Below are 70,722 nucleotides of genomic sequence, written 5' to 3' on the forward strand. Positions count from 1 at the left end.
CTGATCTAGTACAGATGACAAATGAAGCTATGTAGAAGATTAGGGATCGAATGCTAATAGCATAGAGTAGACATAAGAGTTACGCCGATGTTAGGCGTAAAGATCTTGAGTTCGAGGCGGGGGATAAAGTATTCCTGAAAGTAGTACCTATGAAATTTGTTCTGAGGTTTGGAAGGAAGGGAAAGCTAAGTTCGCATTTTGTTGAGCCATTCGAGGTCTTGGAGCGAATTGTCCCTGTGGCCTATTGGTTAGCTTTACCACTGTCTCTCTCTGCGGTCCATAATGTTTTTCATGTCTCCATGTTGAGAAAGTATGTGACAAATCCATCCCATGTGGTAGACTTCGAGCCTTTACAGCTGAATGAAAACCTGAGTTATGAGGATAAACCTATTCAAATTCTAGCTAGAGGAGTGAAAACTCTGCGTAATCATGAGATGACACTAGTAAAGGTTTTATGGCAGAATCATCAGTTTGAAGAAGCAACTTAGGAACGAGAGGACGAGATAAGGACACGGTACCCAGAGCTCTTCTAGGGTTAGAAATTTTGAGTACGAAAATTCTTAAGGGAAGAAGAATGTGACATTCCGAAATTCTAAGGTAAATTCAATTTTTTAATTGGGAATATTGTTGTTGGAAAGTAAAAATAGAATTTGATTTTTGGGTTTAAAAATATATGATAAGTGATTTAGAGATTTGGACTAAGTTAATTTTTTTTTTTTTTTTTTTTTTATGGGATGTTTTGAGGGAATTGGGGGGTTTTAGGGGGAAAAAAAAAAGAAAGTATATATAAATTTATATATATTTGTTTAGGGAAAAAAAAAGGGAATTAGGGTTTTTTTGCGAGAGGAAGAGTCTATTTGGGCCCAAGAATAGAGTGGGGTGGAGTGAGCTATAATAGCCCACTCCATGTTTGGGGCTCCAACTACTTTTAGTTGGAGCTCCAATTATATCATCAGATTATAAACCTAGGGAAATTGTTCCCAATCTCACGATTCACGCCATTTCACTATTTGCATATCCTCTGTTCTCCCTCATCATTTCTTGTCCGATCGAACGCTATGCTCAAATCTGGTTTCGTTCTTCCTTCTCTTTACTTCTCTGGCTTCAGATTTGGTTTCATTGCCGTCTTTAGATCCGGTTTCGCATTTCTTGCATGTCTTTCTCTAGACCCTTCACAGATCTATAGACCGTGTCTCTTCCCCTTGCCGCTCCAAACAATCTCTCTCTCACCGCTCCAAAACTTTGATTCTCTTTTTTGCTTTATTCGATCTTCTCACTCTGTCAAAATAGACCTTGGAGCTTGGTAGGGGAGAGGTCGAAAGTAATCTTCTTTTTCCCTTTCCCAGTCAATGATGAGGTTCATTTTTTCTTTCAATTTTAGCTCAAAATTTTGTAAATCATGCTCTATTATTTCTGTTAGAGTATATTAAAGTGCAGCAGAGAAAAACAAAATCAATAAGCACTCTAATTATACTTAATTTAACATGCTTCAAAGTAATAGTTACAGAAAAGGGTTTACTAAATACAATACCTTTGAAGAATCCTCTTCAATACCAGTTGAGTTCCACGTGAAAGAGCTTCAATCTTTAAGTAGACCACCATTAAGATCTTCTGTACTATTCTCTTACAAGGATTGTATGGTTGAAACATTAAATTGAGTTGAATGGATATAAGATTTGAAAAGGGTTTTGAGGTTTCTGCAGAGTTCTCTTTGAAGTTCTTGTAAGCATGAATCCAATATTCAACTCAGCACTTCAATTTATAGAGCTTTCACCATGCAAATTCATGGCTTGCATGAAGGGCAGCTCCTACTTCATGGAGAAAATGGAGTAGAGTGAATAAGGTGGTATAAATCATAGTGGAGATTTCTAACTTTTGGTAATCTCCACTTTGATTTTGATTTTCAAAATGTTTTTTTCATAAAAATGATTTCCAAAATCATTTTTAAATTAAACTTTTTTAATTACATTTATTAGTTTTATAAAATTAATTCAATTAATTAATTGTTAAATAAAACTAACTAATTTAACCTTTTGATTAAATTTGTTTATTTAATATCTAATATTAAATTAATAAAAAAACAATTCCATTATAATGAAATTAATATTTAAATCATATTTTAAACATTAATCGTTCCTCCAATTTTGTTTAATTTCGATAAAATTAAACATTTTAATTGCATCGAATACAATAAATAGAAACCCTAATTGAATTTGAATAGTTCAAATTCTAAACCCTAATTTCAAATCTTATCAAGATTACTCAATTTATTAATCGAAATTACGAACTAGTAAAGGGACCTTATGGACCTACAGATCATGAGCTCCAACTACTTGTAATTAATTGGTTAAACTCTTTAAAACGAATTAATCACTATTCGTTAACTACCAAGACATTCCACTATAGCTCGATAGTTGCACTCTCCTCACTGTAGATATATTTTTATCCATTTTAACCATGATCGATAAGTCAATCCTTCACAGGTCTTTTGTATTTACAGTTGGGTCAAAGATTACCGTTTTACCCTTATAAATACATCTTGCTCCTTAAGCTCCCACTGATCCCCCATTGAATAATTGATTTATAGTCCAACTTATAAATCATAACCCTCTCTTCCATGAGAGAGTGGAGCCCCGTTGTTCAAGACAAGGCATCAGTGCTTAAGAGAACAACCCATCTGCAAACCCTAAATCGGGTATAAGTGAATTCCATATTGCAAAGTTTTGTCCCCAGCTATCTATCCGGTCTTATCCCCAAAATGGAAGGCTTATTGAGCAGTGCTATTGGACTACTCTCAACTATGCAAATCAAATGATAATCCCAAATAAACAGGAGTTCATAGTTAGCTCAGGATTAAGATCGAGTTACCCTATGTCAATGAATTTCAGATAGTCAGTTTTAACAGTAAATAGTTGTTATAAAGAAAAGCAACTATTTCGAAGTCCAGTCTTATGCAAACTCATTACACAGGATTCCCCCACTCACATGTCTCTACATAAATGATTTTTGGATCATATCATTTGTATCAGTATATATAATGGGTCATATCCAATAGTGTCACAAGGATGAGGTACACAATTTCATCTGTATACTTATAGACCATTTTGGCTACATACTAAAATTTGATCCATTTTTATGTCAGCACATAAAGTTAAAGTATTCATGTTATAGCCATGGATTCGTTTATTGGATTTTCATAAAATGATGCAATATCAATAGTAATTTATTGAATAAAAAACTCAACAACATTTTTATTGATTAATTAAATATGTTAACAAGATTTACGAACTGCGAGTTTAGGCCATTCCCAACAATCTCCCACTTCGACTAACACTCTAGTGAGATAAACATATAAATATATAATGTTTACAATGTTGAGAAATAAAGAGAGAAAAATACAATAAACTAGGGCATCCAAAATACCCTTTGACATTCTCCCATTTGCCCCAAATTATGTTGCTCATAGTCTTAGTCCAACCACGTGGCCCTCGAATACTTTAACCTAGAGGACCTTTGTAAACGGATCAGTAAGGTTGTCTTCTGAGGCTATCTACGTAACTATCATATCTCCTTGGTGTACAATCTCTCTGATGAGATGGTACTTTCTTTCGATATGTTTTCCACGTTTGTGACTTCTAGGTTCCTTGGAATTAGCAACTACACCACTATTGTCACAATATAGAGTAATGGGCAGGTGCATATTTGGAACGATTTCCAAATCTATCAGGAACTTACAGAGCCACACTGCTTCTTTAGCTGCTTCGCATGCAGCTACATATTCCGCTTCTATCATGGAGTCAACTATACAACTTTGTTTAATGCTTATCCACACTATAGCTCCTCCGTTAAGAGTGAAAACTGATCCTGAGCTAGATTTCCTGGAATTTAAGTCAGTCTGAAAATCAGAATCAGTGTATCCTGTAAGGATCAAATCCTTAGGTCCATACACAAGAGTATAGTTCCTCGTTCTCCTGAGATATTTAAGGATGTTTTTTACAGTCGTCCAATGACTATGGCCTTGGTTAGATTGGAACCTTCTGACGATTCTAACTGCAAAGCATATGTCAGGATTTGTACACAACATAACAAACACCAGAATCCCAACTGCTGATACATATGGAATTATTTTCATTTCCTCAACTTCTTGAGGTGTCTTAAGAGACTGCTCCTTTGACAGATGAATTCTATGTCTAAAAGGTAACATACCTTTTTGAAATTTTGCATGTTATATCTTGACAACATTTTGTCAATAAGATGCCTGAGATGGCGTAAAGGTTCTGTTCTTTCGATTTCAAAAAAATCTGAATCCCAAGAACATATTAAGCATCTCCCAAATCTTTCATTTGAAATTGTGATGCTAACCATTTCTTTACGTCAGCAAGATAACTTGTCTCATTCCCAATGAGCAAGATATCATCAACATAAAGGACCAAGAATGCTACAGTTTTGTTGACTATCTTCTTGTATACATAAGGTTCGTCAACATTCTATTCAAAGCCATAAGATTTGATCATAGTGTCAAATCTTATATTCCGGGATCTAGAAGTTTGTTTCAACCCATAAATGAATCTCTTAAGCTTACAAACCTTTTGTTCTTGACCCTGTTTAATGAACCGTTCTGGTTGAAACATAAAAATATTTTCATCAAGATAACCATTCAAAAAAGTTGTCTTGACATCCATTTGCCATATCTCATAGTCATAATATGCGGCAATGGATAATAGTAATCTTATTCATTTTATCTTGGCAATAGGAGAGAAGGTTTCTTCATAGTCAATCCCCTCTCTTTAGGTAAAACCTTTTGCCACGAGTCTGGCTTTATAGGTTTATACCTGGCCAGTTTGGTCTCTTTTCCTCTTGAAGATCTATTTACAACCTATAGATTTAACCTTATGTGGTTGATCTACAAGATCCCAGACAGAATTGAAGTACATAGACTCCATTTCTACGTCCATAGCTTTTATCCATTATTCTCTATCAACATCTTCCATTACTTGTTTAAAGGTCAATGGATCCTCTAGACCATTATTAAGTATGATGTCTTGGGTTTCTATTAAACCCACCTCTCACTACATCGAGGCATTCTCAACTCTTGAGAAAACTTTAATATGATCTTCTTCCAAGAATGTAGCATTTGTCGAAACAAATACTTTATCTTCTTAGGGATCATGGAATAATCCTCCTTTTGTTTCTTTTGGGTATCTAACAAAGAGGCATAACTTCGAACGTCGTTCCAATTTCTTAGGGTTTTGTACCAACATGTGTGTTGGATATCCCCAGACCCCAAAGTAACGTAAACTACCTTTACGTTCTTTCCATAACTCATATGGTGTTTCAAAAACCCTTTTTTTAGGGAACCATGTTCAGAATATATACCGCAGTTTGTATTGCATACCCCCAAAAGGATTGAGGTAACTGAGCAAAACTCATCATGGATCGAACCATGTCTAATAAGGTTCGGTTACTTCTTTCTGCAACACCGTTCTGTTGTGGTGTTCTAGGTGCTGTGAGTTAGGATTGAATTTCATGATCTACCAAATAGTTCTGGAATTGTAAATCCATATGCTCACCACCTCGATCTGATCAAAGTGTTTTAATTCTTTTACCTAATAAGTTTCTGTTTTGGTCTTTAAATCCCTTAACTTTTCAAGAGTTTCAAACTTGTGACTTATTAAGTAAACATAGCCATATCTAGAATAGTTATCAATAAAACTAACAAAACATTCATATCCACCTCGTGCTCTTACATTCATCGGACCACAAAGGTCTAAATATATAAGTTTGAAGGGTTCTTTGGCACAAAGACATTTTCCAGTAAAAGATCTTTTAATCATTTTTCCCTCAAGACATGATTCATAAGGAGGTAAAGAACTGTCTTCTAACTAATTTAGATGACTGCTTTTGACTAATCTCTCAACCCTGTTGAGATTTATGTGACCAAATCAGAGATACCAAAGATAGGCGTTAGGAGAAATCTTTCATTTTTTTTTTTTTTAGTTTCAGTCGTTTTAAACATCTCTATATTTAAAATGTTTTCTTCAGTTGATTTTAACACATACAAGTTATTCTCAAGTCTAACAGAACAAATATGAATACCTCTTGAAAAAACGAACACTTCATTAACTTTAAAAGATACTTTCTACATATTTTCAAGTAGACAAGAAATGGAGATTAAGTTTCTTTTCATCTTTGGTACATAATATATATTTCTTAACAAGACAAAAGAATCTCCAAAAAATAACTTGACATCTCCCACTGCTTCAGCTGAAATGACTTCCCCCGTTCCCACCTTGAAAGTCATTTCATACTCTGAAAGTTGATTCCAAGAACTAGTTTCCTATATAAAAGTGCAAACATGGTTAGTGGCTCCTGAATCTAATATTCAAGTCGTGTGAGAATTTTCCACTAAACATGTTTCAAAAATAAGTAAATCTAATTTACCTTGGCTTGCCTTTTCCGCTTTCTTCTTAGCCGAATACTTCGAGCAGTTCCGTTTTCAGTGCTCGTTTTCTCCACAATGGAAACATTTTTTTTTTTTGGAGCTTTGTTTTTCTTTGTCGTGGGTTTTTTATTCCCTTTTCCCTTTTCTATTTTTGTCTTTAGATAAAGAAAGGATAGGCTTCTTTTTGCCAACGGGTTTCCTTTCTGACGAAGAACCCTTTAGAAATTTCTTTTGACGTGAAAAAACATTTGCTTCACTTTCTTTTATTTTCATCATTGACTGATAAGTCTGCATTTCGTTCAATAAAGTAGTCAAATTGTAACTTATCTTATTCATTACGACGTTAGTATGAAAAGTTAGGTAGCCCTTCGGAAGAGACTCTAATATCATACTGACTTGACTAGTTTCGTCTATAATAGCCACGTAAGCTTTAGTGACATTAAAATGAACCATCATGTCTAGAACATGTTCTCAGACATTGGTTCCATCTTTCATTCTCGAGTTATAAACATATTTTATTGTCTCATGTCGGATAGAAGATGACGGTTGCCTGAATATATCCTATAATGACGCCATAATTTCACGGGTCGTGGGCATGGGTTCATGTTTCTGTTGAGCATATCAAATATGCTCGCTAAGATATAGGCCCTAGCTTTTTCATTCGCCCTCACCCACCTATCATATGCATCCCAAATGCTTCGGCTTGTCGTCGAACTAGGAATAGGAGGACATTCCTTCGTTAACACAAACTTCAAATCATCAACTACTAATATCGTGTTTAAATTTGACTCCCAGTTGGAATAACCCTCTCCGTTAAATTTTTCAGAAGCTAAAAGTTGTATAATTGAGTTTGACATGCTGAAAAATGAACAAATTCTATTATTAAAGTGCATCTAAATCCAATTTCTAGAAAAAACTAATAAAGTACCCATAGAACTTTATTTATTTGCAACGCTACTAAAGTGATTTAGAATAAGTGCTATCTAAGGCAATCAAATATCCCTTCACTAAAGCAAGAAATTCTTGACTAAATACTGTCTCCAGAATAACTCATATTCCTACAGTCATTTAGCTACAATTTTTCGGTCACGAATTTACTAATACTTAGTAATTATAAGTGTGACCTGCCATTTTCAGATCTTATAGAATGGTATGAACATGCCCCCGATTTGGAAGACAATTTGCAAGACGGAACTATAAGACCCTATTCATTTCTGAAGCCTAGGTTGTTTCGAATCGTATGTTACAACCCTCCGAAAGGATCGCCGTTGTTAATGACTAGCTAGCGCCGCCTAAAAATGACAGCAGACGCAACATAGGAATCTCATTGTTCAAAATAATGGAGGAGACTGTAGGATACATTGACACATTTCCTTTACCCACTTACTATGAACTACTTCCTTCATTCACCTTGTTATTGACCCATGCAAACACTTTCCGAATGGAGTAGTCGAGGTGAAATCGACACGAAATCGAGCATGGATCTCACAGTGTGAACTCTTGAGAATGTGAGGGCTAAAAACGATATATCATATATATTGTTAATCTCCCACTGAAGTTTTCTAAATATTTTTGGGTATTCTTTAACTTAGGTTTGTTACGGCTAATTTTAAATAACCTAAGTTTATGTATTTATTATCCAAGCATAACGTTTATATTTGGATTTAACCAACAATGTCTAGGTTAAAATTAATTTTATACCTCACACCGCTCACACATGCTCATAAAACTGGTTATCAATTCTCGTTTCAGTCATAATCCCTAGGTAGGAGGTGTTACGTAAACCGTTAACTTAAGTACCTCCAACCTTAGACAGGATTGTGAACTGATTGAGTTTGTAACCAAATTTTATAAGATAACGACCTATTTTAAGTATTAAAATAAGTTGTTAACCTAAGTGAGCATGTTTTTTTTATCTTTATTATGGATTTTAATGTCCAAATCAATTTTATAACAAATTACAAAAATAAACATGTTAAACAACCATAATATACATCAAAGGCATTCAACTTTTAACATAACCTTTATATTAAAACTATTGAAACCCTATACATGCATACTATACATTATAACAATTTTATAACATACTTCAATGCATGTAACATGCTTCCTACGGTGGGATTTTTAATTCTACGTGGCATACTTTATGCATATACAAAAATTTATCTAATTATAACATACATCAAATGCATAAATAATTAAACATAAAATTGATATGGTTTTTGGTTTTAGCATTTCAAAGTAAATAAAAGACTAGCTCTTACATAAATCAGAAAAATTGGCTTCAAAAAACTTCTGAATCACTCGGACCGCCTTGAATCAGGCAAAACTCATTGAGTATCAGCAAGCAACCAGCATCGAGTATGCTAGTGTGCATCGAGTATGATATCGAGCATCATCGAACATCAAATATTTCATAAAAAAACATCGAGTAGACGCTATCGACCATCAAGTAGGGCATCATGCATCGAGTATCGAGTATTTCATGAAATATCATCGAGTAAGTGCAACGATTACCATCAAGTATGGCATCGAGCATCGAGTATTTCATGAAATATCATCGAGTAAATGCAACGATTACCATCAAGTATGGCATCGAGCATCGAGTATTTCATAAAATATCATCGAGTAAATGCATTGAGTACCATCAAGCATGGCATCGTGTATCGAGTATTTCATGAAATTGTTACGGTTGATGCCCTAAATCTCGTAGGGTCTAGTTTATAAACACCTGTATGAACAAACACTTGTGATGTAATAATATGAGATATTTTCTTCACTGTTATCTATGAAATATGGGATATTTTAGTTGCATTAACCACAAACCAATAAACTAAGATCCATGGTTATCGTTATAACTTAAGCATGTATGTGGAGACATACAAGTGGATCATGCCTTAAGTGAGAACCTAAATGTTCTGTAGTATATGGATAAAGGAGGGAAACTTTATCCTAGTGACACTATGGATACGACCCGCTTTGTAGATGTTACAAGTGTTGTAAAATACTACAGATGGACTAATCCTAATCATTCATGTGGAGACATGTGAGCGGGGGTTTCCTATACAAAGGAGTTTATATAAGACCAGACCACGAAATGTTTAGTCTCGTTATATAACGTCGTTCATGATAGAGACTTTTATCTCACTAGGATGACTATAGGTAACATGACCTTAATCCTGAGTGAGTTGGGAACTCCTGCATATGAGGGCTGTCCTTTGATTTGCATAGGTGTGAGTGGCTAGATTGCCGACTCAAACCTACCACTTTGGGGATTCGTTTGATTAGGGAGTTGGGAACTCAGCTACACAAGATGGAATTCACTCATTTCTCGAAGTAGAGGTAAGTGTATAGATTGCTCCCTTAAAGGCTGATTCCGAGGCTTGATCGATGTGGTGCCACATGCTTTCTCATGGTCGGGAAGTGTTCCCTCATAGTAGGACTATGATGTATTGTTCATTAGAGGAATTAGTGGTACTTAAGGAGTTAGATGTAACTACAGGGGCATAACGGTTATTTGTCGAGCTGTACTTACGAGTGATATGTGAAGGGATTTCGCACTATTGATTAGTTAAGATGGACACATAATATATCCGTAGTAAGGAGAGTTCAGTTGTCAGTCTTTAGTGGAGTGGCTGACAGTTAACGGATGGTAGATCCCGTGACTAAAGAGTTTAGTCAGTTATTCACGTACCGTTGGAGCTACGAGCTACAGGTCCATAAGGTCCCCTTGGTAGCTCAATGGATTCAAGTTGAGAATCAGTTCTTGGTGTTGATTTGAAATGTTCAAATTGATAAGAGGTAATTCGATTATATATGATATGATCGGTGTGATGTATAAGATACATCTAGTGGAGGATTAATGTAAGGGCGAGAATACTCTAACCAAGTCTACACAGAGCCCACACTCTGGATTCTCACACCGAGAATACCAAGGTAACATTTTGTGGTGGTGTCATACTCAACTCGACACTAGTCGAGGTTCTGTGGAGGTTGTCCATGGAGTTCGGGGTGATCACTGTGTTTGTGGTCGAGTTAATCATGCAGTGTAGCGGTCATAGTGTACGAACGTTCGTGTGTTGCTGTGATCGAGCGTTTGTGATCGAGGGATCTTGAAGATGATTTTTCAATGGTATGTGAATTCTTCCCTTGATCTTTAGAAAAGCATGCTGTAATTTCAATTTATGCATAATCGTACGTTTCCGTTTGTGTACTGTAATTGTTAATGTTCGAATACGATTGAAATTTGGAACGATCCTTCCGCTGCTCATGGAAATCTTCATGTTCTGATTTCCTTCACTTCCATCCAAGATTAAGTTACCAGACAGACTGTCAACAAACATATTAACCATAGAGTCATTTGTACTACAATTATCTACAGTTATAGATGACAACTTTCGATCAATATTCTAATCTAACAGACATTCCATTATTTCTTCATGAAGCATCTCAGAACTGTGTGGAGAAGGGACATATATAAACCTGATTATTTTGTTACAAAAAACCCAACTATCATCAATAAAATGTGCAGTGACAACTATATAACCTTTTGTTTGATGGTTGGAAGTCCACATGTCCGTTGTAAGGGTAATTTTTCCATTAATCTCATTCAACAATGTCATAGTTTTCAACTTCTCAATCTCGTAACTTTTCAAGACCTCCTTCTTTATTGTGTTTCTTGATATTATCTTACATAATGGTTGGATAACATTACAAAATTCCCTAAAACCGTCATGCTCAACTATTGAGAGAGGATATTCATGTTTGATTATCATCCTAGCTAATGCTTTTTTTTTTTTTTGCAGCTTCCTGATCAAAGTTATATAACCCCAATGTATTGTTCTTCTCTCTGTTAGGATTCAATAGGGATTGACGTATGTCTTTTTGTCCTTTATAGAGGCATATCTTAATATGGTCATGCAAATGTTTGGTTCCAATTTTATTATCACCCCCTAATTTTCATTTGCAATAATTACAAATAGCCTTATCTATTCCATTTATTTTTTGCTTCTTAAAATGGTTTCAAACAACGGATGTCAATCTCCTTTTTTAAAGACCCCTTCTCAATGTCTCCTCATCAAGAATAACACAATCATGAACATTCAAATTCTCGTCATTTGAAAAGCATGAAGTTAAATTTGGCATTGAATTTGGTATTGGATTTGGGCTTGGACTTGGAATTGGACTTGAAATAAGACTTTGGGAATCTTTATTTATAGAAGACATTGCTTTTTGGAACCTACCAAGTTATACAAAAGAAAGCAAAAATAAATTATAAAATCTATCTATATTTGAAGACATAATTCTAGGTTTTTAAATTATGAAATTTATCTAATTTTATCCTTAAGCAATGTAAAAAACAATAACTAACTCAAACAAAGAATTTCATCATTTAAACAATGTAACAAACAATAACCAACGAAATAAACAAATAATTTCATCATTTAAACAATGTAACAAACAATAACCAAGAAACAAACAAATAATTTCAATAATGTAACAAACAATAACTAACTAAACAAATAAATAATTTCATCATTTAAACAATGTAACAAACAAAACTCAACAAACAAATAATTTTATCACAATGTAACAAACAAATAATTAACGATGTAACAAACTTAACAACAATAACCAACTTAATACAATTTTAACAACAAATAATTTCAACATTTTAAGAATTTTAACAACAAAAAAAAGTGTTAGTAAAGTGTTAGTAACAAGAATTTTAACAATATTTTAAGATCTAATTAAAAAAAAAAGTGTTAGTAAAGTAACTTACACTGAACGGAAAATCCGGCTTCAACGGATGTGTACACGAACAAATGGATTGTCAGTGTTGGCGAGGCGTTGGGCGTTGGAGTGTACACGAACGAACAGCTTCAACGGACGAGGCACGGACCGACAGCGTTGGCGTTGGCATTGGAGAGGCATTGGCCAACTGGCGGCATTGGCGAGGGTAAGGCACGAATTGGCAGCGTTGGCAAGGCGTTGGCGAGGCACGGATGGTCATGAGGGTGAGGCATGGATGGTCGCGTTGGCAAGGCGTTGGGCGTTGGCCGACTGGCAGGGTTGGCGAAGGTGAGGCACAGACTGACAGCATTGGCGAGGAAGGAAGTTAGCAATGTGGGTGAGAAAGAAAGGAGGAAGAAGAACGAAATTGAAATTTCAGGTTAGGATTTTTTCTTTTTAGGTTTAAAAATTAAAGATTGGGATTGGGATTGGACTTAGAGTTTAGATTATGGGCTTTTGGGTAGAATTATTAATTGGGAGGTGTATTTTTAGCTTTTGGGTTTGGGTAGAAATGAAAATTGTATCCAAATATATGTGTATATATATATATATATATATAGTATATATATATTATATTATATATAATATAAATAATAAATTGGGGTTGGGTTTGGGGTTTAATCGGGGTCGAGGTCGGCGGGGATACCGTCTCTATCCCCGCCCCGCCCCGGATGGGGACCCAAAAATTTTCCCTAGTTTGACCCCATCTTTGGTAAACCGAAGATTCCCTAATCCCATGGATTTTTTTTGCCAACCCTACGTCAGCCGTCATCGGTCGTCCTTCTTTCTTTGCCATGTGGAGTTCTAGCTGCCGGCCACTGCCTTCAAACACTGTCGCCTTCAGCCACTGCCTGTCTCCATTTGAGTGAGCTTTTGTGATTTCTTTGGAAGGATTTTTTTTTTTCGTATCTTGAATCACCACAAACTTTTGGTTGCAATTGGTTATTACCCACAAATTTTGGATCATAGGTTGGAAGATTTGGGCACTGTGGACTATTGTGTAGTAAGAACTGAGGTCAATTTGGTTTTACGTATGGATTGGATTTCGTGTTTGAAGCTCAAGTGTAGTTCCTATTAAGCGAACACTTTTGGTAGGTAGGTTGAAGATGATTGGTTTTGTGTCTGGGAGGATTGGGTTATAATTATGGATTTTTATTAAATTTGGTTTGTTTTTAGGGTGATTTAAGAGTTTCACTCAAGATAAAGAGAAACTTGATTTGCTAATTACCTAGGCCGAATATCAAGGTAAGAAATTTACTATCGGTTTGCCCTCGAACCCAAGTTGGTGTTCAACGTGTGATTACACTGAAATCATGATTTTGTATGATGGATTGAATTGTTATGAGTTACTATGTTGGATTGTTAAGGGTGCTATGGAGCCTATGTTCAAGCAAGTTGGTGTTCAGCACGTAATCAGAAACGCTTTGGTAATTGACAATGGAAGGTATTCATATGATAATCATATGACAACCGGAAGCTACATAGTAATTGACAAAAATTGTTAGGTAATTAGAAACTATTTAGTAATTGACACAAAAAAATGTAAGATAACCAGATGGAAGTCGAATGACAATCGAATTGCAATAAGAAAGTATTTAGTACAAGAAATAGTAATAGTAAAGTATTGGAAAATTGATGGCACTATGCCTTTGCCTTAGATAAACCATTTAAGCTGAAGTTTAAGAAATTTAAAGAAGTGGGTGTACACGTGTAGTGGGTAGGTGTAGCAAAATCGCATAAGAAGAAGAAATTGCGTAAGGAAGAAAAAAGACTTTGCCATTTTTGTAAATTTAATAAACGTGGTCCACAGACTTAATTTTAAAAAATAATTTTAGCATTTTTGTAACTCCCCTATCCAAATGGTTGTACTACAATAAATTAGACTTCATGATTTATGAACAATAGCAAATATAGGGTAAAGAGAGAGAAAAACCGTCATTAAAGACAAAATCACGCAACTCAAAATCTGCAACATTAGGTTTACTTGACACAAACCAGTCAGCTTTTGGGTCATTTTAGGTAATATTTAATGGGTAACATTGCTTTAAATTCCTTTCAGACTTGAATTATTTTAGAATTTTTTTTTTAACACTCGGGAGCTCTTGTTGTAGATTTTTAATAGGTTCGGACGAATTTGAACACTTTTCGATGAAGTTTCAACTTCGTCTTGGTGATTGGTAAATAATAATAAAGTTTTGTTTAGGCCTTTGTGTAGAAGTGATTTATATTGTTCCCTAATCCCTGTGGAGCTTTTATTTGTAGGTTTGAGCTAGTTTTTTACCCTTTCGAACACTTTTAAGTAAGATATAGGCAATAAACCTCTATTTGGATATTCTCGAGTGGTCATTGTGACAAGAATAGGAATGTGATTTGCAACATGATTATGATCAAAGCATTTTTTGATGAGATTTAGTTATATAACAATGAAATACTATCATCAATCAAACTTCAATAATTATAGACAAATGTCAATGTATGCAATTCAATGACGTCCAAAAAGTGTCACGATTAAAATATTATTGACACTGCAAATATGATATTATTAATATTTTGTGACAAATTTTTAATGTCAACCTAAAGGTTTAATTGACAGAAAAAGTCAACTTTTTCATCATTGATTGACAATGATAAATTGTCATAAAAATGTTACATGGTAGGCAATGAATGTCAATAAATGATTATTGTTGATTGAATTGAAGAGTCATGAAACAATCGATTATGACTAAGTTTTCATTGTCATCTATATGCTTTTCTCGATGGTGGATTTAAAGACTAAAAAAATAGTCAAGAAATATTTTTATGACAATTTTTTAGAGTCATGGAAACCTATCTTCGTTATCCAAAAAAAATGAACTAAATCTAGAAGATTGTGTAAAATTGATGCATTTACAAAAATTTAAAATTTAAAATGAAAAGTATTATATAGATTTAATTGTTAAGGTCCAAAATTTAGAGGTAAAAATTAATATTAAATGATTATTTTTGTTTGATTACATTTATGAGTTGATTCTTAAAATACAACGTTGACTTTCAAAATCTATTTTTGTCCATTGAGTGAGAATCCGAACATTGTTCATGTTTTCTGAGTCCCAATCTCAAGAGGCCATAAAGTTTCATACTTAAATTATCTTTGAAAAATAATCGTCTAGATTGAATCCCATCCTCACCATGAATCTCCGACCCAGCCCCCGTCCATTTGAATCCATTCCGGTCCATGCCGTCGCCGTCGCCGCCGTTGATTTGCAAGGCAGTGATGATGGATTTCAAGGCCCGAGATGGGGAGCTCCGATTGGCTATCATGATCTCACCAATCTCGGCCGGGCTCATGGTGGCTCCACTCTGAAAAACCTCCTCCACCTGAGAGAACAGCTTGTGATCCTTCACCCCCAAATGACTGATCGCTAAACTCTTGAAGGCCGAGAAGTCACACGGCGGAAAATGAAGGTGAACATCCACCCGTCCTGGCCGCAGCGCCGCTTCATCAATCCCACTCTTATCGCTCATTGTGAACACCACCACACGCTCTTCACCGCAGTACGATGCGATGCCGTCCATGAAGTTCAGTACACCCGACACGCTCGTCGCCGTCGATCGTTTCATCAGATGCCGATCAAGATCCTCCACCAGAATCAACGACCTCGGGGTCGTTTGAAGCAGCAGGATCGTCATGTCGGAATCGCTCGAGATTTTCGACATGTCGATGTTGTAGATGTCGTACTGCAGGAACTTCGCCATGGCCGCCACGAAGCTCGACTTTCCCGTCCCTGGCTGACCGTATAGTAGGAAGCTTCGCTTCCAAACGCGGCCTAATTTGTGATAGTATTGCTTTGATTTCAGGAACTGTTCGAGATCGGATTTTACCTTGTTCTTCAAATCGACGTCCATCACCACCGTACCGAATGTCGCCGGGTGTGTAAACGGCACCGCCGTCCACCGTCTTGTACCATCATCCACGTTTATGTGCATCTTGATTTCTCTCTTCTGTTGTTCAATCTCGTCGGTGATCGAGAGGATGTGTTGGAAGTACTGGCGGAATATTCTGCGCTTATCATCCTTTCTCAACTTCAGAACGATCGAAAAATGGCCGTTCTGGCGATGATGATCTCTATGCATCTCGATTTTCCAGCGGATTTTTGCCCCAAGGAAGGTATCGTGGACGGTTTGGTCGCAGTCGAGGCGGAGGAAAATATCGCGCGGCTTTGCACCGCAGAATATGTTGGCAAAATTGGAATCCTCGAGCGAAGGTAAGGAATGAAGGTACGTATGTACACGGAGGTAGAGTTGATTCTGCTGTAGATTGTCGTCGAATTGGGGAATTCTGTAGTATTGGTAGACATGGAAGTAGTCTGTAATTGCTTGAAAACCCTTGACCACCATGTACACCAGAGATGTTTTGGTTATAAAACGAAGAACCAAAACAAAAACAATGATGAAGAACAAGGAAGAAGCTACTGCGGTGCTGAAAAACCCCATGATGAAAATCAAGAAAAGGAACAAAGTATGGACTATCTGGGAGGATGAGATGAAGTCCAACCTTCAACCTCCAACCCAGGGGTTGATGAAGAAGGAGAAAGAGGAGGAAATAAATGGGGATTGGGCATTTGAAGATAGGAATGAAGTTTATTTTAATGGAAGTCAAATGAATTGGAGAGTTGGGTAAAGGAAAACGGTGGTATGGGGTTGGCTCTGACCAGTAAGGGATATGAATGAATAAAGAAGAAGGAGGAGAGTTGAATTGAAAACTTCAGAGGGGAAGATTTGGTCTAAACTAAAATAATCAACAGTGATTTGTTTACTACTTTAATTACAACTTGATTGAATTGTATTTGCAGAGCAGGAAATGAGATTGACAGATGGGTTTGAATCGTTCAGCCATCAAGAGGAGGAGGGGGTGTTTCAACTTTCAATACCACATGGTTTGCCCAAATCACTTGTCATTGTAAGCCAATCCTCCTACTCTTGTATGAAACTTATCCAAATAGCCAGCAGCAGACGACCCTTTTCTTTTCTTTTGACTGCTAAACCTATGGATGTAGTGTACCACAAACATGCTTGGATGGTTGGAGACAAAAGGAACAAACTTTTTAGAGTTCTTGCTTCCCAATTCGCTACATTAGAAAAATGGTAGCAAATACTTCGATTGAATAGTCCTTTTTTTTTCCCTTCTTTTCTTTTCCTTTTTGAGTTCAACATATGCAGTTGTTGAATTCAATCCTGTGACATCTTTGATATGCAAGTGAATATTGTTCAAGAATGGTATTACAGACATCTAGAGCTTTTTTTTTTTTTTTTTTTTTTGAGGAAGATATGAAAGAATGGGAAAGGATTTACTTTCACACAAAAAAGTATATATTTGTATTGTGTAAAAAGTTTGACTGGACTAAACAATGTTCACTCACAAGTCTCCACACTTTTCTATAATAAACAAATTGATCAACTAAAGTCACGCTTAATTACTCATAATCTACCAGATTTAAAAAGAAAAGACATCAACTATTTTTCCACAACTTGGTTAAAACTTCAAAGCTAAATTTGATACAAAACAAATCGTTGCATGAATCCGGATAAACCAAAGGTGTCTAAATTCATCTCAATAAACCTAATTCTTATATATATATATATATATATATATAATTCAAGAGTGGTTGAGAATTTTATTCAAATCTTGATTGCTATTTGGATTATGCAATAATTCATGCATTCTCGGTTCCTCAAATGTGACAAAGGGGACAAGAAAAAAGCCATAACCTATAACGACAGAGGCACAGACCATAGAATCACAAAATTTTCATCTCATATTATTAATCTTAAATCATTTACAGCTTTTAACCCACTCTATCAAAGCGCTACCCAGCTTATGTTCAAATCGCGGCAGCAACTTCTTCAACTAGTGAGAAAGGCTTTAGTATTTCCACGAGACCACTTTGTGACAAAATACAAAATACAAAATACAAAAAGTTAAGCCAACAAAATACTAAATATGGTACAACAAAGAAAGATTGTTCGAGGATGACCCGGATCCATACAAAAGATTATCAACAGGGTTAATCCACCGTTTCTGTTTATAAATATGATCCCTATTTCATGTTTGAGACAGTAAAGTTGGAATATGCAACTACCAGAAACCATTCAGAACTTCAAAATTTCAGATTTGAGACAAACCCTTCAAACCAGGGATGCATCCCTGGTAAATCCGTGCTATTTAATACTAAAATGGATCACGAGAAACCTTGATAATGTCAGGGATTTCACGAGTCTCGGGTTTCGGATTGGATATTCAAGATTTGGGAGACCACTAGCTTGGAGAGTTCGCTTATTGCGGCTTGAACCTCATAATCGCCAGCTTCCCTGTGCCCTGTCCACCCTGATGAGTTAGAGCTCAGACCAGTGTATTCACTTGCAGCAACCTTTGTCTTTGTAGATGTAGCAAGAACCTTTTCCAAATCTGCCTGCGATAGGGGTCTTGGCTCCTAAACACCGACATGCCATGCAAAGGTCAGGAACATTCAAGTCCCCATCATAAATAGCAAACAAACTCATACTCAATGTCAATGGCAATATAGAGACTTAAAACTTCGTCTCACCAAGACATTATATAAACCCTCATGCCCTCTGATACCAGGTAAATGAAAAGTAATAATAATAACAGAAATAGCAACGAAGAGCTTCCATCAAAAAGCACCATTTTCAAAATTAAATTGTCTAGTACCCTAGCATGTTGCCGACCCTCAAAGGAATACTCACATGAGTCACTTTCTTTTTCACCGTCCCATTCTCTCTACTGGACAATTGTAGCCAGTAAATGAAATGAACAAGACATAACACAATATACCAATCTCATAAGCCCTTGAAAGATGGAAACATAAATGATCAGTATCCAAACTTCATTGTCCATAGGGAGCACAGTAGCATAGATATGAATCCCATAAAAAGGGATATAAATCTATCTTTGAAACAGCCTAAGTGGCGAAGAATGTATGTAAATAATTGGTTATCAACTTAAATATCTACTCCACTAGAAGAAACGAGTAACTAAGACCTCGTTTGATAAACATTTCGTTTTTGGTATTTGGTTTTTGATTTTTGGTTTTTGAAAATTGTGCTTGTTTACTTCCAACTTCTTTTACCATGGTTTTTATCATTTCTAACTAAACATGTAAATTCTTAGCCAAATTCTAAACTCCAAGAACATGTTTCTAACAATTACTTATTTTAATTTTCAAAACTCAGCTTGGTTTTTAAAACATTCCTAAAAAGTAGATGACAAAAATCAAAAGGTGAAAGTAGAGTGGAAGTAGTGCATACAAGCTTTATTTCAAAAACTAAAAATAAAAAACAAAATGGTTATCCAACAAGACCTGAAAAATGGAAAGGAAGAGAAAAAATGATAAATGTACTCACAGAAGATTGTTTCCCCTTCTTTTCTTCATCAAGGAGATCCCTGATTGGGAAATAAGCAGCTTTCTTGCACAGTTCAAGAATATCTGAACCTGTGTAACCCTCACACAAGCTTGCCACGCGGTCATAGTCTATATTGTTTTCAACACGCTCACCCTTCAAAATCACCTTTAATATCTCTGCTCTCTCCCTCCGGTCAGGTATTCCAATCTCAAAGGCTTGTGGAAGACGTCGAAGTATAGCTTCATCCAGTTCAGATGGGCGATTAGTAGCAGCAAGGACCATTACACGAGCATTCTCTATAAGAATAGACATGACAAATCAGAACTGAAAAGCAGCTATAATGAACAAAATTGCACAATCACAATGCCATATACAACAAAATCCTCCTGCTGACAGAAAATAAGTACAATATAGGTTAAACTCTGACTCACGATCTGTGGTAAATCCATCCCATAAGGCCATGAACTCAGTCTTCATGTTTGTCATTGCTTCATGATCTGTTGTTCGCCGCTGACCCAAAAAACTATCAACCTCATCGATGAATATAATAGCAGGCTGGAGCTTATAAGCCAAGCTAAACACAGCAGCCACTGAAAAGTCATGTTAAGCAACAACCAATCAGGCATAAATAGTTAATGAAGCATCAACAAACCCAAGGAACAAATATATCATTAATACCACTCAGATCAACAAATAGAACAGTAACATATATATCATTCATATCCAAGAAAAGCATAAAAAATCCCTAAACTAACCTAGCTTTTGTGCATCTCCAAACCATTTGCTCATCAGATTAGAAATCCTGACATTAATGAAAACAGCTCCAGACTCCTTTGCAATAGCTTTTGCCAGCATTGTTTTCCCAGTACCAGGAGGTCCATACAACAAAACTCCTTTCTGAGGACCAAGAAGCTTCCCATGCGAAAATAACTCGGGCCTCTTTAGTGGAAGAATCACCAATTCAATTAAAGCTTGCTTGATACTCTCCAGGCCTCCAATGGAGTTAAATTCCACATCAATGTGATCAGGGTTTATAACATCGCAGGCAATCACATCCTGGTTAAAATGTAAGCAAGTCACGAGTCAGACAAGAACATAATGGTTCCTCAAGAACCTAAGGGGCAAACCCAATTGAATTCAACTCACATATAACTCAAACTGAAAACCCACACAACAAAATTCATATCACTTCACAGGAAGACAAAAGAATGATAGGTCGTGAGAGAAAGCGAGGGTGGGGTTACCTCGTAAGGATTGGTGTGGATGAGAGGGCGGCCCAAGCGTTTGGCAATTTCCTTCTTGTGCTCGAGAGCCTTCTTGGAGGCCTCGCGGTTGGGGTCGAGGTGGCGTAGGCCAGCAAAGAGAACCAAGCAGCTCAAGGCGGCGCTGGCTGCGTAGAGAAGCAATTCCTGTACGAACCTCGTCTCGGACGAACCGCTACCCATAACTGGTGATGGAAGAAGGAGAGAGTTAGCAGCAGAATATGGGATTGAGATTCTAAATGTCCCCAAAGGGAAGAAAAGATTGATTGAGGTGTGCTTTGCTTGGTGAAGAAGAAGAAGCTCTCTTTTCCCCCTTACCCAACCGGAAGAAGAGACGTTGGGTTTGCCACAATCTCGACTTTAGAACGAGTCGGTGATCGAGTTGGGACTTTGGATAATTATAGTATAAATTTTCCATTAATTTGTGATAAGTTTCAATTTTAAAAAGTTTGTTAATTCTCAACATGATGTTCATATTACCAACATCGTGATTTGAGGTTCGATTCCTTCACCCACACTTTATTTACAATATCTATTAAAATAAATAAATTAGTTAATTTTATTAGCTTGGTGTAAGAGAGTGTCCTTAACCATCAAATGAATAGCACGAATAGACTTAACAAATTTGAGGAAGCGAATTACGCTTGATGAAATAAATCAAACCATCCAATATAAAAATATCTTCCGTTGAAGACGAAAGCAGTTGGAACCATCTATGAGAATTTAATAATTAAAGGGATATCCAACTTTTATTGCATACCCTCAACCAACTCAAGGGAAGAAATCAGGTTGAAGTATTGTGAAGTCAATAACATTACTCGTCCCTCAAAATCCACATTGAGTTTGATTATGAATCGAAGAGAACAGATATGAGAATTAAGATAAAACATTGTTTTTCTCCTACGATCAAAAATAGTTGGAAAGAGTAAGTAATCCATGAAAGAACAAACAAAATTTGATGCCTCTAACTCATATCAATGGACAAAATTTAATGTTAGGGCATTAATTGAGAAAAATAAAAGACAGAGAAATCCAAGACAATCAAACTTAAAATCTGTGTTTTATTTATTTTATTTTTTTTTACATATTTCCCACATTTAAAATTGTCCTTTGTTAGCCAACCTTTCTCTTTATTGTTCTCATAGCTTCCGCACAAACTCACACTTTCAGTTGGCTTTACTCTTCTATGTTTGTTCGACTTTTATGCTGTTTGATTTTGAAGGGAATCGAATTCTCGTGAAAGTATGAGATCGTCTTGTATTTCGAAATTCAATTTTATAGAAACAAGAATACAACAGTCCACACAAGAAGAATAAAAGATAAACATCAAAATCAAAGATAAACATCAAAATCAGTATACTATAGAAGAGAGAGAAAAGCGATAAAAGAACCTCACATTTGTTGAATCTCGTTCTTCTCGTAAATTCCTCTTGTTTGTCTCACGAACACCTCCTCGATGATCAAGGACTTCACCGTTGTTATTCTCTAGGATTCCAAGGGTTAGAAGTGTGGTTTTTAACATTTGGAAGAGGATGAGGTAGAGAAAATTTGTTAAGAGAGTAGAGAGTCTTTTGCACAATAAAAAATTCTTGCCCTAAATGGACTATAAGGATATATTTATATGGGGAAGGGTTCCTTCAAATATACTTTTTTTTACCCTTAATGTCAGTTAATTAAATAACCCTCATTTGATTAATTGGCATACTAGTTAAATAATCATATATTAAATCAATATATAGTTAATTAATTAACATATAAGCATCACATACTTAATTATATGTATCCATCTCTCTAACATTATAATTAATTCATTCTTCATGAATTTAATACTTAAGTATCATTCAAATATTTCTCTTACATAATTTGGATTATAGATCACATCTATAAGTATATATTAATCTCTTTAATATAAAACTTCCTCGATTGATTCCAACAATTCAAATCAACGAGAGATTTTATGGACCTACAGATTAGAATCTCCAATGATATGAGATTAATTAATTAAACTCTTTAATTAAATTAATTAATATTCATTAACTATCGATCACTCCACTAAATACTGATAGTTGCACTCTTCACACTACAAATATATTTCTTTGTCCACAAATATAACCAATCAACAGCGACTCAACCCTTCACAAATCGCTCGTAACTACAGCTTGGTCAAATTACGTTTTACCCTAGTAGTTATATCTAACTCCTTAAGTATCACGCATTTCTCTAATGATGAGCAAACAATTTATAGTCCAACTATAAGCTGACACCTCTTAGGCCAGTAACTGGTTGAGGCCTCACTGTTCAAGACCTAGAATCGAAAGCAATTTATCTATTTTCCCTAACGTCAGAAAGAAGTGAATATCATCTTATGATCCACCTGCATGTCAACCACATACATGTTTTAAGTTTCATAAAATAACATTGAATTTTAGTTTATTAGATTGAATTAATGCAATTTAAATGTTAATAAGATATCTCTTATTTTATTAAACATATAATTTATTGTTACAAACTACAAATATATGAGATTTAGGACATCAAATCCAACCGTTTTTTCATAAATAAATATAATATTAATTTTTACCGTTGCATAACTTTTATATGTGAAACTCCATAGATTGGTAGACAGAGAATATCTGTTAACAACCTAAAGTGTGTGGCTTGAATCTTCTCCCATGCTGCTGTTAAAAAAAAGGTCATCTCTTTAGCTCCAAAAAGATGCAATCAAATAAATATGCATAATGGAATTATAAGTTAGGGAAAAACGAGACAGAAGCAAAGGGTTTGAGAAAAAAAAAAATGGGTACAACACAGTTTTGGAGAATACTATGCAACTTCAAGACTATTATTTTTATATGTTTGGTAGAACTTAGAAGAGAAAAAAAAAACAAAAAAACAAAAAGAAAACATCTTCCATGGTAATGAGAAACCCATGGTTTTTGTTAGGAGCTACTTGTTTTGAAATTTCTGAGAAATTTCTTCACAGGTAAATTCCCCATCAAATTACAAGTAAAATGCACCTCTAATTCCCATTCTCTATCACAATTTGTGAATCATGTTCTTCACAATATGTATTGACATCTCTGCCCTTTTGACCTTTTTGCCGGCCTTTATATATACCTTAATAAAAATCATTTCTTGCCATATCAAGAATCAAGATCAAGAACCCATCTGTAATCGCTCGGGCTTTGCCGCAAACAAGGATCCGAACAATACGTTCCCTCTTCACTCCTTTTCCATCTGTAAGTGACCTTCTTTCTTACCGACCCGTTTCCATTTCTATTGTTTTTTCTGCTCTGTCCGTCTTTTTTCATCAATTCCTTTTTCAATGCCTCTACACTTGGTTTTGGGTCCCTGTTCTTTGTGGGGTTTCTCAATTTCGCTTGTTGCAGTCATAAATGGCTTCGGATCCAAAGGTTCATCTATTCGAAGAAGTGGCAAAGCACAACAAAACCAAAGATTGCTGGCTTGTAATCTCTGGGAAGGTTGGATCTCTCTTAGTTCATTGTTACTTATCAGTTTATTTAAAACACAAGATCAGTTCCGGTTTAATTGTTAACTATTTCTTCTCTGGTTTGCAAGAAAAACATATGGCTAAATGTTTTTGGAGAAGGGAAACGAAAACTCTTGCTAAAGAATAACATATGGATGTGGTTAAGGGTTTTTACTCTTGCTAACTCTGGATTCTCATCGAATATCCACTACAAGAGTTTGATATAGATGCCTTAGCTTTGGGGTTTCCATTGTTTTGCATGCACGTTCTCACATTTCTTTTTTACAGCTTCTCAAATTCAAACATCTTCTTCCTTTTTCTTCATTGTTTTGATTCATGCACGAGAGTCTTATGTGTACTTTTAGTACAGAATATAATTTATTCTCGTTTCCTTCAGTTCTGTCTGTGTTATCCGGATTTGTTTGTATGACTGAATCGTATGTCACTATATGTAGTGTTTTAATGTCACTGTGCCATAGTCATCTCATAATGGTGGATAGCTGATGTGATGTTTATATATATGCGTATGAAGGCTATGTAAAGGACTGACATTGACTAAAGAGTCTTAGAATCTTTGTGTTCTTCTTCTCCCCATAAAAAATTATAACTTCCATTGGGTCGCTTGTTTTAATATGCTTTAAGTATACCCACTCCAAGCATTGGTATTAAATCACCAATTAACCCAACAACTTAAGCTCGTGGATTGTAATAAATTTAACTATATAACACTTTAACACTCCTCCTCACTTGTGAGCTTGAAAATTTGTGGAAGACCTAACAAGTGGGAATCGATGTTAATTGAGAAGTAAATGATATCACAAAAGTTTGAACATATAGCCTCCTACTCTAATGTCATGTTAAATAACCTATTGACTCAAAAGCTTAATGTCATGGATTATTTTAAATTTTATTATATCGTCGCTTTAACCGACATAGTGGTGACAACTTGGGGTCAACCAGAGTGGTAATGGTTTTAAATCCCTTTTTTGGCTACCTTGTAAAGATATTGAATTTGTCATATTCTTGTGAATGTTGAGAGCTTTGAGGACCAAGCTAAAAGTTCAAAATGCTGATAACTAGAGATGAAGTAATTTAAAAATTCTTGACCGGCTCTTGCTACGATATTTTGAGCCTCAAGCACCAGGAGTTGACTCAATAGTAAAGAAAGCCACTTAAATTTTCCAGAACCAAATGCCTTAGAGACCATGTGTTCAAAACGAGGTGCTACTAAGCTGGCTTGTTGGGCATCGTGAGTAATTTATATTTTGTGGAAGTAGTAAAATATCTTTTCTCATGTTTGATTGCTTGTGGCCTTGGCTTTAGGTTTATGATGTAACTCCTTTCATGGAGGATCACCCCGGAGGTGATGAAGTATTATTGTCAGCAACTGGTAATCCTCAGAGTTCCCTTATAACAAACACCTGATTTTGTTTCTTTCGGGTCCCTTGCAAGTGATGATTAGAATGGATATGATAACAGTTACTTATTGGAATGTTTTGCAGGGAAAGATGCCACAAATGATTTCGAAGATGTTGGGCACAGTGATGCGGCAAGAGAAATGATGGACAAATATTACATCGGAGAAATTGATCCTTCAACTGTTCCCTCGAAGAAGATTTACATTCCATCACAACAAACCCAGCACAACCCAGATAAGACACCTGAGTTTGTGATTAAAATCTTGCAGTTTTTGGTTCCCATATTGATTTTGGGTTTGGCATTTGCCGTTCGACACTACACCAAGAATGAATGAATGAATAAAACCCTCTGGAGGGTAAAAACTGCTTTTTCGTATCGATTTATATTTGGTAGAAAGGACGTTCCTTTTTCTGTTTTAGCTTATCTTGTCCAGTGTTTTCATGTGGGGGGTTGGTCGTACGCTAGAGTTCTCTGGATCGAATGAAGTATTCTACTTAAAAATAAGTAAAGCTGAGGTCTATTTTTTTTCCTCCTTTTTTCCTTTGTTCATCCCTTAATGATAAATCAACATGGTGAACTTCATGGTTTTCCACTGTTTACTGTTCTGATTGAGAATTTTTCATAGCCAACTTTAGAGTGAACTTTCTCGTTTACGTGGCACTGGCATCATATCATCTTCAAACTAACGGGCAAATAGGCAATTTGAGGCTATTAACTCTTGGTTATCATAGATTGAATATTGATATAATACTAACGAAAGGTTATCATAGATTGAATACTGATATAATACGAACTTCCATTCCTTTGTGAGTAATATTCATTGCCAAATTATGTATGGTTGTTCTCAACCTTTATTGAATTGATATGGACAAACTATCACCATGAATTCTGCTTTGAAGACTCAACTACTTGCTCGAGATCAATGGATCTTAGGGATCATTTGGCTCATGCCCAATCTAAAATGAAGAAACAAGAAGTGAAATTGCATTGAAAGAATTTAGAATTAGCTGAAGGTGACCTTGTTCATCTCAAGCTCTATTCTAATCGCTTGCATTCTTTGTCTACTATCTACATTTGAATGTTTGAGTATAGTGTTAGAAAGAAGTTTGTAACTTTCTTAGTCCGTTATGTACTTTTTTCTATGTATTAAACTATTGACTTAAACCTAAAGTATAAGATGTCACACAAACAGGGGTTAGTAGCCATCCAAATGATACATTTATGAATGGTTTTGAATTAGTGAGACAAATAGGTCAGAAGTTCATATAACTTATACCACAAAGCAAAGCAACATGACTTGTTTGCGACATGTTTGTATGCCAACACATGAATGGCGAGTTGATAAGTTTGTTTTTGATACGATACGAAAACTGGCGTTCACAAGAATCATTTGATTCGGCTCTATTCTAATCATCTCATCCCACACAAACTTCAATGATTCATCATCTTCACATTTGAATGAATCAGACACAAAAGCCAACCAGTTTTCTTCATCATTCGAATGAATCCCTGCTGCAATCATGTCATAACTTTTGAGGTTTTATAATATGCTGCACTAACCCAAACACCAATTCAAACTTAGGAGCTTTTCGTTGTAAGCTGCACTCATCCAACAGCATACCGAAATGGCCTAAATTCCCATCTTTTTCAGGACCCCAACAACCAACAGCCAAGAGCACACCCACAAGTTAGTGAAAACTGGAATGGAAATGAACCCGTCACTTACTGAAAGGACGTCTCTATCTTATCGTGTAAGGTTACCACCAAATCGTGTGCACCATCGAGAAGTTTCCACACATCAAGGTGCCCAGCCATGCTATTACATTCCCTCAGAATTTCATCCATGCTATTATACTTCTCTATGATCAGTTTTCTTCTCTGCAGTACTGAAGCAGCGATTGCATAGAGCAGTAAATCATCTGTTGGTGGAGCTCGTTGCCTTATCCGGCTCCATGCAGACTTCCCTATTCCAGCCCTTATGGCTGCCTGGTCAGCCCATATCACTTCCCACAGACATAACGTCTGTTCAAATGTCAATTCCCTTCTGAATAGCACCACAACCATCCGGTACACAAAAAAGCAATCCTCGGCCTCAAGTTTCTCCAAGTGCTTGTAAAGGTGCGAGTCCTTGCTCCTAATAATCTTAGAGACTATGTTTAATTGCCTTCTAATCCCAACCTCATCAAGCCTAAAGTTGTGGCGAGCTTTGCGCATGAAACCAACAAAACACCAGAATGCCTCGTGATCCTCTGAAATCACGGTAATGATAGGAGAGAGTAGATCGCTCATGCCTTGACAATAACCAATTTCGGGGTCATAGAGAGCATATGCTTCAAGAATTGCCACTAGCCTTGCAGCATGGAAAATCATACAAGGTTCTAGATGGTCGTAATCAACTAAACCAACAGCCTCAGCACACCGCCTAGCTCTGCCATCCGAAACCGTTGCTTGAGATGACAAGTATGGTACCCATTCTGAGTTAGAACGAAGTGCATCAAGTCGAATAATCCGCTGCCATGTTGCAAAATCTTCACTATTGTGGAGCTTTGATGAGACATCGGTGCTAGAGGGAGAAGAATTTTCCTTGAGTGTCATATCAAGATAAGGCTCTTCCATTCCATCCATGGAGGGAAATGTTTGACTAAGATCCAAGTCATCTGAGGAGTCCGAATCTGAGAAGTCCGAATTCAGTACCAAAGAACTATCAGCTGTTATCCGTCTTGAACTCCCTTCCCCTTCCAACAAAGAGCAGAAGGCTTCATCTAAAAGTTCAACATTGGAACACCTTTCTTCGCTTGAAAGGGACTCTCTAGCACTAACCACATCTTCCGAACTAGGAGAATCTATGTCTCGGACAAGAAAGCCGTCTTCCCCAACATCAATCATGTCCCTAAATTCATTCCACTTAGAGCTTTCATTCCTACGTTTTATTAACCGCCTGCACTGTTTGCGGAGTTTTTCATATTCCTTTCTGCACCAAAAACATTAAAATTGTAAAATAAACTCCCTGATAGATGGATGTCAATAAAGAGAGAGATATATCTCTTCTAACAATCTAAAGTACCGCATAAAGAATCCAGCTGTAAATACTCAATAAAGTTTTAAAAAATATGGCAGTTACCTTTTTTGAGTCTTGATAATATCCCTTTCCTTTTTAGAACTCTTGAGGTCATAGCTGTTAGAAATTATAGGGTCAGTCAAATCAAATCTATGCCCCACCGAAAAGTAGAAACTGTATTTGAGTATTTGAATTACCAAAGAAATTCAGATCTTCTAAAGCAATATACACAAGAAAAGATCCCGATAAGATTGAACAACAGAATCAATTTAAGGCCTAAATAAGGCATTGTTCTAACTATTTCACAAAAATATTAATATGACTAATGGCAACATATAAAACACAATTTATCCCTGAGAAAGCTCACAGCTGGTTGAGCAAATCACTTAAAATGGAATCCCACTAACATTTCGATGAAGTTTAGGACCAGAGGGCCTAGCTTCCCCTTCTTCATTAACAGTGTCTTTGTCCATGTACGCACTACCTAGTAATATCCAACACTCACACAGCTGAATGAGGGAATTCGAATGAAACAATGCATTGAAGTTCATGCTAAAAGACAATGAACCAGTGAAGGGCTCTATCTACTTCCTGTCATATATTCCATTCCATATTACATCCAAGTGCAAGTGTACATCAACGAATTAATCAAAAATTTTGGAGCAAACTGCAAAGATCCAACTCTCTTTTTCTTCGTGTGTACATGTGTTTTCATGAGGCAAGGAAAACGTACTCCCCATAGTCCGGTATAAGTCACGTCAACAAAGTCACCCCAACCATTATTAATAAACTACTCATCTAACAAAGACGCAATACGAGGTATGTACGAGCATGTCATCCTACCAAAAAGTTAGGAAATGAGCAGGACACAATGACACAATTTTATATTTTAATAACAACTTCAAACAATATATTTGTCAAGGCAAGGCTCAAACCCTTAGGTTTAAGGCTTACTTGAATCATGAGGGGCTTTAGAATAGGCTAGCACTCCCAATGAGAAAAGGCTATGCTTAATGCTATTACAGAAGAGGCTGGCACTTCCAGTGAGAATACACAGAAGTTCGAATTCTTTATGCCTCGTAGAATGTTGGAAGAATAGTTTTAAGTTCTCCTACTCCTAAAAAATTCTTCAAAAATATAAAAGTTCGCCAAAATGCCTAATGCTGTTATAGAAGAGGTTGTCGTACTGGTAACTTGGAGCATTATTACTTATAGCACCAAGGTTCTAATTTTAAAGAAAAATCTTTTCAAAAATGAGAAAAAACACCAAGTGAAACTATTTCATTGGTGGTATGAAATATTACAAGAGAGCTGAGGAAAAGGGATGCTTTATTCCGTCATCCTTGCCCCTTTGTTTGTTTTGTTTGGCTGGTACCTTTTGAATGAAAGTCTATTTTGTTTCTCATTATATATATGCGCCCACACGCGCACACACATATATATATTACAAGAGAGTCTCCTAAACAGGATGCATATCAAAGAAAACTTAGTAACAATTTATTAGTAAACAAATTAACAATTTTAATAGTATTTTGAAGATAGTGCCAATAAAATTGATAATTTTAGAAAAAGATTTTTAAAACATTGACCATGACCCATCGATCCTGTTTGAATTGAGTTAGATACTCGACCTTGCTTGATAAGGTCATCTGATTAAAATTCAACCCATGAAAATAGCTTGAGTTGTATAAGACACTAGACACTAGTACTTCCTATGGTCCCTTGCTTATAGAAGCCTAAATACTCAGGATAAGCTTCAAAGGAAGTTCCCTAATTGGTCTCTCTCCCCTTCCATGTGTTATCTTGGTCATAAGAAGGTTGAGACCGTGGATTATCTATTTTTGCACTGTGATTTCGCTTCCAAAGGGTGGAGTAGGATCTTTGTTACTTTTGGGTTGGATGGTTGTCTCCCCAAGAAGATTGATGACCGGATGATGGATGGCTTGAATGGTGGTAGCTTTAGTGGAAAAGGAAAAATCCTTTGGAGATGTGCTACTTGCACGCTTTTGTGGCATCTTTGAATGAAAGGAATAGTAGGATGTTTAAAGATAAGTTCATTTCCTTTTTATTCTTTTTGGGCTCTTCTACAGCATACAGCCTCTTGGTGGTGTACAAATTACACAAAGTTTGTTTTTTTGTAATTATAGCCTTCTCATGATTATTAACAATTGGAAGACTCTTCTCGTTTAATTTTGTTTTTGGGGTGGGGGGGCGGCGGGAGAACCCCTCGCCCTTAGGCTATTTCTCTCTTTCTTCTTTTAATACAAGTCTCTGTTTCTTATAAAGAAAGAAGAAGAAGAGGAAGAAGAAGAAGTCACTAGAGAATGTAATATTCATTCTATTGCTCAGAAACAAACTGATAAACTTCGAAGCAATTCACCTAATAAATAAATAAACACTATTGATAATACTGGTTGGTCCATTATTATCCTTTAAAGCTTAGTTACTACGGTCGAATGCAATCAAAACCTTGATTTCAAAGATTTGGTTTAAGCGTGATCAGAGGGTTTTTCATGACAAGTCTGTAGACTGATCCGATAGGTTGGGCTCAACTCACCTCCTATCCTCTTCATGGTGTTCTCAATCCAAAGTTTATGTTGATTATTCAATCTAAGACATTTGTTTAAATTAGAATGCTTTTATTTCCTCAATTTAATTTATATACCTTTGCATTTTATTTGTGTTACTTGGTATCTTGTATTTTCGAACATTAGACTCTTTTCATTATATCAATGAAAAATTACGTTTTCTTTTCAAATAATTTTTTTAAGATAATATTGACAAAACCAATAAATCTAGAACATGCAATCTCATGCACAAGGGAATAGAACAATTCTACTTCAAACATGTCGGTGGACAGAAGCCGAAAGGTAAGTAGCACTTACACTCCAAGAAGGAAAGGCCAGACCTCTGCCCGAATACTTGGATCAACACCCTAAAAATCGCAAATTGCATGAATTGTCAATTGAGATAACAAAACTTTCACTAGATCTTAGAAAAAGCAATATACAGTAGAAGATAACTTTGACTTACTCCACTGCGAACTTTTTTTAGAAACTTAATTCCACCATCGCGGAGTTTTCCATCTGGATTAAACACAGTTTTCCACTGTCGAGGTGAAAGTGCATGTTTTCTTTTTCTACGCGACCATGGTGATTTGAGACGACTCCTGAAATTGAAAGTAATACCATTAAGAAGAAAATTCTAGGAGTCCTTTGTTTGAGACAAAATTCAACTTCCCCAGACAAGTAACAGAATGAATGGCTTCATAACAAGAATCAACATTTCAATGACTGCAGGTTTAATTTTCTTGAAGTTTTAAATTATCAATGACGGAAAGTTTTAGCTATTAAATGTTGAAATCATCAGCAGTGATCGGGAAATAGAAAAATACATGGAGCAACGACTAATGAAACAAATTAGAACAAAATGAAACAAGCAAAGTTAACTTACGTAGTCCCTCCCTCAACTCAATTATTTATTTCTGTGGTAAGAGTAAATGAATTCCATCCATCCAATGCAGGAGAATGGAAGTCATCTGATAATATTTGCAACATAAATTTTGAGGCAAGATAACTATACCCCTTCTGAGTTATGGAGTTGTGAAATTCCACTTTCCTAAACTTCGCAACGAAATGTTTTAACAAGAATGCAAGATGATAATTACAAATCTCCCGATTAGATGCATGACATCAGGAACACAATAACTTACTGACTCCTCAAGCAAGCAGAGTTTCCTAACCACGTTTACACGGTAAAGGCGATCCTGTGCCTAACATGCTTATATCCCTTTATTCAGACATCCCATTCCGAAGGTTTCGAACGAAAAAGTAAAACACTTTGAATTCTTGTCAAAGCTGAATCAAAAGAGGGATGGACAAGAAGAAGAAAATACCCTTCATTTTCCAAAAGGAAACCGTAATCAACTTGATTCATACAAAGGCGGTACAAACCTAATGAAAATAATCAGCCAGATTTGTGGCTGATCAAGACCCTAAAAAAAAAGGTTTTGTAACAAGAAGTTAAAAATAGCCTAAATCCACCACAAACGCAATGTAAAAAAAAAATTGTCCACACAACCATCAAATTCCCCCGGCAATTAGCTAAAATAAAATTGAAAATAGAACCAAAGCAGGGAAGGAAATAAATAGCACAGGGATCTTCAAGATATCTTGATCAGACTGAAATTGACCATAAAAAGCAGGAGACAGACAGTTAAAGATCGAGATCTGAATCGTGAACTAGGACTAAAAGCCCAATCAAAGGGTAGCTAAAATAGTTACTCACCGATCAGAGGAAGAACATGAAGATGGCGAGGAGGAGCTGACAACCACTAAAACGGAACGCAAGTGAACCCAGGACGAGGAAGGAGAAGAAGAATTGGAGTTGGAGTTGGAATTGGGATTGGAATTGGATGAGGACGAAGTTTGAGTTCTCCGGAGAGCTTTCATTGAGTATGGTATACACAAGTGAGTGGAATGAGGGTAATATTTGGTAAATCCTTTAAGCCTAACTAACTAGGGTTTTAAATATATGGATTTGTTAGATGAAAGTTTGTCATGGCATTGATGAAGAGATGGAAGAGTTAAACGGGGCCAGAAACACGAAGAGCTCCGGCAAGGGAGCGATGGCGAGGGAAGTAGGTGAGAAAGGCGAAGACATTTCCCGGAATCCAAATCCGGCGCCGGCACCGGAGGAGGGGGAGGGAATGATGAAGAACATGTAGTAGAAATTGAAGAGTGGGGTTATCCCTTGACAAAAGAGTCCCCTTCTCCTTACTCCCAACCAACAGAAACCCAACTGCTTTGATTCCTTTGCTTTTTTAACACCAAAGCTTCTCTCTCTCTCTCTCTCTCTCCAGTGACCTGTGAGGAAGAGAGAGAGAGAGTTGTAGAAGAAGAAGAAGAAGAAGACTCTACGAAACTACTCTCCAAAATTAATATTTTTTAAATCACTAAATTATGAAATTTATTAGAAATTTGTCCGAAATGGATGTGACTCGCTAAACGACGTAGTTTACAATGGAAATCATTTCGGAAGGAACACTAATTATTGCAATATTAAAATGTGGGAGTGATTCATTAGGTTTAATATATTTCAGTTTTTATTAATAATTTTAAAGATTTAGATTTGTTTGTTGGGTTATTATGCTCATCATTTCCTCCCTAAATAAAAAGGCTTATAAATTTAATCCATGAATGTAAAAATTAAAAAGAAAGAGTTGTTTTTCCGCATTACTTTTGCTTTTTTTTTTTTCTTTGGTCCTCTTGACCAACTTTTAATTATTACACTTTTGGACTAATATCCATTTTAGTTGTTTCTTGAAAATCAAGCTTTTAAAACGTCAATGACTATAATTTTACCATCTTAATATAATGGATTGTTTTTAATGGTCTCATTTCCATTTAAATTAAAAAGAAGGTCAAAGGGTGGTCAAAAACAATGATTTAGAAGAGAAGGGAAGGAGATTATAAGAGGAAGGAGGCAGCAAGAGGGGGGGGGGGAATGTGTTGGATCATAAAAAAGTTGTAAGAATTGAATGGACAAAGTCATTGAATAGGGAGTTTAATTGATTTCTATTATAAGGAATTTGCAATTCCAAAGATGGATGTGCCTTAGAAGCTCTCAATTGGAAACAAGGATTGGATTGGATTGGCTTGTGGGAAGAGAATTGGAATCAAAAATTCATTTTATTTTAAAAAAGAAGAGTCAACAAAGTGGGGCGCTTTGGTTTTTAAACGATGCAAAAGAAAGAATAGAAAAGAAAAAGGTGTTCCCTTTTGTGCAAAAGTATATTCATGGAAGAAGGCTATCAAAGTTTTAGAAGACGTGATTCTTGGCTCTTCATTCAATTGATAAGATATCAGAATCAATTTTCAATCATTATTTTATTTCTGCTTCTTAGTATAGTTAACAAATATTAAACTTGATTAGATTTTATCTAATTTATCTACAAAATTAACTAATTAAGATCTACCTAAGTTGACGCATCAAGAAAAACAACCACCTAGAATTTGTTTTTTTCCTTGACAAGAATAGAATTAACTAAAAATTAGGACAGAAATCTGTATAAAGCTTCGTGGGTATCGTTTCTGTGGCTTGACAAGTTGCATAATTCCATTTTGTGGAGAAAGATTTCCATTTGAGAAGGGGGGAAAAAAACAGCCCTTCCCTAGATTTCACAAAGGAGAAAAAGAAACATAGAGAGAGAGAGAGGAAATGGGTCCAAAGCAATAGTAAGAAAAACAGGAACATAATTGTGAAGATGAGATTTTTGGTAGGACATGGAAGGAGATGATCTTTTTGTAGGGACATGGAAATGGTAGCTTTTGCAAAATTAATGGCCAAAAGGGATTATGGGGAATAATTTAGGACCAAAGTTAGCCCTATATTCCAGTGAGATAGTGACAATACACTTTGGCAGTGTCTTGTAAATCAAGGCCTCTCTTCCTAAAGCAAAAGCATCTATCTGCCCTCTGTCTTCTTCAATTATTATGTCAAACCAAAAACCAATTATAGAATTGTTCCCTTTTTAAGTTTGTCATCTCTGCCCGTCTGTCTTTGCCACTCCTCCAACTCACCCTTTAACTTAACCATTTTTTATACTGTAAATATTCCCAACTAACTGTCTTTCATAGTCTCGAAATGGAGGATTAAGATTCATTGCAGGGTTCTTCTGTTCATACATCCCTGATGGTCCTACATTCAATGACCAGAGATCTTATAGGAGGCATCTGTTGAGAATTTGTCAAGTAATTTAGTCCAAAAACTCAAGTGTTCTGATTTTCTTTAACAATTCAGTTGATGCATCTGCACATTCAAGACAACTTCAAACAAAAACAGGGGATGACATAGCAAAGATGAATAAACTCTTTCAAAAGTCCTACCTAATAGAAGAGGATCCAATCCATTATCATACATCATCTAAAGACCAGATCGTCTAGGATGTTCTCAAGGCCTATTCAATTTAGCCCCCCTCTCTTCAACAAATGGGACAGAAAACTCCCAACAAACTTGCCCCCAGGTTCAGATGATGCCATATATCAAACATCAAATCTCATTTATTAACTCACTCTCTTATTCAAATGCATTGCACAAGCCTAACACCCCTCATTCTGATCGACGTAGCTCTTTTACATTACAGCTTGGAAGCAGCATCCTTGTCCAAGAACCATGTCAAAACCCCTTCAGGAGCAACCCTCTGAACAGGTAATGTTTCAGCATTCTGAGAACTTCCTCCTCCTAGTGCAGTATACACGGCGTCCGCTTTGCTAGCACCGGGCACCACAAGTGCAATGTATGCCGATGAGTTGATAACCGGATAGGTGAAAGTAATTCTCTCTGGGGGTGGTTTAGGGGAATCCTTGATGAAGGTGACCCACTTCTGATTCTCATTTAGAAGGGGATGACCTGGGAATAAAGAAGCCACATGGCCATCTGGGCCCATACCAAGAAGCATAAGATCAAATTTTGGGAACCCCCTTGCTGCTGAGATATCAATCACTTTGGTATTTACCAAATGCTTCAGGCAGGTTTCATAATCTTCTGCTGCACCCTCAACAGACAGTGCGTCATTAATAGCATAAACGTGACCAGGGAGAATCGGCACCTATGTAACAAAATTACAAAAAAATATATATTAACACGACTGAATAAATCAATTCCCTATTACTAAATAGTAAAAAACCTCCAAAAACAAATATGCTCAGCTCGATAACCTCTGTGGATTCTATTTTAGGTGTCAAGGACCACTTATCCACACACCACACCTCGAAAAATCCAAAAAAAAAAAAAAAAGAAAAAAGAAAAAAAAGACAATCACAATAATATTTGACATTGAACTCATTGCTAGTGAGATATTTGAAGCTGGTCTGTTAAACTATTGACATGGTGGTTGATCGTGCTGTAGATCTCAATTGTGTAAAACTGGAAAATTAAGATCTTGTTTGATAACGATTCATTTTTAGTTTTCCCTTTCTGAAAATTGTGCTTGTTTCCTCCAAATTTTTCTACAATGATTTTTTTGGGAAAGATCTCAATTCCTAACTAAATTCCAAAAAAAAAAAACAAGTTTTTAAAAACTAATTCTTTTAGTTTTCAAAACTTGGCTTGGATTTTATTTTAAAATGTTTGTAAACAATAGATAACAAAACAAAAGAACTTATAGGTAGAAGTAGTGTTTATAAGCTTAATTTTCAAATACCAAATACCAAAAACCAAAAACTAAAAGGAAATAGTTATCCCATGGAGCCCAATCTTTCAGTGCCATAATAGCATCAGGCTGCAATTATCATATGGTACAATATAAGTATGACCTGTCAACAGGCTGGTGCCTGGTGCAGCTCAAATAACTTGCATAATCAATAAAAGGGTTTGGAGTTAAACACATAAATTGACGTAGAGAAGTTATGCAAACGTTGTTCCTACCATAAACTAATTTAGATTGGCAATCCGTAATTAGTTTTCTGCGGAGGTAATCATTTTATATCCATCATCCATGTACTCCCAATTCAATCACAATCTTCCATTTCAAATTCTTATAGATGCATTTTCACAATTATATAGGAACCCTTTCAGATTAGCCTTCGGGTTACATTCCAAAAGATGTAGTTTCACAATTAAATATAGTTAAGGTTACTGCGTACACAGTTGTTCTAATAATATAAGATCATGCAGAAAAACAAACTAAAAGAAATAAAAAGAAAGTAACCCATGGTGAAAATAATTCCACAAACAAAATTTCACCAAAGTTCTATTTTAAAAAAGCATAAGAAAAAAGTTGTTTTCCTAAACAGCTCTCAAACAATCCCGTGATTTGTTTTTAAGAGAGCGTAAATGAAGTCTAAAGAACATGAATTATAATGCCATGCCACCATTATGTGTATATATTAACATCTAAAAGTCAGTATGACCTGAGAAAGAAATCCATCATAAGCGAGTTTGTAGTTGCTGTCAACATGATCCTTGGGTACTACTCTCTCGTCAACCCAAAACACGTGCCATTTCGACCAGTCTATTGAATCAACATACGGTGGCTCCACCAGTTTCCTGAAATTTGATATATCTACACGTTAAAAAAGAAAAGGAGGTCCTTCATATCATAAACAATGCAAGTTTTGCCAACTATTTCCAATTGCCTCTCAAAGGCAAAATGCAAAGATCTTTATAAAGTCCTAAAATAGCAAAGAGTTGGGTTGAATATGAATGCAGCATCCCTGAATCCGAAGTAACTGGTTTTTCCACTTTTCTAGCCTATTAGAAACAAAACATGCAGCACACCTCAAGAAGCCACATGTTTGATGCCATAACTGATAACTCCCACAAAGAGTCAACTCCTAACAAATTGCCCTGTTTTGCCTAATCCAGTTCTTGAATGGCCCCTCGATGAAACCAAAGACAGCCCCGAAATTGAAATTGAGATACCCAATTGCCCATTTCAGAAACCTAGTGCAATCCTAGAGGAATTACATCAGAAACATCAAAAGCCAAATAAGGTAGTCTAACCTGAGGCATTTGATGAGAGATCCACCAGAGAGAACCACAGTGAAAGCGCCCCTCTTGTTAGTAAAGTGATGCGACAAGTCGGCGGTGTATTTGGCCAGAGAAACAGCCAAATCTTCCTCGGAATCAAAAACCCTCTTCTCGGATGCCATGTCAGTAAGGGAGGCAAGAGCTCTGGAACCGAGCTGCTTCTTGGGGGGATGTAACCGGGAAACCCCAGAGAAAATTTGGGAAAAGCTGAGGGAGAAAGCAAGGGGCTTGGAAGGAACCGAGAGAGAGTGAAGCGGAAAGGAAAGCTTAGGAGATGTTGACAGAGTAGAAGAGAGTATAGAAAGCGTGGAAGGAAGTGAGAACGACGCGGAAGCCATAATAATAATAGAAGATAGAAGAAATGGGAAATGGGCTGTTTTTCACTTCTGATTTCACCCACAACGGGGAGAAAACAATATGATACAATACAATACAAGTCATTTTCTTTTTTTAATTGAGAATTATACATACAAAATTGAACATTACTTATAGTTAAAACATTAGTGACCAATTATTATTATATAGTGTAGCCTTCCTTTTTTATAGAAAATTTTCCATTCGTGATATCCCGGTTGGTTCCACGAGAGAAAGATAAGAAAAGCAAAACTAATTAGTTTTTCTTTAATTATAAGAAACTCGTTATTAAAGTTTTCATCTCTTCTTTCATAAGCTATTCAAACTAATTAAGTTATATTAAAGTTGACAACCAAAACTGAGTTATTGAAGGCAATTAGTTCAATAGGACATGGTAGCTTTGACAAACTGAATGGCCAAAAAGGATTTTGGAGAATTCTAAGCGAGTTCAATCTATATACACCTGGTGTGTTCCTCAATTATTATGTCAAACCAAAAACAAGTATAAAATTGCTCGAGTTAATCATCTACTATTGTCTTTGCCACTCCTCTAACTCATTCCATCATTTCAACAATAAACATTTCCAAAAACCTCTCCTCTACATTATGGAAAATAGAGGATTACAAACCTGTTTGAAATGACATTTCAAGTGCTAAAACATACATGTTTTGTCCTGACTTTCTAAGTACTTCTTTTTTTCACTTAAAAGTTTTTTTTAAAAAAAAACACGTTTTAAATCCTTATAATGTTATTCCAAATAAGCCCTCAACAGGGATGCTGGACGTAGGTACAGAGTTGTCCTACTTAACCCAAACTACAGGCACGAAGGTAGCAATACCGCTCGGAGCCCTAGTGAAGCTAGCATGCGTCTACCGTACCGCTTGTTGTTTGAAATGCATTCGCAAGGGTAGCTATGGTAAGAAAGCTTGAAACAATCGACGAGAACACTTTTCTATGCATCGAAAAGACATTCTAATAATAGAAAATACAAAATGTCTATCATGCACAGGCTTTTTATTTTCAGATGATGCCCTACAACAAGCTACAACCCAGCAGAGATGCGGGAAATAACTAAGATTAGATTAGATTAGATGAAAACTGATAGACATATCTCATTATGCATTAGAGCTTGGAAGCAGCATCCTTGTCCAAGAACCACGTCAGAGTGCCTTCTGGAGCAACCCTTTGAACAGGTAAAGTTTCAGCACAGGGAGGATTTCCTCCTCCTAATGCAATGTACACAGCATCTGCTTTGGCAGCACCAGGCACCACAAGAGCAATGTAGTCTGATGAGTTGATAACTGGAAAGGTTAAAGTGATTCTCTCTGGAGGTGGTTTTGGAGAATCCTTGATGAAGGTAACCCATTTCTTATTCTCTTTCAGAAGGGGATGTCCTGGGAATAAAGAAGCCACGTGCCCATCTGGTCCCATTCCAAGAAGATTCAGATCAAATTTAGGGAAACCGCTTTTGGCCGAGACATCAATCACTTTGGTATTCACCAAATGCTTCAGACGTGCTTCATATTCTTCAGCTGCACCCTCAGCTGATAGAGCATCATCAATGGCATACACGTTACTAGGGGGAATTGGAACCTGTGCAACACATTAAACAAATAACTAAAACATGAGTGAATAACTTAATTCCCTACTAGCAAAGACCCTCTTGAAACAAACTCTGCCCAACGGGATATCCTAAACTTCAAGACACCCATCTCTGTCTAACTGTAGATTCCCTTCTGTATACATAAGCTGTTCAAACTTGCTTCCTAATTTATCTTAGCAACATGTCATTAAGGGTCCCAAGTTTTTGCAGAGAAGATCATTATGCATCCATGTGCTGCAACTCTATACACACTCTCCCAACTCAAATACATGGAGAATGAGCTGTCTGCTATTGTTCGAATGGTGGTCAAGTTATTGGTAATGGCTGAAGTTGTTTTGCAATTTAAGTCATCATTGCAAACCTTTATGATGTTAAAAGAATGAAGACAGCCAGTTGTTCAAACATGAAAACAAACAAAAAGAAACTAACCATAAAGTTGTTTCTAGCTTAAAACAGTTCTGTATGAAAGGATACAAGAACATGAATTAGAATCCCACGTGATCACTTCTAACAAAGAAGAAAGAAAGGGGGAATAAAAAAAAAAACAAAACATGAAAAGGGTTAGTATAACCTTAGAGAGAAAACCATCAAAAGCGAGTTTGTAGTTGCTGTCAACATGAGTCTTGGGTACAACTCTCTCATCCAGCCAAAATATGTGCCATATCGACCAGTCTATGGAATCAACATAGGGTGGTTCCACCAATTTCCTAGACATTTGAGAGAGAAATAAGCGTGACCCTTACTCTCTCATAAACAAAGAAAATTTTACCAAATATTTCACATAAATGCCTCAAAAGAAACTGGCAAGGTCTAAAAAGATCGAAGTGTTGAATATCCCTGAAGTTATTGTGGCTTATCCAATTCTTGAATGACCCAAAAAGAAGCAAAAACAGGTTTAATTTCCAAATTTTCAAAAACTTTCGTACGGCTGCCATACATAGTTGATAAAAGGCAGAGAGAAATGGAAAAGGCAGGTAAAGGAAACCTGAGGCATTCGATGAGGCATCCACCAGAGAGAACCACAGTGAAAAGACCCTTCTTCTTAGAAAAGTGGTCAGACAAATGGGCGACGTATTTGGCGAGAGAAACAGCCAAATCTTCCTCTGAATCAAAAACCCTCTTCTCCGTTATTGCCATAGCTAGCTATTTAATCAGTGCCCGACACAACAACTCTCAAACCAGGCTGCCTTCTATAACATCCGGAAGGCGTCGATACTTGAAATTTGCAAATAACAAGAGCGTGCGAACGGAGGGAGAATCTCGAAACCATGAGCCAAAGTTGCATTAAAGACCTCAAGTTATTCACTTATTCTATGATTTTGCCCAAAAAGTTTTCACGTTTGCAAAACAAACCCATCTTTTTTTCCTTTTTCAAACTAAAATGATTTCTTCAGGTGTACGTGGCAGCTCTACAAGTATCTATTATCTACTCTTATAAATGATGTGTTTTGTATTTATTCTTTAGTTGATAAAAAGTTGTTTACTGAACTTTTTAGTTTGAATATTTATTTAGTTAAGCTTCAGTTATTTGTAAAATTAGACATGAGTGGCTGTTTACTGAGTATTGAACCTCCGACATCTAGAAATGAAAATCATATTAATATTACTAAATCAAATTTATTTTAGCTGATTGAAAAAGTTATAATCTCTTAGCCATGTTCATAAAAAAAATATATGAGATGAAATATTTAAAACTTATGTTATAATTTTTAAGTTGAATGTTACAGGACTGTGAATTAAAAATTTTGAAACTATAAGATGAAATAATTTAATTATATCTTTGCATATAATAAAATATTTTTGTTTTTATATAAAAAATTTGTTAAACAATGAATAAATTAAGAAAAAATTGATGGGGAATTTTCCCACTTGGAGAACTTGATCCCTGCAAAAAAATTGGTGGAGACGTGGAATGAAATAAAGGGCGGGGATGGGGACAAAGAAGACTTCCTCATCCCCGGCCCACCCCAATAAATATCTTTAGCATGATTTAGAACACTACACTATAAACACAATAATCAGATTCTCAAACGTCAAACATTACATCCCAACACATCAAAATCTGATTCACCAACTTCATAAACCCTCGAGATTTTGGTTCACAATACTTTATTTGGTAACCATTTGACTTTTTATTTTTAGTAAATGGAAATAAAACCTATAAACACCCCTCTCACCTCCAAATTTTTTATTTTATTATATTCTTTTTACCATATTTTATATGATTAAACTAAGTTTTGAAAATTGTAAAAAGTAGTTTTTAAGAACTCATTCTTTGTTTTTGAAATTTGACTAAGAATTCAATCATACAAATCATCGTAAGAAATGAAAAGAAAATAAATTTAATTTTTAAAAAAATTATTAACGGATCTAAGGATCTTGATTCTGAAATAGGAACCAAATAAAATCATAATACTATATAAATTAATTAGTTAAAAATCATTTTAGTCTTTATCCTTTGAATTTTATTTCGTTTTGGTATACGTAATTTAAATAAAATTTAAAATTAGTTCAATTTATTTTTTATCTTTTTAGTATCTATTGGATGTTGCAAAAATGACTTCTTCCTTCTAATCTCTCCTCTTTCCTTGTATAATCTTTAGAAAGGAGTGAAAAACCTATAAATTATTGAAACGTCTTGAATTTGCTTGCAGATGCTTCGAACAACCAACTACGGGATTTTGTTATATCTGTGTTGACTCTTTTATGTTTTTTATATTCTTTAATTGCCGAATAACATAAATAATAAGTTGAAACTTAAAATTAAAAAGAAAAACAACAACAAATAATATAAAAAGAAAAAATAATCACATGAATAAGTGACAGTAGCAAACGACAACAATTCAAAGTTTCGAAGTTCATTTTCTTAATTCCTTGATTAATATATATTAAATATGAAATTTGAAAATTAACTTCTAAGGGAACTATTTTTAACTTAGGGAGGGAGTTACAAGAACTCCCTCACTTCTCTCAAATATGTTTATGGCGGAGTTACTGGAACACTCATATGTAATTTTCATTTTTGAAAAAGAATCTTTGTCCTTCTTCATCTTCTTCCTCTTATCTCTACTCCCTTTACATCAAAATTAAAACATTGAAACTGATTCTTACCTTGAGAATAACGAGAAAGTTCTTTTGGTAATATTTGAGAACCAGTGTTTGTTGAGTTGTTGTGTTCGTGGTGTTCATGATCAAGAAAGAGGAGTCATGTTACTGATATCTTGTTGTGGAGAGGATACGTGAAGAAAGTATTTCTACAAGGATTTTCTTATACCTTTCATCTCTATTCTTCCAATAGAAAGCATGCTTAGGATCTGTATGTTTATCTCAGTTCCTGTCTTCCTCTATAATTTTAAGTTTTTGTAAAATGAAATCGAGACATAAAGCATTGGTACGCTTTCGCTTAGGGAATTACAATCCCTTCAGATCCACCTATATGCCTGCAACATACTATTCAAGTTTCATAAAATAACATTGGATGTTTCTTTAATGAATAATTGCATATATAAAATAATCCACCATTATTTCAAATAACTTATTTACTACGAGGTTTTAGGACATACATCTCAATATTTGGACATTGTCCGTTTTGAGACACTGAGAGCAACTTTGGGCTTGTGTGTTCTAAAGGCATAGCAATTAATTAAGGGCGTTGGTTTGAGGTGGAACTTGGTCCATCAAGTTTGCAATCCCAAGTGGATAATCATATTTATAACCGCCTTAATTGAGGTTGTTGAGGACGTAAGGAAGTTTAATTGTGTTTTAATTTCAAATTTCCTTTTGAATTTGAAGCATTAGCAATTGCTTTGTAACAAGTTCTCTTGAAAAATCGTGGATTTATGATTTTATCAATCGTTCTGGTTCATTCTTTTGTTTGTGTTCTTTGTGATATTCCTTCAGATAGTAAGTACTATGTGAGGCACAGATACCTCTAATTCAAAAATGGGTAGGACCAAAGGGAATATGAAAAGAAAGTTGCATGTCAAGAAGAATGCTCCTTCATCCTCCACAAACAAACATGGAATTCAAGTTCGAAGACTTCCTATTTCGAACAAAGAATTTGGGATTTCAACTCCTTTGACTAAATGAAGGCAATCAGGTGTCAGACTCACTATTGAGGTAAAAGGGAAAGGAAAAGGTTAGTACTTATGCTCTAACAATGACGGATCTTGTAGGATTCGAGGTAGAAATTTATTTGGACAAAGAGAAATCCTCTTCGAATAACACCTCTAGTCGCATGCATGAGTATATTGCTTTGCCTTGAAACCTTAAGGATAATGTCAAATCGCCTTCTACTGTTCAAGAGGAAGTTAGGGTCATAGAGAGTGGGTTAGTTGCTGATGAGATTTCTACTTCTGTTTCAAGTGATGTTGAGCCAAATTTTCCTGAATCTGGTGTAATTGAGAAAGGAAATGTTAGCTTACCTGGGTCTATTTTGACTGGAAAGAAAGTTTCTAATGTATTTAATGAATTTGTTGAAAAAAATTTCTCCGAGACTATTACTTCTATATCCACTATCCCTGATATTAACAATTTAGAAAATGTTGTCGATATGAATGCTAAAAGTAATGCACCTAACGAATTGGTGCAATTTGATGAGGAGAGTATTAAAATTCTTCCAGAGACAACTGTTATGACTAATCAAGGAATTATTTTTTATGATCCTGTTGATGACAAAATTGTTACTGGTAATGTTGAGAATCTAAATATTGAATTCTTTGCTGATATTGAACCTGAAGCTAGCAAACAAAATTTTGAGAAAGCTCCTAGCATGACTGATGAAGATATTGATGATGATGCACCTCTATTTAAGTTACAATCAAATAAGAATGAGAATGTTGAAATTGATATCGTTGATGTTTTTCCTAAAACATCAGATAATATGTCTGAAAAGACTCCTTCCGATGAGGCTTCAAAAACAATTTTGATCATGAGAACACGGGTCATGTTCGTGTCACTCGTGCCTCAATAAAAGTCAAAGGTAAACAGACAGCCACTTCCACTATTTTCCTCAGGAGTGGATTTATGAAGGGGCCAGAGGGCACGTCGTGTCGTTTTACATATCTATATATGATTTTCTTTTATTAAATATAAAATATTTTTATTTATAAATGTGTTAAAACATACCGCTTTTAAGTTATAAAATAAGATTTTGCTCTAATCGTGGCGGTGAGTCTTTAAGAACCTGACGACCAAAGTTCAAGACTACTAGGGAGGCATTTTTTTTAACCAATTTTCGTTGCTTAAAATTTCGTATATATTTGTATATTCCGGATCTGCCACTTTCCACATGTCAGTTAGCTACGACTATCTTGACGATATCATATAATTTAAATATTATATCAATGCATCTAAAATTATATTTATATGAGTTTGCGCCCCTCACATAAAATCATGGTAACTTTTTAAATTTAAATTATTTTAAAATTGAACTTGAGTAGAGCTGTGGTTTGCGAAAAAGGAATTTTAATTATTATTAAAAAAAAAAAAAAAAAGACTATCATCAAGATAATTTATATTTTCTTAAAAGGACAATTCTTCCCTTAAATTTTCAAGTTGTCACTTCATAAAAAAAAAATTAAAAAAGAAAAAATCAGCAGCAATTTCTTTTGATTATAGATATTTTTTTAACCTAAATTTTCACTCTCAAGTCTCAATAACATTCTAAAAAATATATTTTAACCCTTTTGTAACCTAATTTTCATATTTGCATTACTTAGTAGTTAGTATATGTTTATTTGAATTAATTTCAGAGTTAAAAGCTGAACAATATTTTCTTGTTCCTCATCAGGATATACATATCACATTATTCAAAAGTTTCCATTTTTTCTCAATCTTTTTAATTTTCATACTTTTAAATCTATGTAATAAATCATAATACTTTTTTAGAGTTAACTCTATATCAATATGGAAAGATATTTTAAAAGAAAAATAACAATAGAGACCGTAGACTCGTCGTTTTCGAAAAGAAATACATAACTCTGATTCTAATAAATCTTATATAGAAATCGATTTAGGAGAACTGTCCGTAGATCCTGATCTAAGAACTAAAATTTCTGAATATAATAATAATATTTATGATCGAGTTCATAGAGCATACTTACAATAAAGTATTTGTCAACCTTATAATCAAATTTTTTTTCATTCAAAAAATTTAGATCAATTTCAAATATGAAAACTCGTAGATGACAATTATGATATGTACTATATTAGTAAATCTATCCAGATATGAATATTCTTTTTATAATTTTTAATTACATTGTGCCCCATTTACAAAATTCATGACTCCGCTACTCATTGTTTATATAGCTCAAAAGTCAAAATATCGACAATATCATCAAAATATCGTTTCGAAAAAATTTTGCGATTTTTTTCATCCTTGGTTTTAGGAACTACTGTTGATGAAGATGATATGAGGGTGTGAAAATATGTTCATACACCTTACACTTCTGTTTCAATTTTTCACCAACCTGGTTTTATTTATTTATTTATTTTTATTATTATTAAATCTTTCCTACGTTTTGTTCAGACTTTTGTTTGTTTCAAATTGAAGTTGCTCATTTTATATTCTCTTCCAAAATTAGATTACCAAGTTTTTCAACAAAACAGTTAAAACATTTTTCCCACAAAGGAGGTACGCCAAGATAATTTAAACTTCAAAATATAGTCGTATTTCATGTTTTTAAATACGTGTTTGATAATAAATTTATAAATTAAATTCTAATTTAAATAAATTTAAAATATTTGTCTCCTATATATTTATAAAGCATAAAACTATTTATAGTTATTCACTAATATTTAGTTGACAATAAACTATTATTAGTTTATTTGTGAATATAATTTATGTTAAAAAAATTATATAATCGTTATTTTATAATATTATATAATTTATAACACATGACATTATACATATTATATTTTTAAAAAAATGACTTGAGTTTATAACATGTTGTGTTTTTAGATGTTTTTATCTTTATTTAATATAATTTTGCATTTCAAAATTTAGATATAATGAAAACATAAATGATATTTTAAAGATTTGTACCGTTTGGTCATAAAATCTATAAATAGTTTTCAGAAACAAATGTTTATTGAGCTTAGTGAATCTAAAAACATAAAACCGAATGCAGATTCTTTATTAAATAGGTGTTTTAAGTTTTTTTTATTATTATTATTTGTTGAAATGTATATCAAACTCGTTTAAAAATTGAAAAATCTCAGTTTGTAAGCTTCATGATTCTCGATTCTAGTTGTATGAATATCAATTTAAATCTCGGTTCGACCGATTAAAAAACTCGATTAGTTTTGTGTGACTCGGTCTACATCTCGATTCTTTTTTAACCGTGATTTGCATCGAGGTTTGGACCGAGTTAATCACATAGATTCGATTTTAACCGAGTTTCACACCAAGTTTTTACAGTTTTAGGGTTTACACCTTCTTTTTTTTCTTTTTTTTTTTGTCTTATTATTATTATTATTATTATTTGCAGATAATGCCACGTGTGAGGGTTTGTTATGGTGGGGTATGGTAAATGGGGGAATACGAGGAATTTAAACATTGGAATTCTATTGGAGGGTATTTATGACTTTTCACCTCCGAAAGGTCCCAAAAACATGTTTTTAAAATTGGGCCCATTTTCATAACCCTCAACTGATTTTGGCTACTTTTGTCAATTTCCCAATTATTATCGGAATTTCTTATACATATCATCAAAGTTTGAAATATCGATATAGATGAAAATATGGATGTCTCATTTTTATAGAAATATCAATATCAATAGAAATTTCATGAAATTTTATGAAAATTAATGAAAATTGTTATAATTGGTTAATGAAATTTTGATTGTTCTCTAATTAAACTATAATTGACCATTTTTAATCATTGTTTCTATAAAGTAAGACATCATTTAGATGTACACTGTAAACAACTGTATAAATATCGATGCCAGAGCAGACATTTAAAAAAATATAATTATAAAATAATATTAAATATTGGTAATTAATTTGAAAATCAAAGGACATGAAATATTTACAAACAAAATAATTGCAAATGAATTATCGTAAAATGTACCTATTTAATATTAAAAAGACAACCTTGAAGCACCTATTATAGATGTTAATAATTTGGATGGAAACTAACTACAATATTGGACCTAGGTCATTATATATTAAAAAATAATGAAAATTATTACTTTAATAAAAATGATTCGACTCCAAGTTATTATTTTTTTCTTATTATTATATATTAAAAAAAAAGATACTTGTCAAGTTTGTCCCACATCGGTTAGCTTTCAAGAGTTCAATCAAACCTTTGCCTATAAATAGCCTTCCCCACCAATACGCTTGGGTTTTGTTGTTGGCTCCTACCTCTGGCCTATATGTGGTTTAAAGTTTATGGTATTTGTAATAGATAGAATAATGAGAAAAGAAAATATAAAAATATAATACCTCTTTAAATATTTACTACTTCCCCGCCTGCCTTTTTCTTCTCGATACAGGTCTTTTTCTTCCAAATTCTCTATTTTCTTTCCTTTCTTATCTTTCTCTCTCTCACTTTTAATTTGCTCTTTTTTAAAAAAAAAAACGTTATTTTCTTGTCCAATTTTTTTTATTTTTTAAAATTTCTTTCCTTTCTCCAATTTTTTATTTTTTAGTTTTTTCTTTCTTCTATTTTTTAATTTTTTCTTTCTTCGATTTATTTTCACTTTTTCGTTTTCTTTCCTTTCTTCAATTTTTGGTTTCATTTCTCCAATCTCATCTTCGAACATTTCTCTCTCTCCTTCATCTTTCATTTTTCACTAGAATCATTAAAAAAAATTATAAGATTAAAATTTAGACAATAAAGTGTCTAACTCATAAGTTGCTTAACATCCATCATCAAATTTGATTATTATAATGAAATGTTACAAATGAAAACGGAATGTTACAAACGAGGGTGGTTTAACACCAATCATCAAGTTTGATTATTATAATGAAATGTTACAAATGAAAACGGACTTGAAGAAAATAATTTTTTTAGTCTTCAAGTTTGCACCATTTTTAGAAACATTTATTAAAAGTTTGAAATAAGAAACGATAATAGTTATTAAACAAATTTATTTCTCAAAAACTGATAAATGAGAACATTATCAAATATACCAATGGATATTTTTTTTTTTTTCTTTTGAAGTCTATCAATGGTATGTTATCATGAATAGCATGTTATCAATGATACTACGATATCATGCTATTTTATTTATTTATACGAATACGATCCGGTTTGTAGATGTTATAATTATTGTATAAGACCGGATCACGAAATGACCATTCTCATTATATAATGTCGTTTATAATTGAGACTTACATTTCATCATAATGACCATAGGTGACATGACCTGACATAAATCAATGCGGTCCTTTGATTTGTATGGGTGAGAGTGGCCAAATCGTCGATCCTATCATTTTGGGAATTTGTCTGATTGGAGAATTGGAAACACAACTACACAAGACGAAATCCAGGCTTAAATAATGTGGTGTCACACCCTCTTTTGGGATTGATGCCCTAAATCTCGTAGGGTCCTATAGTTTGTAAACTTTGTATGAACAATTTTTTTTATGTGATTAATAATATATGATATTTTATTCACTTTATCTATAAACTATGTGATATTTTAGTAATGAACTAACATCCAAGGTTATCGTTGTAACTTAAACATGTATGTGGATACATACAGGTGGATCATGTTTGAGTGATAACCTAAATGATTTGTAGTATACGAATAAGACTAGGTACCTTATCCTGGTAACACTACGAATATGACCCACTTTATAGTTGTTACATTTGTTATAAAGTAATCCTGATCATTCATGTATTAGACATGTGAGCGGGGATATTCTATACAAATGAGTTTGTATAAGACCAAACCATAAAATGTTTAGTCTCATTATATAATACCGTTCATAATAGAGACGTTTATTTCACCAGGATAACCATAGGTAACATGACCTAAATCCTGAGTGAGTTGTGAACTCCTGTCTATAAGGGTGATCCTTTGATTTGTATGGGTGAGAGTGGTCAGATCGTCAACTCAACAAGTCTACCATTTTAGGGATTCGTCTGATTGGGGAGCTAGAAACTCAGTTACATAAGATAGAATTCACTAATTCCTCGAAGCAGGGGTAAGTAGATAAATTGCTCCATTAAGGGCTAATTTCTGGTCTTGAATAATGTGGCGCTATACCCTCTCCTAGCCCAAGAGGGGTTTGAAGGAAATCAAACTCGAGATTTCCATGAGCAACGAAGAAAAGATCATTCCAAATTACAATCATGAATGAACATTACAATTACAGTTGTACACAAAACAAACAGTTATGTAATCAATACATAAATTACAACATGAAAACTCAAATGAACAAGGATAAATGCTACGAACATTTATCGACTCGTCTCCATACTCCTTACTCACGAACGCTCAAACAACAGCAATCTCGAACGCTCGAACACCACCGCAACACTACACGAACACTTTGCGCTCCTCCTTAACAAACGCCTCGGTCACGAACTCCCCAAAAAAACACGAATAACCTCCACAGAACCTCGATGGTGTCGAGTTGAGTATGACACTACCAATAAGGCTACCTTGGTATTCTCGATTTGAGAATCCAGAGGGTGCGCTCTGTGTGGACTCATCGTTTAGCTCAGTGTCTATCGCCTACAAAACACTACACGATCGTTTACTGTGATCAAGTTGTCGCTTAGTAAATCTGTATTTACTTGACAAGCTTCCGTGAGTTTCCTTTTTTTCGAGAGAGAAATCTCAAAACAATTTTTCAACCTTTTGTAAAAACTTGTTAAAAATAGGAAAACAATTTTTCTTTTATCTCACGGTTACCATGAACCACCAATAACCTCCCACTCAATTGGTTATTAGAGAAAAAGAATTAATTATCCAATAATTAATATTATTATAAATATAAATGATAACCAACTTATCATACTATATTTATAACTTATAGTTTTAATATTTCATTTCATGAAACATATAAACCATAGTTCTTTTTCTATTCCATGGTACTTAATGTAAATCTCATTTACATTAATCCTTCACTAGATATATCTCATACATCATACCAATTATATCATATATAATCAAAATATCTCTTGTCAATTTGAACATTTCAAATCAACACCAAAAACTTATCCTCAATTGAATCCATTGAGCTACCAAGGGGACCTTATGGACCTGTGGCTCGAAGCTCCAACGGTACGTGGACAACTGACTAAACTCTTTAGTCACGGGATCCATCATCTGTTAACTGCCTGACACTCCACTAAAGACCGACAACTGAACTCTTCTTACCACATATATATTATGTGTCCATCTTAACCAATCAATAGTGTGAAACCCCTTCACAGATCGCTCGTAAGTACAGCTGGGCCAATAACCATTATGCCCCTGTAGTTACATCTAACTCCTTAAGTACCACTGATCCCTCTAATGAACATAAGCCATAGTCCTACTATGACTGAGTCCTCTCTTTTAAAGAGAAGTTGTGGCCACTATGTTCAAGCCTCGGAATCAGCCCTTAAAGGAGCAATCTCTCTACTTATCCCTGCTTCGGGAAAAGGAGTGAATTCCATCTTGTGGATTGAGTTCCTAGCTCCCAAATAAAATAAGTCTCCAAAAAGGTAGGTATGTTGAGTTGGCAATCTAGCCACTCCAACCCATACTAATCAAATGACCGCTCTCAAAGGCAGGAGTTTCCAAAACACTTAGGATTGAGGTCGTGTCACCTATGGTCGTTTAAGTGAAATGTATGTCTCTAGTATCAACGGCGTTATATACAGAGTCTAGTCATCTCGTGGTCTAGGTCTTATATAAACTCTTCGTATAGGACACCCCCGCTCGCACGTCTCCACATGAATGGTCAGGATCTACCATCTGTAGTAGTTTACAACACTTGCAAACCTCTACAAAGTGGGTCGTATCCGTAGTGTCACCAGAATCAGGTATCCCACCTTAATTCTTATACTACAGACCTATTTAGGTTATCACGTAAGGCATGATCCACTTTTATATCACATATATATGCTTAAGTTCACATAAGATAACCAAGGAGCTTTGTTTATTGGATATGAGTAAATGCCAGAATTATCACTTAAGGCATGATCCACTTGTATATCACATATACATGCTTAAGTTCACATAAGATAACCAAGGAGCTTTGTTTATTGGATATGAGTAAATGCCAGAATTAATTAACATTTATTTTATTCATCAAACAATTAGTAAATGTCACTTGTATATCACATATATATGCTTAGTAGGACTATGATATATTGTTCATTAGAGGAATCGATGGTACTTAATGAGTTAGATGTAACTGCATGGACAAAATGGTAATTTGGCCTAGTTGTACTTACGAGCAATTTGTGAAGGATTATCGTACTGTTGATTGGTTATATCCAATGGACACAGAAATATATCTGTAGTGCGAAGAGTGTAGCTGTCGGTCTTTAGTGGAGTGTCTGACGGTTAACGGATGATGAATAATGTAATTAGATGAATAATGTAATTAAAGAGTTTAATTAATTACCCATGTACCATTTAAGCTTCAAGCTACAGGTCCATATGGTTCCCTCAAATGGATTTAGTAAAGAATCAGTTTTTGGGTTAATTTGAATTGTTCAGATTAATAAGATGGATTTATATAATTAAATTGATTCAATTATATATTATATAATTGTTATAATATATTTGATACATTATAGTTCACTTGGAGGAAATAAATATTTGAATGAGATTCAAATATATAATCTATGAATGTGATTCATAGTTGTTAAATTTAATATAAATATGATTTATATTAATTGTCATAAAATAGAGAAAAAAAACTATAGTTTATATTATGTATGATATAATATTAAAACTATAGGTTATATGTTATATTTTATATAACATATGGTTTAATCTAAATATAATATGATAAGTTAGTTATCATATTTATTTATATTATTTTATTATTTTGAATAATAACTATCCTAACCACCTTAGTGGGTGGTTATTCAATTCAGTGGCAAAAGAAATAAAAGAAAATAGTTTTATATTCTTTCGAAGAACACCTACACGATTGAAAAAGATTGATATATGATTGGGTTTTTGCAGAACTGTTTTGTGCTTTCTCTCAATCTTCTTCCTCCAAACTTAAACTATCCCTCCTAACCAAAATAGTTAGAGTCCACCACTACCGGGTTCTCACCCCGATAATACTAAAGGTTCACTATGGTAATGTCTACTCCGTTTGGTTCGAGAAGTTCTTGAAGAAAGTCTTCAAGAAGTTGCTGAGTTTGAGGCTCGTGATTGTTCGAGGGAATTACGAGAAGAAATGTTCTTCAAAGTTGATACTATTTAACCCTTTTTCCTTGTAAAAAGCATGCTGTAATTTGTTATGAATGCATATCTTATGTATTTACTGTAAATTTAGTTTTTCAATAATCAATGGAATTTGGACGATCCGCTTCCGCTCAATGTTCTCCTTTAAGTCGAGTTCCTTCACTCTTGGGCCGAGAGTGGTTTGGTCATAGTTGGACTATGACTTATTGTTCATTAGAGCGATGGTACTTAAAAAGTTAGATGTAACTACAGGGGAAAAACCATAATTTTAACGTAGTTGTACTTACGAGCAATTTGTGAAGGGTCATCACACTGTTCATTAGTTATATCTAATGGACATAGAAATATATCTATAGTGCGACTGACGATCTTTAGTAGAGTGCCTGACAGCTAATGGATGTTGAATAATTTAATTAAAGAAATATAATTAATTATTCAAGTATTATTGGAGCTTCAAGCTACAGGTCCATGAGGTCCCTTTTGTAGCTCAACAAGGATTTAATGAGAATCAATTTTTGATTCATTTGAATCGTTCAAATGAATTGAGGAAATTAATTATATGTGATATAATTAATCTAATAATTATATATGATATAATTACTATAATGTATTTGATACATTATAATATGAAGTTTATTTGAGAGGAAATAAATATTGAACATGATTCAAATATTAATTAAATGAATTTAATTCATATAATTAAATTTAATATAAATAGGATTTATATTAAATGTCATTTATGAGAGAAGTAAAACCATAGATTATAGGTTTTATGTCATGTAACCTATAGTTCTATATATGATAAGGTAGTTATTATATATATATATATATAGTAGTTCTATTTAAATTAAAATTTATTTATTTATTTTAATTTTAATTTTTAAATTAATGGGAGGGAAATAACTTTCCTTCCTTAATTTCTCTCAACTCACGTAGTGAGTGGTGGTAGTTGGGGATTTGTTTTTCTTCTTCACAATTTTTTTTTTGGAAGAACAGACAGTGCTCTCGTGTGAAAAATTAAACAAAGAAATCTCCCAGAAAAAACACATACCCTTTTAAACTCCCTCTCTCCCAAAATTCAAAGAGCCCACACAACTCTTTAGATTCCCATCATAGAGAATATAGAAGAAACACTTTTGGTGGTGACTATTTGGATTTGTTCATGATGTTTTGGAGAAGACGATACACGCGAAGAAGATTGGATCTTCAAGGGTTAGTTCTTTCTATCTTCTATTTTAATTTTAGCATGCTGTAAAATTTGATTGAATGCATAATTTTTTTTGTTTGTTTGTTTGTATTATGTAAAATCAATTGTTTTGTAAAAATTAAAATTTGGGACCGATCCTCGCTTCCGCACTGGACCTTCATTGGTTCCTTCACATGCTATCAATGAAAACTTTTATGCACAATCGAACAATCTCAAAGAGTCATTTTATCTCAAATACTACATTATATGATATATAAATACTATCACCGATATCCTTTACATTGATAACAATAGAAAGATATCACTGACAATAGCTATCAATGATATCCTTTATGACTATTAATGTAGAAGGATATCATTCTATATCTATATGCATCAATAATGACATACAAACACACTACATATATCAACAAATTAATCAAAAGACCCCGATTATTTACAAACAAGTATAACATGATATCAAATTCAAACAACCAAAAAAATCAAAACACTGTCATTGATGGAAACATATCAACAATAGCTACTGTTTGGCTATCATTGATAGAAACTTATCAGTGATAGTAACCGAAAGCCCATTTCTCAAATTGAAAGCTATAACTAATAGTAACATTACTAATAACAACTATCAATGATAGCAACTAATAGCATATTTCTCGAATTGAAAGCTACCACTGATAACATCTATCAATTGCTATCACTAATAGCAGTTATCAGTGATATTCACCAATAACATCATTGATAGCAACTGATAGCAACCATTAATAATAGCAACTGATAGCACGTTTCTTAAATTGAAAGTTATCACTAATGACAGTACTATTTATTACAACTATCAGTTATAGCAACTAATACCATTCTTCTCAAATTGAAAGCTATCACTGATAGCAGCTATCGGCTATCAGTGATAGCAACTGATAACACACTTCTCAAATCAAAAAGTTACCACTAATAGCAACTATCATGATAGCTATTGATAGAAACTATCGGTGATAGCCACCAATAGCAACTATCGCTGATAACCACTGATAGCAGCTATCGGTGACAGTCACTGATAGCACACTTCTCAAATTGAAAGCTGTGACCAATAACAACTATCAATGATAGCTTTCAATTTGAGAAAATCTGGAAGCAGCGCGCAAAATGGCGGTTGGATGTAGGTTTTTTGGTCTTTTACCATTTTTTATTATATATATGCAATTATTTTATCCTTATACTACATATTCAATTATTCTGAGATTGAATTCCATTTATGCAACTAGCACTAAAGTTTAGAACATTTTTTTTTCTTGTCGAATTATTTGGATATTTCGAAATTTAACGATCAGTGAAGATATTTCAATTGATCGAATTTTCACCTCGAGAATGTTTGTTTCGAGGGTTGAGCTTGGCATGGTCAGACATTCTAAACCCAATCCAAACCTTATCTGGGACACGAATTTAGGAAGCTTTGTTTGGGACAAAGATTTAGAATGGTTGAACTTTATTTTTCTAATTTAATTTAGAAAGTTTTGGCCAACTTCCTAACACCACCTCCCACGACTGTCGTCAGCCAACTCTAATGGCCACCTCCCGTCGCCACTTCCGACGAACTTCGAGTCACCAATTCTGGCCAAACTTCGACCGCCACTACTGACAACTAGCCAACTCCACTACCACCTCCGACGACCGCCACCGACCACGTTCCGTTGCCACTTTTGGCAACCCCATTAGCAAACTTCCGATTATCGACTCTGGCCAAACTTCGACCGCCACTACTGACAACTAGCCAACTCCACTACCACCTCCGACGACCGCCACCGACCACGTTCCGTTGCCACTTTTGGCAACCCCATTAGCAAACTTCCGATTATCGACTCTGGCCAAACTTTGGCTACCACTGACCAACTTTAGAAAACATTAATAAAAACACTTTTAGTTTTAGTGTATAACAAACTTGTATATAAAAATATTTCTAAGGAATTGCTAAACACATGTGTGCTTTTATTTTGATGAGTGGTTTTTTTAATCAAAAGTGTTTAAATAAAAATAAATTTTTGAAAAATAGTTTTTTTTAAGCCATTCTAAACTGACCCTTAGTTTAATTATAATAATATTTTTTTAAAATACACTCTCTTTCTTTAATTCTTCTTTTTAATTATTATTATTTATTATATTATCTTTTTTAATTATCTCTTCCCTTCTTTGTTTATATGTTTTGTTTATTTTAAAAGATTTGATTTATTTTCTTTATTTTTCCTAGTTGTAAATCGATCATGGCAAGAAAATCCCTTATATGCTTCTTTTCGTATTATTATTATATAGACACATTTATAATAAAAAAAAATTGAATAGTAAGGAGCCTAAAAAGTAAATTGATCTAAATTTTTGTGTAAAGTAATAGCTCATTAGATTACAATTGTGTAATTAAGTAATTTTATTTAAGCTACATGTGTAAAAGCCCCCCAATTTAAATTAGTTAAAGTAACAAAAGTCTATATAATATTTTATTTCAAAAATTAAAAAAAAATCAAAAAATCAAATTATTCTAATAATAAATAAGTAAATATAATTTTAGTCAAATTTCTATTCCAATTTTTTTTTTTTTAAAAAAAAAACAAATATTCTTCTAATTTTTTTAGATTATTTTAAACTTAAATATATTAAAATAATTAAGATAAAAAAATCTAAACTAAACTAAAATCTAACCTTTGATTAAATATAAAAAAAATATTTCATAAACTCAAGATTTATAAATATACACTTCATTTCTAGGCTTTATTCAGACTTTCAAAACTTACCCTCCAAACAAACACCGTCTTTTTAAATCCAGACTATTTAAACCTCCTAGCCTAGGGAAAATTAAAAGGATATTGTCCTTTTAGAAATTATTTAAGAAAATATTGTTGTATTTGTAAAAATATTGTTGTTTTTTTTTTTTAAAAAAAAAATAAGTCGAGGATTGAAAATGCGACCTACATAGGTCGAATTTTAAAATATTGTTGTTGTTTTTTTTTTTAAAAAAAAAAATAAGTCGAGGATTGAAAATGCGACCTACATAGGTCGAATTTTGAACCCTCGACCTTCCCCTTTCGTATTTTTTGTACGTCGAACTTTGAACCCTCGACCTTGCCCTAACACTATTATTGAGTCTGTTTAATTATCATTCCGCAGACCTTCCTCATAATTATTTGATGTGGAGTGAACGAAAGACCTTCCTCATTCCGGAGACCTGTAAGAGAGAGAGCGAGAGTTTCCAATTTTTTTCTTTTTAACTTGGGAGTTTCTAGCTTGATATGTTATTCTTTCTAACCCATTCATTGGTGCATATCTGGCACGAAGCTTCTTATCTTGGGAGTTTCCAGTTTTTTTCTTTTTTGGTCTAATTTTTTTTGGAAACTTTATGAAGGGTAGTTTTTTCATCTAAAGTGATTTGATGTGGAGAGAACGAAAGACCTTCCTCATAACACTCATAATTATTTATAATTATTTAATGCGTTATAAGTAATTTTGTATTGGGAGAGAACGAAAAAGGGAAGAGTAAGAGAGAGCGAGATTTGAGAGAGAGCGAGATTTTGAGAGAGGGCGAGATTTTGAGAGAGAGCGAGAGTTTGAGAGAGCGAGATCCTGAGAACGAGAGCGAGATCTTGAGAGCAAGAGCGAGATCTTGAGAACGAGAGCGAGATGTTAGCGAGAGTGAGATATCCGTACAAATTTTCCTTTTTTCTTTATTTAATTCCCCATTCCACCTTCTTCTTTCTTTCTTTCTTCCCTTTTTTTTTTTTTTAATTTTCCATTTTATAAAAATATTTTTTAAAAATATTTTTTTTTAATTAATTTATAATTTTTTTTAAAAAAAAAAAAAGGAAAAAAAAACTCCATCAAATCTTAGTACCAAATGTACAAAAGGAATCCAAGATCATTATTGTAAAATCTTTTAAACTATTGACCTCACATTAAAATTTCTGTTCTTTATATCAATTAGTCTTATTTATTAGACTTGCATGTAAAGGTTTTGAATGTTAATTTGATTTATTATGTTCTCAAATTATTATCTAAAATATGTAAAATTTGAATATTGAAGTTTTTTTTACCTAACTTTTTAGATTTAGACTATTTGATGTTATTATTTATGTCATGACATTTAAAAGCTTCTATATCAAAATAATTACTATTCATAATATATAAAAAGAATAAATTAAAAAAATAATATCTCATAAAAATAAAAAAAAATTAAATTAAATATTTCATTTATATAAAAATAAATACAAAAATCAATGTGTCCCACAAGGCGGACGTCGTCGATTTCGAGCTGGTTGTCGTCGTCGACTTCGAACTTGAAATTGCTCGGGTTCTTCTTGATGTTGCTTTACTACCTCTGCAGGCGCTTCATAATATAAATATTCATTATACTCTCCACGACCCGACCATGTCCATGCACGTATGAAGACGAAGGACCAGCCTCTGAGTCATAATATCCTGAACCAAATGTTGGCATCATCATCATCAGACTAATATAATCAGTTTGACTCTGCGTCTGCATCATAGGGGGCAACTCTTCTACATTATGTGCAACCTCATCAAACTCATCCTCTTCTCGAACAGGTCCTCTACGTCTAGGAACTGGTGAGGAACAATAGGTATATCGTACATATAATGAATTCCTCCATATAGCTTTGGTTGTCACTACATATAGAAAGAATCTGGTTCGGATCATTCGCAACCTCACGGAGTCTATGGTTGTTCGATCTCTGTGAATTATAAAACAATTAGACAATATTTAAAATAAATTTAAATTAAAAATAATTAGATAATATTCATTTACCAGATGACCCCACAGCTGCTCCGGATGAGTGACGTAGCGCCCTGTGATATTATTATACCAAATGAAATTATTCTGGAGTGACATCTATGTCAAACTGTTCAAGAGAAACCCCACTGCTAAACCTTGTACGATAGTGCTTGCACTACCAAATGTGTAACTTTTCGGACCAGTCTCCAGTCCTTAGGTCAATATCATGCAGGATTCAGTATTACAAGGCGAGGGACATCTTCTGAAAACCGAATTGTCTCATCACCCTGTCAGAAATATGTCACTCACCAATGTGAAAATATATGAGAGGACTCATCGTCCGCATATGTTTTGACCATTCATATAAAAATTAGGCAAAGTATGCAATAAATTTTGTACGACTCCCAAATAACCTGAAACACAAAATATTAATATTAGAGAATATTAAAGACAAATACAATAAAAATGTGTATAAAATAATCAATAAAGTTCAATGTAATGTACCTGTTCAGGTTGAAGCAGATCAAACATGTATCTATACTGGCTGATTACATGTGTGGTTGTCCTAGTCACACAAAATTTGTCTCTCCACCTAAATTTTTAAATTGATAATTATAGAATTTAAATTAACTAGATCAGTGATATAAAAATTAAATTGAATTAAAACAACATACCGAGAACCGTAGGCTCTTCCAACTAACTGAGTGTCACTAACATGTAGCATGGAGCCATTGTTGGAAATCGCTCCCAAGCCCATAGTTGCAAAAGTATGAGAGGCCCAGCTTATCTCTCGAACCTCAGGTCTTGTTGTTTTGTATAGTTATCTATACAACCATGCCAAGCATGCTCCACCTCACGAATACCGCCCCGCATCATGGAGGTTAGCTAACAGTGGTAGGAAACATCAAGTGAACAAATGGTTTGATTTATCTGAAAATAGACTTTCACCCATCATTTGTAGTATATATGCTCGCACATATCTTATGACGATTTCCTCGTATACATCATCTGTAAGCTGACAAAATTGTGTTCCTAACATATTAAACTTAACCTCGATCCTTTAATCTTATCGGCAGGTGGGGTCGCACCGAGGTACAGTTGAAAAACTTCTAACCAGTCATCGTACATCACTCCGGTGACTGACTCACCGTCGACAGGTAACCCCAACAATACTTCTATGTCTTGTATTAGTCATCCTCAACCCTCGACAGGTAACCCCAACAATACTCCGACAAAGAGCGAGATTGAGAGAGCGAGATGTTCACGAGATACTCTCAATCTCGCTCTCTCCTACAATCTCTGAGAATGGAAGCTCCAATGGAAATAATATAAAACCCATATCTGAGAATCAATCTTTCGCCATTTTATTCGATCATTGAATTTATCTCAATCGTTGCCTACTGAGAGAATTTATCATAATTTTTCTCATAATTTTGGTTATTTTGTTTGTATGTAAATCATGTTAGATGAAAGTCCATTCTCGAGCGTGGTAACTTGCATAACTAAACCTTTGTTTTAGTTTAATTATATAAAAGATGGAAGTTTGAACATTTTACCTTACAGATATGTAACATCTTGAGTTAATTCAAAGTGTACTAATTAATGATCATAGCATCCATTAATGATAGTTCATATGATAGTTCTTTATGGTTAAATTAATTAAAAATCTTTTAACACGTATGTATGAGACATGTTAAGGATATGGGATGATGGCATAGGATTAATTAGACTAAGCTTATCCTGATTGTGTAAAGAGCATTAGTCATGGCCGCTCTCTCCTTCAATCTCGCTCTCTCCTACAATCTCGCTCTCTCCTACAATCTACTTCACCCACTTATCTTCCTTGTCGATGATTGAAGTTTTGACTTATGTAAAACTAGCGAGATTTCCTTTTCCTTGTCGAGGGTTGAAGTTTCGACTTATGTATGTCGAAACTTCAACCCTCGACAACCCTTGTTTCCAAGTTTTTCTTTGTTTGTCGAGTTCTCAACGTTCGACCTTTACATTAGTCATCCTCACCCTCAACTTCTAGCCTCAAACCCCAAAACAACAATATTTTTCTAAAATAAGTTTCAAAACAACAATATTTCTCTAATAAGTTTTGAAAACAACAATATTAATATTAAAGGTCCCCTAACCTAACTTCAAGCTTAACATTTCAAACCCACCTCAAACGCACCCCTAATATTTCCTTTTGAGGTGGTCAACATAACGACATATCAATCAATATTTTGATATGTCGTTTGAAATTTTAAACCATGCATAGAATCAAATAAATAATTTGGGTCACATAATTGTCACAATTTTTTTTTTTTTTTTACCTGAATAGTCTAAATGTTTGGCCTAATTTAGGTGTGTGTGTATATATATATATATATATATATATATATATAACGAAACCTACACAAGTATAAAAATTTTCTTTACAAATCTAAAAATTATTACGGTCATAAATGAAAGTAAAAATTGAAAAAAAAAATTAGAATGAAAAAATAAAGTATATTTGATATATATCGCTAAATAGCGTGTTATTTGATAAGTCGATCAACAAGACAATTGTTACAATATAACCAAAATTTTTCGGAGCATACTAGTGTGAGTGAAATGCTCGACCACATACCCCAATCAATCAAATCCCAACTGTTTTTCTCAAACTCCTTCCTTTTACTTGTAACTAGCCTTCTTAAGCTCCAAATTGATGGCAGGAATGGCTTCCTCCTGCTTCGGATCCTTCCCCGCAGCCGCATCCAACAAGATTTCCTCTTCTTCTTCTTCTCCGGCGGCTTTCAAGCCACTCAAGCTTCCACTCTTTTGGCCGTGGCAGAAGGTCTGTTTTCCTATTCATTATCCAAATTGAACGGAATCAAAATATCCTGCCTTCAAATTCAATTCAATGGCACTCCTGTTTGATTACAGGTGAAGATGGGCCCTCTGAGTGTATCCCCTATGGGATTTGGAACCTGGGCGTGGGGGAACCAGCTCCTGTGGGGCTACCAGGAATCCATGGACTCTGAGCTTCAACAGATTTTCAATTTGGCTGTGGAGAATGGAATCAATCTCTTCGACACCGCAGATTCCTATGGTACTGGAAGATTAAATGGCCAAAGCGAAAAGCTACTTGGAAAATTTATCCGACAATCTCAAGGTCCACTTTGCTCTCTAATTCCTATTAACATTTCTCTTTCTGGGCGTTGTTAAAATTCAAAGTTCGCGAGGAATTAAGTTTTGCCCTAATGCTAATTCCTCAGTGAAAAATGACGTTGTGATAGCCACCAAGTTTGCAGCGTATCCATGGCGTCTAACACCTGCTCAGTTTGTCAAAGCTTGCCAGTATGTATGCCTTTAGATCAAACCCCACCCAAATTTTATCAGCATTTTCTCCTTGCCTTATAAAGTTACTGCCACACACTTTAGTTGACAATGATCTTTATTTAGGGGATCTTTGGATCGAATGCAGATTGAGAAAATTGGTATAGGACAATTACATTGGTCAACAGCAAACTATGCTCCTTTACAGGAGATGGCTCTTTGGGATGGACTAGTGGCAATGTATGATAAGGTTGCCATAATTCCTGCTCAGATGTGTTAAACTTCCTCAAACTTACATATCTTAATTAAACTTGCATTGCTTTTGATGCTATACTCATAAAGTTAAGTGATTCATAGGGATTAGTTCAAGCAGTTGGAGTAAGCAACTATGGACCAAAGCAACTGGTAAAGATATATGACTATCTTAAAGACCGAGGAGTTCCTTTATGCTCTGCTCAGGTATTTAGTAAGATCAAGTAGTTACCAACAACCACCATGCACCAAACCAATGACTCAAACCTACAACATATTTTTGAAGGATATGAATGAATAAATATCTAATCTAATGAGTTATATGTACAGCTCTACTGGTCTAAAGGATTATTGTCTGACCTGCTATATTTTGTAAGATTTTAATATTCTTAGGAGACACCCCCATAGGATTTGAACTCATTTTTGCCACGAGCTGAGCTAATCTGAGATGGTTTTTGTGCGTTTCCAAATGCTAAATGTTGCAAATTAGATTATTAGCTTTTTGTGTTACGCTCCTGGAAGAGATTTATTTGTCCTCATGCTCATTTTCTGCCATAAAGTTGTAGTTCTAAGAAGTTGAGTATGGTGAGGGCTAAATGACTGCATGGGGAACCCTGAACTCTTCCATTTTAGGTGCAATTTTCTTTACTAAGCATAGGGGATGATCAGTTGGAGATAAAGAAGATATGTGATTCATTGGGCATCCGCTTGATCGCTTACAGTCCTTTGGGATTGGGTATGCTTACAGGAAAATACTCACCTTCCAAGCTTCCATCTGGACCTCGGTAAATCAATTGGTTCTTTCCATTTTATGAACAAGAATACGATAATATTTGTTCTTTCATGCTATTTAATTTGGAGTTTCCAGAGGTCTGCTATTCAGGCAAATTCTACCAGGATTGGAACCTCTACTGACTACACTTGGAGACATTGCAGACAAAAGGCACAAAACAATACCACAAGTAATAAATTTATTCTCTCTTCAACAAATTTCATAGCAATTTTCTGTGATTTTGCATTTTCCAGATAATGTGGTGCTTTCCTCTACTCTTTTAACAAATTCACCTAATCGACAGGTTGCCCTTAACTGGTGCATGTCCAAAGGGACCACACCCATACCTGGAGCTAAGACATTAAAACAAGCTCAAGAAAATTTGGGTGCTCTAGGCTGGAACCTTACCCAAGAGGAATTGAACCAGTTGGACGATGGAGCTCGAGAGTCCCCCAGGAAGATGATACAGAATATTTTCCAGACCAGGTGGTTCAAGTTTAACTTCAATCTTATATTTTAAATTTTCGTTCTCACAGTGCAACGTTATCCTTTAATATTAACTCTAGGTTAAAAATCAGGTAAACTTGGATGCACCAAGAGGCGCCCTAGGAGAAGCTGGTGAACACGGCTCACAAAGGGATGTAGTTGAATGAAAATTGGATATTGATATGTAAAAATAATGAACATATTACATCAATAAAATAGATTAAAAAAGAGAATAACACCATCACTCATAATCAATGTAAATCAACCAAAATTCTTAAGTCGAACTACAAAAATGGAATCCTTAACAAACGAGCACATAGTCGCTCTACAAGAAGGCATGCAAGTGAATGAAGTGATATATAAGGTACCACAACAGTTCATCCGTAAGATCAGCAGTCTACTTGATTTTCTTCTTTGGCCTTAGCTGCAATTCAATAAGTAACATTCAATCCAAGTAAACCAAAATAACAACAAAACTGGCTGTCACATTATGTACACGATTTTAGCACAGAATAAATCAACCGCCTTGTTCATAATAATATCTTTTACCTGATTGCTGTGACCACATTTCTTCTTACGACAGTTGACGGCACGAGGATGCAGGCGTGCATAACATCTGCGAGCAGAAGAAAGAAGATAAAACTTTAGAAACACATTCCATGTTAATTTTTTTCCTGATTGTGTGATGAAAGTCATGTGACTTGGTTAGAATTTTTGGGTTTTGAAAGACAAGGTAAACACAAGTCCAAACTGAAGATTCGTTTGACAAACAACTACAAATAAAGTAAAAAAACGAACAAACTGGTCAGTTTGGAATCACAGATCAAGTTCTACAATTAGTCGATTCTTTCAGTTCATGTACCAGTAGTAGGTGTTCATGAATTGGATTGGATTGAAAGACTTTTAAATTTAAAATTTTTTTCTAAAAAGAAGAAAAACGTAAATATGTAAAAATATAATTTAATTATTTTCATATATTAGTGAAAATTTTCCTTCTAAAGTACAAAGAAACTAATTTTGAGAATGGTTGAAGTATATATTATTAAAAATAATATTAGAATTAAATAAAATTAAAATCAATATATGTATAAATAATTGTGTTATACGTAATTAAAAAAATATATTTTAAAGTTAATAATAAATTCGGGTTGGTTCGGGTTGGTTTCGGTTATATTAGGTGAACCCATGAACCAACCCAACCCATAAAAAAATTTCATTTATTTGAATCCAATCCAACCCAAAGGAGTTGATAATCCAACCCAAACCGCACGGGTTGTATTAGGTTGATCGATTTTTTCGGGTCATCGGATTTTTTGAACACCCTTGACCAACAGTCCTACTTCTAGAATGAGAGAATACCAAGAGCAAAAAGTAACTCACTTGCGGCAGATCATCTTGTCCTGGTTATATTTCCTGGCCAATGCCATCAAAGATGGCTCAATAATCCCACCACGAAGCCTTAGAACCAGATGTAGCGTTGATTCTGAACAGGCATAAAAAAATCATACATTTAATTTACAATAGTGAGGAAGCAAAGAAAATTATAGTTCATACACAGTATTTTTATGGATTTATATGCAGAAGTGCAAGAATGTCTTTAAATTTCCAATCAGCCAACTCTAGAAACCACATGTGTCTACGACGTCCCACTGGACGCTACTACAGATTTGGTATTAAAGGCAGCCATTGAAATCAATCAGACACCAACAGAAATTTGTAAGCAATCATTCAAACAATAAAAGGCACGTAAGTCTAATGTACCTAAATTATATTTTCTTTCCATACGTTTAAAAAAAAGTACAGCAACAAATCACCCAGTCTCAAAAGAAGCATGTTGCGCATTCATTCAACACGCTGCCTATGGTTTTAAGATGAATACCAGTATGAAGCCTCGTTAACGACTCTAATTTGGTAACTAACTCATAAAAATTCATGGTCCGGACTCGTATTAAGGGAATCGGAATACGAATAACGCCACCGGGGGAATCTAGAGCAATGATTTCAGCAAAATTCTCCTCATCAAAATTCGTATTCCACGTACCTTTCTGGATGTTGTAGTCGGCGAGAGTGCGGCCATCCTCGAGCTGCTTTCCGGCAAAGATAAGTCGTTGCTGATCGGGGGGAATACCTGGAGAGTTTGCAGCATAAATCAAAATAAACAACAGAGTGAATAACAGATGCGTTGCTTGGATAGATAATGAAAAATCCGAAGGAAAAATGACGTACCCTCCTTATCCTGAATCTTGGCCTTGACATTGTCAATGGTGTCGCTGGACTCGACTTCGAGCGTAATGGTCTTCCCCGTTAGGGTTTTGACGAAGATCTGCATTTTGTTGCTTCTCTCTTGTTCCTCGGCGTCTCAGTGACGAGGAGAGGGCTTTACGATCCAACTTTTGTCTGTGCGTATATATATATATTGTCTTAATATGACCTAGTTTTTTAAAGGGGTATTTGCAAGAATGACCAAACATAAATGGAAAATTGCATACTTTTGTAAATATAGCAAAAAGAAAAGAAGAAAAGGAAAAAGAGGCCCAGCCCAAATAAAGGTTAACAAGACCCCAAAATATTTTCCTCCAAACATGCATCATTTGCCACGGTAAAATAATTCCTAAATTGTTGATTTATGTTCATTCTCCTTCAATCCACCGCCAATTTCTCTCCTTTCTCCCTCCAATTCATTGTCAACTTGAAGATAAAGGTTGATTGATGTTTGATAGTCCTTTGATATTATTAGGATTATTGTTATTTTAATTAACATAATTGTTAAGATTTGTTATGATTTTATATTTTGTAGTGTTATATTATTACATATAGTTAATTTCTTACTTATATAAATATAGTACTCATATTCAGTAAATAGATAAGTAACTTTTTATCCCTATTTCTCGTTTATTATGGTATCAGAGTGAAGAATTATCTTCCGCTAAGTTATTTCTTTCTCTGTTTGTTCTTCTTTCCATTTTTTTTTCTTTCACCATGAAAATAGAAGAAAGTAATCTCCCTCCGGTTCTTTGGTTGCTCAAGAATCAATAATTGAGATGGCTCAGAATCCATATACTCTCCATCACAGTGATACTTCCAATTTAGTTCTTGTTACAAAACCCCTGACTAATGATAACTATATCACTTGGAGTAGATCTATACGTTTAGCACTCTCAATTCGCAACAAGTTGGGGTTTATTGATGGTTCAATCACTCAATGGATTCGTAACAATCACATCATGATAATATGGATACTAAATTTAGTATTGAAGTCAAATTCCTCTAACATTATGTTTTCTGAGTCAGCAAAAGAAGTTTGGGAGGAATCGCGATTTTAAGAGTGAAATGACCCTAGAACTTTTCATCTCAAGCGTGAATTTTTTACTATAAATCAAAATCAAAATTCTCTAATTCTTATTTTTCAATACTTAGAAGCATTTAGGATGAGTTTAGTACATATACGGTGTAATTGTGGTGGATGTAAGAAAATGGAAGAATTCTTCTAAACAGAGTATTTGATGAGTTTCCTTATGGGGTAAACAGCAAATTCAAATCAGTTAAAACACAAATACTTTTAATAGATCTTCTTCCATCAATTAATAAAGTCATTTATCTAATTGTGCAAGAAGAGGAGCAACCGAATTAAGGATAGTCCAACACCAATCGTCTCTCTTGTTGTTGGAAATTTGGATTCATCTTATAATGTGAATCAACAAAGTAATAATAGCAATGTGACTCGATAAAAAAACTCTCAACGGCTAGTCTATACACATTGTGGAATTCAAGGCTACACAATTGATAAGTGCTACAAAGTATATGGATATCCTTTTGGGTATCACCAACATTGCAGTGGGCAAAATTCTATTCCAAATTAGAGGACCAATTTGAATGTCAATATTGCTATTAATGTTAATTTTGCTACAAATAATGATGTAAAAGGGATCTTTAATACTGAAGAAACATTGGCGCAATGTCATAACATGCTCACTTTGATGCAATCTAAATTTGGAGCAATGAAAAATGATTCCCCAATACTTCCTCCTTCATAGTACGTATGTGCCCCAATATGGTTTTATCTTCCATGAACACTGAGTGGATTATTGATTCAAGGACCTCAATTCATATATGCTATCAAAAGGAAGTTCTTAATAGACTGGAATCTATCAACTACTATAGTTCTACCAAATAATTCAACAATACCCGTTCATTTGGTTGACATAGTAACATTATTTGGATCTTTACTACTTCAACATGTATTATTTTTCTTAAAATTTCATATAATCTCCTCTCTATCAGTGGTTTAACCAAAGACAATGGTGTTTATGCCTCTTTTATGGCTGACTATTGTGAAATACAGGAAAGGTATACTTTAAAGACGATTGGAAAGGGTAAATTGCAAGATGAATTATATCTTCTTACAAATCTTGTTCATTCTAAGCACCATTACATTGCTAATAAAGTACAGTGCAACTTCACACTGACATTTAAGGATGAGACATCCTTCTTTCAATCGATTGCAGGACTTAAAAGAAGTGTTGAAGTTTGATTCTACTATTTTATTTATGATTAGCCTTGTGAAGTTTGTCCTCTTACAAAACAAAAATGATTATCTTTTACTTCTTGTAGTAATCGTGTTGATGATTTTTTTTTTAATCTTATTCATGCTGATACTAGGGACCCTTAACAATTAGTTCACATATTGGTCATAAATACTTCCTTACCTTAGTAGATGACTTTAGTCACTATACTTTGGTATTCTTATTCAAGAAAAAAAGTCTGATGTCTGCATATTATTCTAGAATTTTTGAAACTTGTTGAAACTTAATATAGCAAAGTGATAAAAGGTTTTCGGTTCTAATAATGCTCCATAATTGTGTTTTTCTGAATTTTTTTTTTTTTTTTTTTTTTGGTAAAATATGGGTAGTTCACTAGTTTTCTTGTGTTGGTAGTGTTGGGTTGTGTGTTCTAAATCTTGTGGTTTGTAAAGTTGTTATTGAGGTTATTCAATAAAAATGTTATTGAATAAGTGAATCGCACCTTTTGACCCTAAATCCAATAAACTAAGAACCCATGGCTATAGCATGAACACTTTTAACTTTCTGTGGAGACATAAAAGTGGATCAAGTTCGAGTAATAGCCAAAATGGTCTATAGTATAGAGATAAGGTCTGGTACCTTAACCTGTGGATATTATGGATGCGACCCACTTTGTATTTGATACAATCGATGTGATCCTAAATCGTTCATGTGGAGACATGCGAGTAAGGCATCCTATGCAATGAGTTTGCATAAGACCGGACCACGAAATAGTCACTTTTACTTGATAACATCATTTACTGATAAGACTAACTATGTCAATTCGATGACCTAGGTAACTCAATCTTAATCTTGAGCTAACTATGAACTTCTATTTATTCGGGATTATCTTTTATCCTACATGGGTGAGAGTGGCTTAACAACGCTCAATAAGCCTTCCACTTTAGGGATAAGACCAAGTAGATAGTTGGGGGAATAATCCTGCAAGATGGAATTCACTCCTACCCGACTCTATGGATAGTAGATAGGTTGTTCACTTAAGTGCTGACTCTGGGTCTTGAACAAGGGGTCCTACCCTCTCATTGGATCGAGAGGAACTCAATTTGGTGGTTGGACCACAAGCCAATTGTTAATTAGATGATCAGTGGGACTTAAGAAGCAAGATGTAATTATAGGGGTAAAACTGTAAATTTAATCCAACTGTAATTACGAACAACCTGTGAAGGATCGATTTACTAATCATGGTTAAACCAAGATGATATAAATATATCTACAGTGAGGAGAATGCAACAACTGGGCTTTAGTGGAGTGTCTCGGTAGTTAATGAATGTTGGTTAATTAAGTTAAAGAATTTAGCCGTTTAATCTCAGATTGTTGGACCTCATGATCTGTAGGTCCATTAGGTCTCTCTGCTAGCTTATATTAGAGTAAAACTCAAGACAGTGTGACAAGAGAATTTAAAACGGTCAAATTCAGTTTAGGGAACTATTGTTAATTATATGTGATATAAATGACGTTTAATTGTTAAATTAAACAAAATTGGAGAGTTATAAATATTTAAATTCGATTTAAATATTGTACATGTGAATGGAGATTCACATTCAAGATTGGTATTTTATTAGTTTAATGTTTGATATTAAATTAATTTGATTAATTAATTATTTAAAATTAAAATTTCATT

General features: G+C 34.5%; 8 protein-coding genes across 8 annotated transcripts; 2 read left to right on the top strand and 6 right to left on the bottom strand.

The window, feature by feature from the left end:
• Nucleotides 1–15,196: 15,196 nt before the first annotated feature.
• LOC120067028 (AAA-ATPase At2g46620-like) lies at nt 15,197–17,618 on the bottom strand. Its single transcript, XM_039018399.1, has one exon. The coding sequence runs from the start codon at nt 16,706–16,708 to the stop codon at nt 15,266–15,268; it is 1,443 nt and encodes a 480-aa protein (XP_038874327.1). The 5' UTR covers nt 16,709–17,618; the 3' UTR covers nt 15,197–15,265.
• Nucleotides 17,619–18,136: 518 nt separating this feature from the next.
• Nucleotides 18,137–21,331, bottom strand: LOC120067029 (ATPase family AAA domain-containing protein 1-like). The gene is made up of 6 exons (XM_039018400.1): nt 21,217–21,331; nt 20,881–21,083; nt 20,392–20,692; nt 20,068–20,226; nt 19,637–19,932; nt 18,137–18,705 (listed from the first exon to the last, which is right to left on the bottom strand). Exons 1-6 carry the CDS (start codon nt 21,314–21,316, stop codon nt 18,484–18,486), a joined length of 1,281 nt encoding a protein of 426 aa, XP_038874328.1. The 5' UTR covers nt 21,317–21,331; the 3' UTR covers nt 18,137–18,483.
• Nucleotides 21,332–23,976: 2,645 nt separating this feature from the next.
• Nucleotides 23,977–26,399, top strand: LOC120068053 (cytochrome b5). The gene is made up of 4 exons (XM_039019722.1): nt 23,977–24,137; nt 24,288–24,380; nt 25,712–25,778; nt 25,891–26,399. The coding sequence occupies exons 2-4, from the start codon at nt 24,294–24,296 to the stop codon at nt 26,139–26,141; spliced, it is 405 nt and encodes a 134-aa protein (XP_038875650.1). The 5' UTR covers nt 23,977–24,137; nt 24,288–24,293; the 3' UTR covers nt 26,142–26,399.
• Nucleotides 26,400–27,006: 607 nt separating this feature from the next.
• On the bottom strand, nt 27,007–33,796 carry LOC120068050 (GTPase-activating protein gyp7-like). Its single transcript, XM_039019718.1, has 5 exons — nt 33,153–33,796; nt 31,899–32,034; nt 31,751–31,800; nt 28,929–28,982; nt 27,007–28,778 (listed from the first exon to the last, which is right to left on the bottom strand). The coding sequence occupies exons 1-5, from the start codon at nt 33,314–33,316 to the stop codon at nt 27,530–27,532; spliced, it is 1,653 nt and encodes a 550-aa protein (XP_038875646.1). The 5' UTR covers nt 33,317–33,796; the 3' UTR covers nt 27,007–27,529.
• Nucleotides 33,797–35,621: 1,825 nt separating this feature from the next.
• LOC120068051 (probable 6-phosphogluconolactonase 4, chloroplastic) lies at nt 35,622–38,800 on the bottom strand. The gene is made up of 3 exons (XM_039019720.1): nt 38,370–38,800; nt 37,778–37,913; nt 35,622–36,474 (listed from the first exon to the last, which is right to left on the bottom strand). Exons 1-3 carry the CDS (start codon nt 38,732–38,734, stop codon nt 36,004–36,006), a joined length of 972 nt encoding a protein of 323 aa, XP_038875648.1. The 5' UTR covers nt 38,735–38,800; the 3' UTR covers nt 35,622–36,003.
• An 877-nt stretch (nt 38,801–39,677) lies between these two features.
• On the bottom strand, nt 39,678–41,668 carry LOC120068052 (probable 6-phosphogluconolactonase 4, chloroplastic). Its single transcript, XM_039019721.1, has 3 exons — nt 41,340–41,668; nt 40,926–41,061; nt 39,678–40,344 (listed from the first exon to the last, which is right to left on the bottom strand). The coding sequence occupies exons 1-3, from the start codon at nt 41,489–41,491 to the stop codon at nt 39,874–39,876; spliced, it is 759 nt and encodes a 252-aa protein (XP_038875649.1). The 5' UTR covers nt 41,492–41,668; the 3' UTR covers nt 39,678–39,873.
• A 20,602-nt stretch (nt 41,669–62,270) lies between these two features.
• LOC120092448 (pyridoxal reductase, chloroplastic) lies at nt 62,271–64,749 on the top strand. The gene is made up of 9 exons (XM_039050536.1): nt 62,271–62,529; nt 62,619–62,847; nt 62,951–63,032; nt 63,138–63,261; nt 63,369–63,470; nt 63,897–64,048; nt 64,132–64,225; nt 64,340–64,521; nt 64,614–64,749. Exons 1-9 carry the CDS (start codon nt 62,401–62,403, stop codon nt 64,615–64,617), a joined length of 1,098 nt encoding a protein of 365 aa, XP_038906464.1. The 5' UTR covers nt 62,271–62,400; the 3' UTR covers nt 64,618–64,749.
• On the bottom strand, nt 64,742–66,923 carry LOC120092449 (ubiquitin-60S ribosomal protein L40). The gene is made up of 5 exons (XM_039050537.1): nt 66,748–66,923; nt 66,563–66,649; nt 65,902–66,004; nt 65,071–65,137; nt 64,742–64,945 (listed from the first exon to the last, which is right to left on the bottom strand). Exons 1-5 carry the CDS (start codon nt 66,848–66,850, stop codon nt 64,919–64,921), a joined length of 387 nt encoding a protein of 128 aa, XP_038906465.1. The 5' UTR covers nt 66,851–66,923; the 3' UTR covers nt 64,742–64,918.
• Between the last annotated feature and the right edge of the window lie 3,799 nt (nt 66,924–70,722).

Source organism: Benincasa hispida, chromosome 12 (assembly GCF_009727055.1).
Source record: "Benincasa hispida cultivar B227 chromosome 12, ASM972705v1, whole genome shotgun sequence".
NCBI lineage: Eukaryota > Viridiplantae > Streptophyta > Magnoliopsida > Cucurbitales > Cucurbitaceae > Benincasa > Benincasa hispida.

What these genes read in the sequence shown, in the direction of transcription:
- LOC120068053 (XM_039019722.1), top strand. Translation starts at nt 24,294, where the DNA reads ATGGCTTCGGATCCAAAGGTTCATCTATTCGAAGAAGTGGCAAAGCAC. An exon ending in GGCTTGTAATCTCTGGGAAG is followed by an intron (nt 24,381 to 25,711) that starts GTTGGATCTCTC and finishes CCTTGGCTTTAG; the next exon opens with GTTTATGATGTAACTCCTTT. An exon ending in AGTATTATTGTCAGCAACTG is followed by an intron (nt 25,779 to 25,890) that starts GTAATCCTCAGA and finishes AATGTTTTGCAG; the next exon opens with GGAAAGATGCCACAAATGAT.
- LOC120068052 (XM_039019721.1), bottom strand. Translation starts at nt 41,491, where the DNA reads ATGGCAATAACGGAGAAGAGGGTTTTTGATTCAGAGGAAGATTTGGCT. An exon ending in TGCCTCATCGAATGCCTCAG is followed by an intron (nt 41,062 to 41,339) that starts GTTTCCTTTACC and finishes TCAAATGTCTAG; the next exon opens with GAAATTGGTGGAACCACCCT. An exon ending in TTGATGGTTTTCTCTCTAAG is followed by an intron (nt 40,345 to 40,925) that starts GTTATACTAACC and finishes TGTGTTGCACAG; the next exon opens with GTTCCAATTCCCCCTAGTAA.
- LOC120067028 (XM_039018399.1), bottom strand. Translation starts at nt 16,708, where the DNA reads ATGGGGTTTTTCAGCACCGCAGTAGCTTCTTCCTTGTTCTTCATCATT.
- LOC120067029 (XM_039018400.1), bottom strand. Translation starts at nt 21,316, where the DNA reads ATGGAAAATTTATACTATAATTATCCAAAGTCCCAACTCGATCACCGA. An exon ending in ACGTCTCTTCTTCCGGTTGG is followed by an intron (nt 21,084 to 21,216) that starts GTAAGGGGGAAA and finishes TTCCATCACCAG; the next exon opens with TTATGGGTAGCGGTTCGTCC. An exon ending in GGATGGATTTACCACAGATC is followed by an intron (nt 19,933 to 20,067) that starts GTGAGTCAGAGT and finishes CTATTCTTATAG; the next exon opens with AGAATGCTCGTGTAATGGTC.
- LOC120092448 (XM_039050536.1), top strand. Translation starts at nt 62,401, where the DNA reads ATGGCAGGAATGGCTTCCTCCTGCTTCGGATCCTTCCCCGCAGCCGCA. An exon ending in TAGTGGCAATGTATGATAAG is followed by an intron (nt 63,262 to 63,368) that starts GTTGCCATAATT and finishes AGTGATTCATAG; the next exon opens with GGATTAGTTCAAGCAGTTGG. An exon ending in AAGCTTCCATCTGGACCTCG is followed by an intron (nt 64,049 to 64,131) that starts GTAAATCAATTG and finishes TGGAGTTTCCAG; the next exon opens with AGGTCTGCTATTCAGGCAAA.
- LOC120068050 (XM_039019718.1), bottom strand. Translation starts at nt 33,316, where the DNA reads ATGAAAGCTCTCCGGAGAACTCAAACTTCGTCCTCATCCAATTCCAAT. An exon ending in TCATGTTCTTCCTCTGATCG is followed by an intron (nt 32,035 to 33,152) that starts GTGAGTAACTAT and finishes TTTCAATTTCAG; the next exon opens with GAGTCGTCTCAAATCACCAT. An exon ending in ATTATCAAGACTCAAAAAAG is followed by an intron (nt 28,779 to 28,928) that starts GTAACTGCCATA and finishes TTTTTGGTGCAG; the next exon opens with AAAGGAATATGAAAAACTCC.
- LOC120092449 (XM_039050537.1), bottom strand. Translation starts at nt 66,850, where the DNA reads ATGCAGATCTTCGTCAAAACCCTAACGGGGAAGACCATTACGCTCGAA. An exon ending in CAAGATTCAGGATAAGGAGG is followed by an intron (nt 66,650 to 66,747) that starts GTACGTCATTTT and finishes CAAACTCTCCAG; the next exon opens with GTATTCCCCCCGATCAGCAA. An exon ending in CGACTACAACATCCAGAAAG is followed by an intron (nt 66,005 to 66,562) that starts GTACGTGGAATA and finishes ATGCCTGTTCAG; the next exon opens with AATCAACGCTACATCTGGTT.
- LOC120068051 (XM_039019720.1), bottom strand. Translation starts at nt 38,734, where the DNA reads ATGGCTTCCGCGTCGTTCTCACTTCCTTCCACGCTTTCTATACTCTCT. An exon ending in TCTCTCATCAAATGCCTCAG is followed by an intron (nt 37,914 to 38,369) that starts GTTAGACTACCT and finishes ATCAAATTTCAG; the next exon opens with GAAACTGGTGGAGCCACCGT. An exon ending in ATGATGGATTTCTTTCTCAG is followed by an intron (nt 36,475 to 37,777) that starts GTCATACTGACT and finishes TTTGTTACATAG; the next exon opens with GTGCCGATTCTCCCTGGTCA.